The sequence below is a fragment of the Hyperolius riggenbachi genome, chromosome 6, assembly GCF_040937935.1.
Source record: "Hyperolius riggenbachi isolate aHypRig1 chromosome 6, aHypRig1.pri, whole genome shotgun sequence".
Classification (NCBI taxonomy): domain Eukaryota; kingdom Metazoa; phylum Chordata; class Amphibia; order Anura; family Hyperoliidae; genus Hyperolius; species Hyperolius riggenbachi.
Genome location: NC_090651.1, coordinates 181,589,093 through 181,661,181, shown reverse-complemented (window position 1 = coordinate 181,661,181; position 72,089 = coordinate 181,589,093). Strand labels below are relative to the sequence as shown.

General features: G+C 43.6%; 1 long non-coding RNA gene and 1 pseudogene across 1 annotated transcript; both read right to left on the bottom strand.

Moving 5' to 3' along the window:
* Nucleotides 1-23,397: 23,397 nt before the first annotated feature.
* On the bottom strand, nt 23,398-24,711 carry LOC137522094 (uncharacterized; annotated as a pseudogene).
* A 25,290-nt stretch (nt 24,712-50,001) lies between these two features.
* On the bottom strand, nt 50,002-51,372 carry LOC137522616 (uncharacterized). Its single transcript, XR_011022361.1, has 3 exons — nt 51,323-51,372; nt 51,191-51,240; nt 50,002-50,127 (listed from the first exon to the last, which is right to left on the bottom strand). It is a non-coding gene; the product is annotated as an uncharacterized lncRNA (long non-coding RNA).
* Between the last annotated feature and the right edge of the window lie 20,717 nt (nt 51,373-72,089).

The window sequence follows — 72,089 nt, the reverse complement described above, 5'->3', positions numbered from 1 at the left end:
ATACTCTATGAAAGACTCTGAGGGCACTATACATTACGACCCCTAACAAACTGTCCGAATCTTCTTCGAATATTATGAGGGTTTATACAACCTCCCAGGACATCAATCTAGCCTATCTTCTCAATCCCGTATTACCACCTTTCTGGACCCCCTACATCTCCCCAAACTCCTACCAGCTCAAATAACAGCTTTAAACACGCCCTTCTCTTCTAAAGAATTCGAGGAGGTATTTAAGCACCTCCCATTCTCTAAAACCCCAGGCCCCGATGGTCTCTCTTATAAATATTACAAGGTATTCAAATCCGCTTTACTGCCCCATTTAATCTCTTTAGGAAATAAGTTACTATTGGGTGATCAACCCCCGGACTCTTTCCTTAGATCCTTACTTACCATGATCCCGAAACAAGGGAAAGATCCCCTGATCCCCCAAAGCTATAGACCCATTTCCCTCCTAAATTCGGATCTAAAAATAATTACCAAGGTCATGGCCAATAGACTTAACCCCATCTTACTTTCATTGATCAACAATGATCCAGCAGGATTTATACAGGGAAGACAAGCTGGTGACAATACCAGGAAGGTAATTGACCTCATTGAGCTGATGGGGGCCTCTCGAAGGCCTTCTCTGCTCCTAAGTTTGGACGCCGAGAAGGCCTTTGACAGGCTCTCATGGCCCTTTCTTTTCACTTTATTAGAACATCAAGGGTTTTCGGGCCCTTATCTTAACTTAATAAGATGTTTGTACTCTAAACCTTCCACTGCAAGCACGCTTCCTACAGCCCCGGCCTCATTCTTCCCTATACATAATGGCACAAGACAGGGGTACCCCCTATCCCCCCCTACTCTTTTCACTTAGTGTTGAACCCCTGGCCTGTGCCATACGTAATAATCCAAATATTAAAGGGGTACCCCAGAACCACTGGGAGCCTAACATTTCCCTTTTCGCGGATGATGTCCTTCTAACTCTATCCGACTTTAACTTCCTTGCCAACCCTCCACAAACTCCTACAAGAATACGAAACCATCTCGGGCTACAAGCTTAACCAAGATAAGTAAACCTTAAAAAAATAAAGAAAAAAGACAGACTGGCACTGCGGTCATGGGACAAGCATAGAGGTGGCTGTTAGATCAGGAGGGGTCAGGGTATTTTCCTTCTGTGTGCTCAGGATGCTGACATAAACATCAAGTGTATATATAGCAGGGAGATTGAACCATCCGGCACTACATGTAAAGGTTAAGCATATTTGTCATTTATTGTATCCATTCACCTGATCATACAGACAGGTCCATCAATTCTATACATGCAATGACATACCCTTACTGTTCCTAGCTGTGGGGTAGTGTGGGAGCAGCGGTCCGCCTGACAGCTGTTTCGCTCAGAGACGAGCTTCTGCGCATGGAGCCTCAGAAGAAGCTCGTCTCTGAGCGAAACAGCTGTCAGGCGGACCGCTGCTCCCACACTACCCCACAGCTAGGAACAGTAAGGGTATGTCATTGCATGTATAGAATTGATGGACCTGTCTGTATGATCAGGTGAATGGATACAATAAATGACAAATATGCTTAACCTTTACATGTAGTGCCGGATGGTTCAATCTCCCTGCTATATTAACCAAGATAAGACTGAGGCCCTTCCCATTAATGTTCCTCCCTCATTACTTAGCACCCTCCAAAAATTCTACCCCTATAATTGGAGGAAACACTCATTAAAATACCTTGGAATATTTCTCACAACAAACTATGGCTCTCTATATAAGGATATCTATACACATATCATCCGCTCTATCATCCAGGACCTCCACAAATGGTCCAAATATACCATTTCCTGGATAGGGCGACTATACTCGGTTAAGATGAATGTTCTACCAAGATTATTATACCTATTCCAAACCCTCCCAATTGCTGTCCCCTCCTCCCAACTCGCCCTTCTTCAGAAAGAGGTTAAAAATTTTGTTTGGAACTATCGCAAACCCCGGGTTCCAAAGTCGGTTATGATGGCTCTGCGGGATCAGGGGGGTCTAGGTTTACCTAACATTGCTTTGTACTATAAAGCCACTCAGCTTCGCCAGAGCACTGAATGTTCTTATTTTTTGTCTAGAACCAAGTGGGTCTTAATTGAGGCAACTCATATACTCCCAATCTCGTTAGCTTCTCTCATCTGGTCAAACCCTCCCCACTTATCCCCGTTCTCACTGGGCCTTCCTGCAACCAGATTCATGATTCGCCTTTGGGCTAACACAGCCATGGGTGCAGGACTGTGCTCTCCCCACAGACTGCAACCATTCCTGGGTAACCCCAAATTTAAACCTGGACTCAGTAAGGATTTTATGAAGAGGTGGTATTCTAAGGGGTTCTTCAGACTACAAGATTGGTTACAACCCTCCTCCACATCATTTATAACCTATGAACAAATCTGTGAACGCCTTCCTCCTTCACCTAAATTCTTTTTAGAATATAGCCAAATTACCCACTTTGTAAAAACTCTTTTACCTAACCCCTCAAATTTACTCCGCCTAACTACTTTTGATGATCTCTGTATCCAAAGAGGTCATCAAAAGGGTCTAATACCTCAGATATATGCACTCCTCTGCACAAATTCCTTCACTTTAACCCCTACCCATTCCTATATGGCCAAATGGAATTCTGTCCTACCCCTTTCCACTTCTGACTGGGAATCTATTTGGCAAAATGCCAAGGACTCCTCCATGTGTGTACAGATTAAAGAGAACATATACAAGATACTCTTTAGATGGTACTTAATTCCAGCCTTGTTATCTCGTATTTATCCTGGATCATCAGATCTCTGTTGGAGAGGATGTGGTCTCAAAGGAACGATAGACCATATCTTCTGGTCTTGTCCGGTCTTAGCCCCTTTCTGGCAAGAAATTCAAAAACTTATTCATCAAGTATTGGAGATTACTGTTCCCCTGGACCCAGGGGTCGAGTGGTGCGTGGACGCGGGTGAACGGCGTCCACTTACTATTTCCCTGGGGTGGACGCCGTTCACCCTGCCATGTTCGGAGGGGAGCAGCGCAGTGGAAAGAGAGCTGTGAGCAGCGGTGGAGAAGGGGGGCCATTTCCCCCCCCTCCCCTCACCTTAGGTGCTCTCTTTCCCTCGCTCTCCCCTCCTGAAGTAAAGTGCAGGCAGCCGGCAGCGGGCGGGACTTACCTCTCCTCGTTCCGGCGTCGGATCTGCGTGCAGCTGCTCTGGTCTGTATCAGACCAGACTTGCGGCACGCAGATCCAGAGTTCCGACGACGAGGAAAGTCCCGCCCGCTGCCGGCTGCGCGCACATTACTTCAGGAGGGGAGAGCGAGGAAAGGAGAGCACCCTAAGGTGCTGCTCACAGCTCTCCTTCCACAGCACTGCTCCCCTCCTGCTGGGGGACACCTATTCTGGGCACATATACCCCTGGCTACATATACTGGGCACATATACCCCTGGCTACATATGGGCACATATACCCCTGGCTACATATGGGCACATATACCCCTGCCTACATATACTGGGCATATATACCCCTGGCTACATATACTGGGCATATATACCCCTGGCTACATATACTGGGCATATATACACCTGGCTACATATACTGGGCATATATACCCCTGGCTACATATACTGGGCATATATACCCCTGGCTACATATACTGGGCATATATACCCCCTGACTACATATACTGGGCATATATACCCCTGGCTACATATACTGGGCACATATACTCCCCTGACTACATATACTGGGCACGTATACCCCTGGCTACATATACTGGGCACGTATACCCCTGGCTACATATACTGGGCACGTATACCCCTGGATACATATACTGGGCACGTATACCCCTGGCTACATATACTAGGGATATATACCCCTGGCTACATATACTAGGCACATATACCTCTGGCTACATATACTGGGGACTACTATACTCATGGCTACTTATACTGGGGACACCTATAGACCTGGCTACCTATGCTGGGGGTACCTATTTTGGGGGAACTGCTGTCAGATTATCTGCTGTTATGTATTTTGGGGAACAGCTGCCAGATTATGTGTATGTTAGGGGAACGACTGCTGCCAGATTATGCGTATTTTGGGGAACTGCTGCCAGATTGTGTATGTTTGGGGGACCACTGCTGCCAGATTATATGTATTTTGGGTGTTACGTGTATTTTGGGTGATCCGCTTCCAGGTTTCGCGTATTTTGGGGAACTGCTTCCAAATTATGTGTATGTTGGGGGAACTGCTGCTGCCACACTGTCTATTTTGGGGGAACCACTTCCACATTATCTGTATTTTGGAGGAACTTCTACCAGATTATGTGTTTTTTTGGTGAAATGCTGTCAGATTACATCTATTTTGGGGGGATACACTACGGCAGAGCTCGAACTTCCCTGGCAGACCTTTTACATCACTGCTAAGGTCATGTATATTTGGCCCCACCCATGACCACGCCCACATTATGATTGACCACGCCCATTTTTTGGTTTTCCGGGTGAGTCCACTCACTTCTTTTTTCAGGACTAGACCCCTGCCTGGACCCCACCTATATGCTCCTAGGTAAATCCCCCCCCCCCCTCAGGCTCGTAAATTCGAGAGAATCTTAATTATTCGTATCCTCACAGCTGCTAGGCTATCCATATCTTCTAACTGGAAAAAGATCGCTCCCCCAGAACTCTCGGAAGTTATAATAAAAATCAAATGGGTCAAGTTAATGGAAAAACTAACCTCCTCTCTAAGGGATACTGAAATACGCTTTGATAAAATGTGGGGTCCATGGGAAAACCACTTCTCCAATGATTGATGTCCCCAGGGTACCCCTGGACTGGAAGGCTACTTCTGGGGCACACCTTGGTCAAACACTTTGGCTAGCTCACAGTATGTAAAAGCAATTGAACCAGCCTGACCTTCTCCCCTTATCCGCATCTTTGTCTGGTAAAAAGAAGGGGTTGTCTTTTTCTTTTTTTCCTTTTTCTATCTCAAAATTTAGTTTAGTGATTGCAGTTTAACCACTTCCCGACCGCCTAACGCACAGAGGCGGCCGGGAAGTGGAGCCCTGAAGGACCGGCTCACCCACAGAGGCGGCGGTCCTTCTAAGGGCATGGGCGGAGCGATCGCGTCATCCGTGACGCGATCCTCCGCCCGGGATCGTTACTCGGGCATTTTGTCTCCGCTCGCCGGCCACTTAGCAGAGCCGGCGAGCGGAGGAATCCGCATAATTGCCCAATCAGAGTGTATAAGGCACTTTGTTAGGTAAACAAAGTGCCTTATACGTGCTTCCTCCTCGCCTCGTGGTCTCATTGTTCCAGAGACCACCAGCGAGGAAGAAGCACTTGTAAGTCTCACTGCACGCAGCTTGATTTTGCCCACAGCCTCCCTGATCACCCACCCCAGGCCTCATACCCCCCCTGATCACCCCAGCAGACCCCTGCCCAGCACCCTTGCACCCCTGCAAAACCCCCACCCCCCCCACCTGCCACTAACTATCGACGCTGCCCTTTAGTTTAGGTCCCTAACTGCCTCCTAATCACCCCTGATCCCCCCCCCTACCTTTAGATCACCCCCAGACCCCATCCCAGACTACCCCCCTGTATACTGTATACATCTGTATACAGCTACCTTATCCCCTGATCCCCCTCTGATCCCCCTCTGATCACCTGTCTATCACCTGTCCATCACCCCTTAGCACCCCCACCCATCAGAGCAGACCCTAACTGCCCCGCGGGGGTAACCGATCACCTGCCCAGGCCCTCGATTGCCGTCATACCCCCCTTCTGATTACATCCCCTGCTCTTTGTTTACATCTGTCCTCCCCAGCGATCACTAACTGATCTGCGATCAGTAACCCCCTGTGTCTGCCTCTCATCAGATCAGGACTCAGTCTGCCCCGTGCAGGCTCCTGATCAACCCCCCACCCCCTCAAATCGCCCTCAGACCCCCCCCCCCTAATCACCGTCCAAGTGCATTGTATTTGACTGTGCTGCGCTTGTATTCGATTGTGCTGCGCTTGTATTCGATTGTGCTGTAATTGTATTTGATTGTCCCGTGATCGGCTTCGATTGCCCCGTGATTGTTTGATTGCCTGAGACCCCACTTCCCACCACACCCAACCCCACCCTCCCCCCCACCACACCCAACCCCACCCTCCCCCCCCACCACCTTCCGAGTGCATCAGATTTGCTTGTGCTGTGATTGGAGTCGATTGTGCTGTAATTGTATTTGATTGTCCCGTGATCGACTTCGATTGCCCCGTGATTGTTTGATTGCCTGAGACCCCACTTCCCGCCACACCCAATCCCACCCTCCCCCCATCACCTTCCGAGTGCATCAGATTTGCTTGTGCTGTGATTGGAGTCGATTGTGCTGTAATTGTATTTTATTGTCCCGTGATCGACTTTGATTGCCCCGTGATTGTTTGATTGCCTGAGACCCCACTTCCCACCACACCCAACCCCACCCTCCCCCCCACCACACCCAACCCCACCCTCCCCCCCCACCACCTTCCGAGTGCATCAGATTTGCTTGTGCTGTGATTGGAGTCGATTGTGCTGTAATTGTATTTGATTGTCCCGTGATCGACTTCGATTGCCCCGTGATTGTTTGATTGCCTGAGACCCCACTTCCCGCCACACCCAATCCCACCCTCCCCCCATCACCTTCCGAGTGCATCAGATTTGCTTGTGCTGTGATTGGAGTCGATTGTGCTGTAATTGTATTTTATTGTCCCGTGATCTACTTCGATTGCCCCGTGATTGTTTGATTGCCTGAGACCCCACTTCCCGCCACACCCAATCCCACCCTCCCCCCATCACCTTCCGAGTGCATCAGATTTGCTTGTGCTGTGATTGGAGTCGATTGTGCTGTAATTGTATTTGATTGTCCCGTGATCGACTTCGATTGCCCCGTGATTGTTTGATTGCCTGAGACCCCACTTCCCGCCACACCCAATCCCACCCTCCCCCCATCACCTTCCGAGTGCATCAGATTTGATTGTGCTGTGATTGGATTCGATTGTGCTGTAATTGTATTTGATTGTCCCGTGATTGTTTGATTGCCTCTGAGACCCCACTTCCCACCAACCCCAATACCTCTCAAATACTCCCTTTTTGCTAGGTAGGTGCTCTTTTTTTCTGGGTAGTCTCGGAGGAAACCCCCATAAATTTAGTAATCCACAATGGCAAGAAGGGGGCTTTCCGATGACGAGGTATACAGGTACATGGACCAGTCGGATGAGTTCTTTTGGGAAGAATCATCCGTCGAATCTTCCGGGTCCGAATTTGAACCTGTAGAAAGCAGTGGTTCCTTGACCGAAAGTGATGACGAGGCTATGGTCCAGGCGTACCAGACCCCAAGTCGTTAGACCGCAGGTGGCGCAGGATCCGCCTCAAGGGCAGCAGGGTGGTGCTAGCGCTGATGATAGTTTTCTTGGTGAGGCAGGCACCAGCAGCGCAGCATCTCCTGGACTTAGTGCCAGTGCTTCCGTAGACCCTGGCGAAGTGGTGAGCGTCAGCATGGAAGGTGAAACTGGTACGGTGGCAAGTGCAGTAGTACCCCCATCGCAGCCACCAATAAGAAGACGGGCCCGTAGTACCCATAGACTCCCAGAGGTGCTGGCACAACCAGATTGGCAATCCCCTGATTCCGCCGCACCCGTAGTGCCCCCTTTCACCGCCCAGTCTGGAGTCCAGGTGGCGACAGCTCATCTAGGAACGGCCCTAGACTTTTTGCAGCTGTTCATCACCCAGGTTCTCCTGGACTTAATTGTGGTTGAGACCAACCGTAAAGCCACACAATTCATCACCGAGCACCCGGAGAGCATGTATGCCCAGCCTTTCGGGTGGAAACCAGTCCAAGTTTCCGACATTAAAATCTTTTTGGCCCTTATCCTTCACTTGGGACTAATGAAACAGAATGTACTGCGGTCGTATTGGTCTACGAACCCAGTAAATCATGTTCCCTTGTACCCTGCTGCCATGTCCAGGACACGACTTGAGTCCATCCTGAGCTTCCTGCACTTCAACGACGACAAAACCTGTCATGAAAAGGGCCACCCTGCTTATGAGCGGCTCCACAAAATTCGGCCCCTCATAGACCACCTGTCATCAACATTTGCAGATGCTTATATCCCTGAACAGAACATCTGCGTAGACGAGTCCCTCTTACGCTTTACCGGGCGCCTTGGCATCAAACAGTACATCCCAAGCAAGCGCGCCCGGTATGGGGTGAAAGGGCCACAGGCTATACATGTCGTTTTAGGGTCTATGAGGGAAAAGACTCAAAATTGGAGCCGGTCGGATGCCCTGACTACCTGGGGAGCAGTGGAAAGGTTGTGTGGGACTTGGTGTCACCCTTGTTCCAGAAGAGGTACCATCTTTTTGTGGACAATTGTTACACAAGTGTGGCCCTCTTTCAGCACTTAAAGTTAGAAGGAATCCGATGCTGTGGCACTGCGCGGCCTAGTCGCCACGGCTTCCCCCAACGGCTCGTTACCACCAGACTTCAACGGGGGCAGAGGGCCGCCTTGCGTACTGAAGACCTGCTCGCGGTGAAATGGAGGGACAAGAGGGACGTTTACTTTCTGTCCACCATTCACACAGACACGACAGTCCAAATTCAACGGGCAACTAAGGTCATTGAAAAGCCCCTTGTCGTCCACGAATATAATGTCAACATGGGAGGGGTGGACTTCAATGACCAGAGGTTAGCGCCCTATTTAATTTCCCGGAAAACAAGACGCTGGTATAAGAAAGTGTCTTTTTATCTGATTCAATTGGCAGTTTACAACAGCTTTGTTCTCTACAGTAAGGCTGGGAGAACTGGATCTTTCCTTCAATTTCAGGAACAGATCGTTCTGGACATCCTGTATCCAGGAGGTGCCAGCCCCCCCCCAGATGCAACTAGCCGACTGCATGGAAGGCATTACGCCTATCAGCTTCCGTGTGCCCCAGGTCAACGCATCCGAAGAAAACGTTGCCGTGTCTGCAGCAGGGCTGGAACAAGGACTGACACCGTTTATTATTGTCCCCGCTGTCCTGACCAGCCTGGCCTATGTGTAGGGCCGTGTTTTGAGAGGTACCACGAGCAGGTACACTATTAGAACCTAGGGAACTCCAGACACAGGAGTAGGCACACACTCAGTGGTCTTTCGCACATTGTCGCAGGGAGAGGAGAGGTAAGCTTGAAAACCAAACGGGTAAGCATAAAAGTGGCAAGAAGGATCGGTTTCCATGCTTGATATTGCTGATCTGTCCTGGGTTGGCGATATAAGACGGCATGTTTGAATTTCCCTTGAGTGTGGACACCCCCGGTTTATATGTGATTTGGGCCTATGATGATGCTTTAATGCCACACAGAGTCATCTCTATTGGCAGGCATATTGCTGTATCCTACAGGCATAATGCTGTATACTAAAGTTCTGAGGCCCAGTCACATAAGTTGGTGGCTCACCCTGAGTGCAGGGTGGCACGGGGTGTCTCTCTCCTGAGGTTATCACTGCCATTGATGTGGAGGAAGATCTGCCATTGATGTGGAGCAAGGTATGTTTGCCGTTCATTTTTCCTTTCAGCCCAGAGTGCATTACCCGTATACCCAATATAAGGAGTATAGCAGAAACTCCTAATACTGGCCATACATGTAATGATTGCAGAGACCCTAAAATGCCAGGACAGACTTCACAAATGACCCCATTTTGGAAAGAGGACACCCTAAAGTATTATGTGAGGTGCACGGTGAGTTCATAAAAGATTTTAGTTTTTGTCACAAGTTAGCAGAATTTTTTTTTAATTTTTTTTTCTAACAAAGTGTCATTTTCCGTTTACTTGTGACAAAAAATAAGATTTTCAATGACCTCACCATTACCCTCATGGAATACCTTGTTGTGTATTCTTTCCAAAATGGGGTCATTTGTGGGGTTTGTTAACTGTCCTGGCAAGTGGGCGGGGTGCTAAATTGTGAGCACCCCTGTAAAGCCTAAAGGTACTCATTGGACTCTGGGCCCCTTAGCGCAGTTAGGGTGCAAAAAAGTGCCACACATGTGGTATCGCCGTACTCGGGAGAAGTAGTACAATGTGTTTTGGGGTGTATTTTTACACATACCCATGCTGGGTGGGAGAAATACCTCTGTAAATGACAATCTTTTGATTTTTTTACACACAATTGTCCATTTACAGAGGTATTTCTCCCATCCAGCATGGGTATGTGTAAAAATACACCCCAAAACACATTGTACTACTTCTCCCGAGTACGGCAATACCACATGTGTGGCACTTTTTTGCACCCTAACTGCGCTAAAGGGCCCAAAGTCCAATGAGTACCTTTAGGATTTCACAGGTCATTTTGCGGAATTTGATTTCCAGACTACTCCTCACGGTTTAGGGCCCCTAAAATGCCAGGGCAGTATAGGAACCCCACAAATGACCCCATTTTAGAAAGAAGACACCCCAAGGTATTCCGTTAGGAGTATGGTGAGTTCATAGAAGATTTTATTTTTTGTCACAAGTTAGCGGAAAATTGATTTTTATTGTTTTTTTCACAAAGTGTCATTTTCCACTAACTTGTGACAAAAAATAAAATCTGCTATGAACTCACCATACTCCTAACGGAATACCTTGGGGTGTCTTCTTTCTAAAATGGGACTGGGAAGAGCTAGGAGGCGCCCGTGGACGTGTATCTGTGGTTCTTGAACTGAGTGTAATAGTTCACACAAGGTACTTGTAGTCCTACCTTATAGTAGTGCGATTCACACGTACAATGATGGTTGAAGTTTCTCAAATTTTATTGGGGCACAAATGACAACGCGTTTCGCGGCCAAACCGCTTCCTCAGGTCTATGGGTGTGCCTTCAAATACAATATGGCAAAAATCAGGATAAACACCCCACTGGACAACAATATAAAAATAAACATAAATAATCATAAATGATGCCAATACATCCATATATAAAAGAAACACATAAAATGTTCGGAGGGTACAGTCGTATCCCAAAAGATAGAGCCTATGTGGCCATAAGCCCCCATATATACGCGTGTGCTCGCACACACCCATAAATACACACATATAAATATACATATATACATGAGAAATCTAGGTAAAATCTGGATAAAACTGTGTGCATACTATGTAAATAATTAGGTATATCCCGTATGCCCAGATGTATGGAAGGGTACAAGGGGAGTATGCTGTCGGATGAGATGAGGGCAGGGGTGCATATAACCACAGGGGTAGATCAGATCCCAGTAAGGATCTTTTAGGATCTAGGGGGTCTGGCCCCGGGTATCAGTGGAGGAGAGGCAGTACGTAATGGGAATGTTTGATTAGATACTAGGGGAGGACCTAGGTAGGCATAGGGAGCAGTATATGACTATAAGGGGAGCTATACAAGGCAGAAGTAGGCCAGTGTACATGGGCAGGATGTGTAGGTGGTCTGTGGTTGAAACGCTTAGGCCTACTGGGAGGGCCAGAGGGATTTGGAGAGGTGGCCCTAGGGAATGGCCGGGGGATGTTCTTAATCCCACATGGTAACTGGCCTGTCGGTGAGGAGGGCTTACCTGGGGTATAACGTCTCTATCCTGAGCGCCAAGTAATGTTCCCCGTGGAGCGGCGCCGTATAAATGACTTGTTGCGCGCGCAGAGGGTAGCCCCAGTGACGTCATAGAGGGGCGTGGTGGAGGGGCGTACGCTGGCGCCGACGCACATCAAAGGGCGGGAAAGCCCTGTGTATAATGGCCCACGCACTGCGAGTTGTGGTGGGCGTGGCCAAAGTTGCAGGCTTAGCCTGATAGGTCGGGGACGCCCCGGAATTGTGCTGTAGAGCACAAAGTGGGACTTGGCGGCCATATTTGAGAGGACCTGTGGAGGCAGCCATGTGGGGAGGGATATAGGCGTGCTATATAGGCGTGCTATAGAGCACGAGGTGTGCCTCGGCAGCCATATTGGCGAGGACCCATGGGTGCAGCCATGTTTGAAGGGGTCTAAGGTATTATTATAAAGACTTTTGAAGCCTGGGGATGGAACCTCTGTCCAGCGCCACCGCCACCACGTAGCCTTAGTACCCTTTTAGTACTTACGAATGTAGGTAGGGGTGTTGAGGTATACATATAGTATGTCCACATACAGTATAGTTGTGTACACTCACAAAGTTCTTTGTGCTGTGTGTGTTTTTATCTCATTTTGTCGTCTGTAAATATGTATATATGCAGATAGGTTTTATATATATATATGTGTATGTTTCCTCACATGTGCACTGTGACTGCTATTGGGTATGTATACCTTAATGATACTTTCTAGTTACATAATATTTCCCCCCCCCCCCCCTTTTTACGTCCTTTACGTTTATTATAGTACAGTTAGAAGTCCCCAATACGTCATTCACACACTGCCTATTATAAGTTCATATATTACTCTCACACTGGTTTGGAGGCACGTTCCTTCTGTGCACTTGCCTCCTACCCATCCTTCTTCCCTGCCGTTTACTTGTTCTACCACTCCGGTAGATTATCCTGTCCCCTGTTCCCTCCCAACATGTTCACTCCCAAAGATCTCTTCCATAGTGACCACTTAGGTACATGCCGGGCTTACAGCATGTTTTGACCCCTTCAAACATGGCTGCACCCATGGGTCCTCGCCAATATGGCTGCCGAGGCACACCTCGTGCTCTATAGCACGCCTATATCCCTCCCCACATGGCTGCCTCCACAGGTCCTCTCAAATATGGCCGCCAAGTCCCACTTTGTGCCCTACAGCACAATTCCGGGGCGTCCCCGACCTATCAGGCTAAGCCTGCAACTTTGGCCACGCCCACCACAACTCGCAGTGCGTGGGCCATTATACACAGGGCTTTCCCGCCCTTTGATGTGCGTCGGCGCCAGCGTACGCCCCTCCACCACGCCCCTCTATGACGTCACTGGGGCTACCCTCTGCGCGCGCAACAAGTCATTTATACGGCGCCGCTCCACGGGGAACATTACTTGGCGCTCAGGATAGAGACGTTATACCCCAGGTAAGCCCTCCTCACCGACAGGCCAGTTACCATGTGGGATTAAGAACATCCCCCGGCCATTCCCTAGGGCCACCTCTCCAAATCCCTCTGGCCCTCCCAGTAGGCCTAAGCGTTTCAACCACAGACCACCTACACATCCTGCCCATGTACACTGGCCTACTTCTGCCTTGTATAGCTCCCCTTATAGTCATATACTGCTCCCTATGCCTACCTAGGTCCTCCCCTAGTATCTAATCAAACATTCCCATTACGTACTGCCTCTCCTCCACTGATACCCGGGGCCAGACCCCCTAGATCCTAAAAGATCCTTACTGGGATCTGATCTACCCCTGTGGTTATATGCACCCCTGCCGTCATCTCATCCGACAGCATACTCCCCTTGTACCCTTCCATACATCTGGGCATACGGGATATACCTAATTATTTACATAGTATGCACACAGTTTTATCCAGATTTTACCTAGATTTCTCATGTATATATGTATATTTATATGTGTGTATTTATGGGTGTGTGCGAGCACACGCGTATATATGGGGGCTTATGGCCACATAGGCTCTATCTTTTGGGATACGACTGTACCCTCCGAACATTTTATGTGTTTCTTTTATATATGGATGTATTGGCATCATTTATGATTATTTATGTTTATTTTTATATTGTTGTCCAGTGGGGTGTTTATCCTGATTTTTGCCATATTGTATTTGAAGGCACACCCATAGACCTGAGGAAGCGGCTTGGCCGCGAAACGCGTTGTCATTTGTGCCCCAATAAAATTTGAGAAACTTCAACCATCATTGTACATGTGAATCGCACTACTATAAGGTAGGACTACAAGTACCTTGTGTGAACTATTACACTCAGTTCAAGAACCACAGATACACGTCCACGGGCGCCTCCTAGCTCTTCCCAGTCCCCTTTACCCCTGCACAGGGGTGCACACTCGGAATTTCTTCCAGTGGCACATTTTTCTCTTGGAGCTGCGACCTATTCCATCATCCGAAGCAAGGCCGAGTGAGGACGGTACTTCCTCACATGCGAGCAAAGTGGTTGCTTATGGATAGCAACCTAATTTTGTGAGTATATTTCTTATTATATACATATACTGGTGCCTCGTTGATAATACACCAGATCGGGCTCCCGGTCTCCCTGTGCCTTTTTTGTTTCCTACAAGAGCCTGTCTTTCTAAAATGGAGTCATTTGTGGGGTTCCTATACTGCCCTGGCATTTTAGGGGCCCTAAACCGTGAGGAGTAGTCTGGAAATCAAATTCCGCAAAATGACCTGTGAAATCCTAAAGGTACTCATTGGACTTTGGGCCCTTTAGCGCAGTTAGGGTGCAAAAAAGTGCCACACATGTGGTATTGCCGTACTCGGGAGAAGTAGTACAATGTGTTTTGGGGTGTATTTTTACACATACCCATGCTGGGTGGGAGAAATACCTCTGTAAATGGACAATTGTGTGTAAAAAAATCAAAAGATTGTCATTTACAGAGGTATTTCTCCCACCCAGCATGGGTATGTGTAAAACTACACCCCAAAACACATTGTACTACTTCTCCCGAGTACGGCGATACCACATGTGTGGCACTTTTTTGCACCCTAACTGCGCTAAAGGGCCCAAAGTCCAATGAGTACCTTTAGGATTTCACAGGTCATTTTGCGGAATTTGATTTCCAGACTACTCCTCACGGTTTAGGGCCCCTAAAATGCCAGGGCAGTATAGGAACCCCACAAATGACCCCATTTTAGAAAGAAGACACCCCAAGGTATTCCGTTAGGAGTATGGTGAGTTCATAGAAGATTTTATTTTTTGTCACAAGTTAGTGGAAAATGACACGTTGTGAAAAAAACAATAAAAATCAATTTTCCGCTAACTTGTGACAAAAAATAAAATCTTCTATGAACTCACCATACTCCTAACGGAATACCTTGGGGTGTCTTCTTTCTAAAATGGGGTCATTTGTGGGGTTCCTATACTGCCCTGGCATTTTAGGGGCCATAAACCGTGAGGAGTAGTCTGGAAATCAAATTCCGCAAAATGACCTGTGAAATCCTAAAAGTAATCATTGGACTTTGGGCCCTTTAGCGCAGTTAGGGTGCAAAAAAGTGCCACACATGTGGTATTGCCGTACTCGGGAGAAGTAGTACAATGTGTTTTGGGGTGTATTTTTACACATACCCATGCTGGGTGGGAGAAATACCTCTGTAAATGGACAATTGTGTGTAAAAAAATCAAAAGATTGTCATTTACAGAGGTATTTCTCCCACCCAGCATGGGTATGTGTAAAAATACACCCCAAAACACATTGTACTACTTCTCCCGAGTACGGCGATACCACATGTGTGGCACTTTTTTGCACCCTAACTGCGCTAAAGGGCCCAAAGTCCAATGAGTACCTTTAGGATTTCACAGGTCATTTTGCGGAATTTGATTTCCAGACTACTCCTCACGGTTTAGGGCCCCTAAAATGCCAGGGCAGTATAGGAACCCCACAAATGACCCCATTTTAGAAAGAAGACACCCCAAGGTATTCCGTTAGGAGTATGGTGAGTTCATAGCAGATTTTATTTTTTGTCACAAGTTAGTGGAAAATGACACTTTGTGAAAAAAACAATAAAAATCAATTTTCCGCTAACTTGTGACAAAAAATAAAATCTTCTATGAACTCACCATACTCCTAACGGAATACCTTGGGGTGTCTTCTTTCTAAAATGGGGTCATTTGTGGGGTTCCTATACTGCCCTGGCATTTTAGGGGCCCTAAACCGTGAGGAGTAGTCTGGAAATCAAATTCCGCAAAATGACCTGTGAAATCCTAAAGGTACTCATTGGACTTTGGGCCCTTTAGCGCAGTTAGGGTGCAAAAAAGTGCCACACATGTGGTATCGCTGTACTCGGGAGAAGTAGTACAATGTGTTTTGGGATGTATTTTTACACATACCCATGCTGGGTGGGAGAAATACCTCTGTAAATAGACAATTATGTGTAAAAAAAATTAAAAAATTGTCATTTACAGAGATATTTCTCCCACCCAGCATGGGTATGTGTAAAAATACACCCCAAAACACATTATACTACTTCTCCTGAGTACGGCAATACCACATGTGTGGCACTTTTTTGCAGCCTAACTGCGCTAAGGGGTCCAAAGTCCAATGAGCACCTTTAGGCTTTACAGGGGTGCTTACAATTTAGCACCCCCCAAAATGTCAGGACAGTAAACACACCCCACAAATGACCCCATTTTGGAAAGTAGACCCTTCAAGGTATTCAGAGAGGGGCATGGTGAGTCTGTGGTAGATTTCATTTTTTTTTGGTGCAAGTTAGAAGAAATGGAAACTTTTTTTTTTTTTCTCACAAAGTGTCATTTTCCGCTTACTTGTGACAAAAAATAATATCTTCTATGAACTCACTATGCCTCTCAGTGAATATTTTGGGATGTCTTCTTTCCAAAATGGGGTAATTTGGGGGGTATTTATACTATCCTGGAATTCTAGCCCCTCATGAAACATGACAGGGGGTCAGAAAAGTCATAGATGCTTGAAAATGGGAAAATTCACTTTTTGCACCATAGTTTGTAAACGCCATAACTTTTACCCAAACCAATAAATATACGCTGAATGGGTTTTTTTTTATCCAAAACATGTTTGTCCACATTTTTCGCGCTGCATGTATACAGAAATTTTACTTTATTTGAAAACTGTCAGCACAGAAAGTTAAAAAAAGCATTTTTTTGCCAAAATTCATGTCTTTTTTGCTGAATATAATAAAAAGTAAAAATCGCAGGAGCAATCAAATAGCACCAAAAGAAAGCTTTATTAGTGACAAGAAAAGGAGCCAAAATTCATTTAGGTGGTAGGTTGTATGAGCGAGCAATAAACCGTGAAAGCTGCAGTGGTCTGAATGGAAAAAAAGTGGCCGGTCCTTAAGGGGTAGAAAGCCCTAGGTCCTCAAGTGGTTAATAAAAATCTATAGGTTTTTAGGTACAAAGACTTTTTCGATCTATGTCTTCTCTTTTCTGTTTTTTCTTCCCATTAGCAGGCTCTATCGTCCTCACTTTTCATATCCCAACGTGGGACCTGGACATGGACGCTTATACTTCATCTAAGCCCTCTTCAGACTTTTATTATTATTTTCATTGTTCCCCCATCTACTGAGCCTACATTCTGTACACCATCTTGCTAATTGCTCTAAGCTCACCTTTTGTACTGATAATTAATAATTGTCTTTGTACCCCTATTCTCTTTTTGAAACATAAATAAAAATAGTGTTACAAAAAAAAAATTACAATCTAAGATTAGCTATATGTCCCATATGTTTGGGAACCCTGACTTTTCCCCTGGACTATCTTCTCACCTCTTTGCCTGGTGGAAATCCAAAGGATATATTAGGATAGCCAATTTTACCGCAGCCTTTAAAATCATGACTTTAACCATCTTAGCGGTATGGACGAGCTCAGCTCGTCCATCACCGCCGATGGCTGCCGCTCAGGCCCTGCTGGGCCGATTTCCATCAAATAAAGTGCAGCACACGCAGCCGGCACTTTGCCAGCCGTGTGTGCTGCCCGATCGCCGCCGCTCTGCGGCGATCCGCCGCGAGCAGCGGCGAAAGAGGGTCCCCCCAGCCGCCTGAGCCCTGCGCAGCCGGAACAAATAGTTCCGGCCAGCGCTAAGGGCTGGATCGGAGGCGGCTGACGTCAGGACGTCGGCTGACGTCCATGACGTCACTCCGCTCGTCGCCATGGCGACAGGAGAAGCCAAACACGGAAGGCTGCTCATTGCGGCCTTCCGTGTTACTTCTGGCTGCCGGAGGCGATCGGAAGAACGCCTCCGGAGCGCCATCTAGTGGGCTTTCATGCAGCCAACTTTCAGTTGGCTGCATGAAATAGTTTTTTTTTTATTTAAAAAAAACCCTCCCGCAGCCGCCCTGGCGATCTTAATACAACGCCAGGGTGGTTAAGGGAGTTCTGTTCTGAGAGAAGTGTGCCACCACAGGAATTAGGTAGAGCTAGTCAGATTTTTCATTATTTGCATACTATAAATCAGGATAGTAATTTTATAATATATACTACATTTGAAACAAGGTGTAAAAATGGCCCTTTAGATAAAGGGCTGATTTCTGATGTATACTTTTGACAAGAGATGAGAATCCTGAGAAAGCAAAATGTCAACTATTTTGGGAACAAGATTGTGATAAAATAATGCCAGAGAGTAGATGGGGTCACTGTTGCACCACACTCCTGAAAAATAGCCTTTTAGCCTTTTCTATTCATCAATAGAAACCTCACTTAAACTTTTACATAGAGCCTACTATACACCTGCTAGGATTCATGCTTTTGCCCCACAGGAATCAGACAGATGTTATAGAGGGTGTGGCCAGAAATGTGCTCTATGGCATATGTGGTGGCAATGCCCGGTTGTCCAAACGTTTTGGAAAGATATCTGGAGGCGCATTTCTCTTATGTTCAAACTCCAATTTTCTCTAGATCCTACGGTTGTAGCCTTATGAGGTAATAAACCTCATAAGGCTACACCTTTTACTAATAAATGGATTCAACAAATCATGGCCTTGGCAAGAAGACACATAGCTTACAACTGGAAATCTCCAAATCTAGCCGCACACAAGGTTTTTAAATCTTTAAACGACGTTATGTTATCTGAGCATATTCTTGCTAAAGTATATGATAGGCTAAATATTTTTATGGAAGTCTGGTCTCCTTGGATCGAACTACAGGATAATCTAGGCCTTAATTACACTTTACATACCTTTTAACTTAACCCTGGTGTTGTGGAATTCATTCATCTAGTTTTAAGATACAATGAGACAGTTGAAAGAGACAAAATCTTCAACCCAAAACTTCTACCTTCCCATCCCTGACCCCCTTTCCTGATGTTTCCCCAGGTGTTGTCCCATTGGCATGATGTGCTACTTCCACCCATGGGACTTCCCTGTATCCTTCATCTCCTATCCCTCCCTGTTTTCCCTTATACCTCTGTCCTTTCCCCTTTATGGGGACTCCCTGTCCCCCCCCCCCCCCCTCTTAAATGTTGAAATTTGGTGGTTTGTATTTTTATATCACAATACAATGTGTTAGAGATAAGAATTAAAGGTTTATGTTAATTTTATTATTATATCTTCCTTATGAGGGATTTAATGTGCATTATGTCTGTTGTTATTGAGAACTTCTTTTGTATTCAATAAACACCCTTGAAACGAAACAAAATTGACTAGAGTAGTAAATGTAATGACCCCTAAACTATGTGTGAATGTAAGCCTTAGTGTAATTTGTTTGAAGATAGGAGCATTAGTTTTTGATCTGAAGCTAACAGTAGCTTTCGCCCTGTAAAACCAGTATTCCATTCAAAAACTGGTTGTTTTTACAGTTGAAACAAAATTAACTATAGTAGTTAATGTAATGACCCCTAAAAAAATGTTTTGGGATGCAAATGACAGCTTCAGCAAAATCTGTTTACAGAAAGAAAGAAGTGCTAGTTTATAATCTAGAGCTAAAAGTAGCTTTTGCCATGTTAAACCATAATACAATTCAAAAACTTTTTGTTTTTGCAGTTAAAACAAAATTGACTAGAGTAGTCAATGTAATGACCCAAAAACTATGTTCTGAGGTGTGAATGGAAGCTTCAGTGAAAATTGTTTGCAGATAGGAGCATTCGTTTTTTATCTAGATCTAACAGTAACTTTCGCCATGTTATACCAATATACCATTCAAAAACTGGTTGTTTTTGCATTAGAAACAAAATTGACTAGATTAATCAATGTAATGGCTGCTAAACTATGTTCCAAGGTGTGAATGGAAGCTTCAGTGAAATCTGTTTGTAAATAGGAGCATTAGATTTGAATCTAGAGCTCACAATAGCTTCCGCCATATTAACCCATAATGCCATTTACTTAATTCTGCTTGGATATAGGAACATTCGTTTTTGATCTAGAGTTAACAGTAGCTTTCGCCATGTTAAACCAAACTACCATTCAAAAACTGGCTGTACTACTATAATAGTCAATGTAATTACCCCTAAACTATGTTCTGAGGTGTGAATGGAAGCTTCAGTGAAATCTGTTTGGAAACAGGAGCATTAGATTTTGATCTAGAGCTCACAATAGCTTTCGCTATGTTAAACCATAATACCATTCAAAAACTGTTTGTTTTTGCAGTTGAAACAAAATTGACTAGAGTAGTCAATGTATTGACTAGAGATGGCCCGAACGGGTTCGACCGCGAATTTATTCACGCAAACTTCGGTGGTTTGCATTCGTGGTGGACCGCAAACTATATGCGAGTTCGACCCGCCCCCTATACTACATCAATAAGGTCAACTTTGACCCTCTACATCACAGTCTATTTTTTTGTGTGTGTGTGTGTGTTCCACAGACACTTGTGTTGCATATACAGCCCTGTCAGTCAGTCGCAGTTGCTGGACCTTGGCCCCTTGGTAATTCCTACTGTGCCACTGCCATGCCCAGGCACATTCAGTGACTACCTGTGTGTGTGACAGCTGCACATTTGTAATACCATTCCCTGCATACCTGTTCAGTCGTGCACTTACCTACGTGATCGCAAGCAGTGTTATATTATATACCAGTCAGTTACTGCACCTGTTCACGGTACCTGTGTGTGTGACAGCTGCATTTGTAATACTAGTTGTCAGGAACCAGCCCCGCGGCACACCTGCAGATACGGTTCCTGACTGTGGGTTTGACCAGATCAAGAGGGAAGCAGCCTTAGTCAAGCTACAACAAGGCTGTCGCCCCTCAAAGCACTTCTCACTGCCACCACTAGCTGCTGCTAGACACTTCCACGATTCCCACTCTGCTGTTGAGTGATCTGCACGCAGTCCGCATTTTTCTATTCGGGTCAGCTTTGCGCTTTAGGCCGAATACGGGAATGCCACACACACACACACACACACAGTCCAATAGTACAGTAGCAAGGCACAATCAGGCACTGAACTTGAAAGGTAAATTACACTGCAGTCTCTCTAGGCTATGAGTGTTGGCTTAGTACAGCAGAAGTCAAACTTATTAAATAACGATTTAATATTCCAGAAAAAAAGTGGAACAATGCAGAAAATAATATATACACAAGATTTACAAAAAACAAAGTAAAAATTAAAAAATAAAAGTTACAAAGGTACACAACAAAACAGGTTGCAGAAATAAAAGGGAAATAACGTTTACCAACGTGTAGGTTACAACGTTGTTTGCGGGAGAACGCACTCTGACCAGGTCAGGGCAGCTCTAGCGTCTTTGCTATCTCCGAGGAACTACAACTCTAAGTCTTCCTAGCTGAGGTTTTATAGCCAGATTTGTGGCCCATGGCCATGCAAATGTCCAGATCCAGTAATAATCCAATTTCCTCAGGTGTGACTGGCTTGCTGGCTATGCAACTTCAAAGCTTTCCTTTCCCACCTTGATCTTTTGCAGAGATTTCCCATCTCCCCATAGATCTAATTTCCGCAGGTAAAATTGTATGTACACACACATCAAAAGGACTTCCCTACTCCAGGTGACAATTGTCCAAGCACAAATACACATCTGAGACAGTCTTTCATAGCAGATCACAGGTAAGGACATGGCTGCCTAGTAGCCTAATCAGCCATCTCCTTGCTCTGGCAAGGAGATGGCTGATTAGGCTACTAGGCAGCCATCAATTTAGCATTTCCTGCTCCTATTCAGACCAAAGGGTAGCCGATCACCTGTATAGGCTTCAAAGCAACTGTCTGATTAAGTGTTTCATAATTAGAAGCAGTCAATGGTAGCTTCCCTGCTCTACTGTTTACAAGAGTTCCCCTTCAGATGCAAATGTACTATTTCCAGGTGACCCTACAATATTTCATAGCCCCACACTTGTGAAGTAGACAAACAAGATGGAGGCTACCTTAGATACTAATAAAAAACCGGTACCCATGTTCTGCATATTACCGTACATATCATCACCACCACATATATCATCACACCTCCCCTCTTTAAAATGGTGCTGGGAGGTGACTCCCATGAATCACCTTGCCAGTGCCTACACTGCCGGCCTGGCCTGGTGGGGTAACTCCTTAGCATTCTCCCGAGGATTCCCCACCTGGCAGTTAGATCCAAGCTACACGGCTGGAAAACTAGGCCAGGTTGCTGCAATGTGTCGTTGCCCCCGGCAACCTGACGTAACCAACCAGGGGGATGATGGTCAGTGATGACCGTAAATTTGCGACCATAGAGACAGTGCTGCAGCTGAGGAAGGGTTCTGACAGTCACCACACGCACTTTCTCTATAGTGGCAGGAGCTATCGCTCTGTCCCTTTGGGAAACGATTAGCTGCCAGTCCGCCTCCTTTACTTCAGACGGCTCCGAGGGAATAACTTCCCAGAACGCTCTTGGCCTGCCCCTCCCAGCTAGTGACCTGCTGGCCAGACCCCTGAGCTCTTCCAGGCTGCTGTCAAATCGAACAGCCCCAGAGAGCTCAGTGCTGCCCGTCACACACGCCAGGGAGGCTGCAAACTGAGAGGCTCCTATGCCCTCAGTGACAGGTTCCGAAGCAGACACTGCTGACCCGGCAACATCTGCCACTTCAGTGGACAGTCCCTCTCCTGTAGACCCGCTTGCGCTGCTGGTTACCACTGCAATGGAGGGAGTGTCTGCACCACACGTATCATTGCTCATAGATTTGCTCTCAAAATCATCTAAAGGGGAAAGATCTGGCCTGGTGCCATCTGCCCCTTCAGTGGTCAGTTCATCAGCTGCAGCCCAGCGAACACTGATAGGTACTCCTGCAGTTGACGGAGTGTCCACATGACACATAGCATTGTGTAGTACATCGCATATGACATCAGCATTATCTGCCTTACACATATTGTCATCTGGTACATCACATAAAACATCAACATTATCTGGATAACGCAATTCGCTATTCAGCACTTCACATGTAGCATCAACAGTTCCTGCATCGATTACCTCGATAGTCCGTGCATCATAAATGACATCTTCAGTTTCTGCATTTTCTGTATCAACATGTCCCACTCCCAGCCTAGGCACTGGAGACTTACTAGGGCTCGCTCCTAGTACACAGTCCTTCTGCCCTGGAGACTCAGCAGCACCTCCCATTTGCAAAGAGTTATCACACAATACCTTACATGAGTCCGGGACTCCGGGTGGGGATGCAGGCTCCACGGGGGTTAGATTAGGCTCATACTGGGCTACTAACCATCCCAAGTCAGTACCCAACAAAAAATTTGTGGGGATGGCATCAGTTACCCCTACTTTCCTCATTCCACTGCCGGCACCCCAGTCCAGGTGGACCCATGCAGTGGGTATGGCTGGGCTGACACCCCCAACTCCTTTGACAGCCATAGTCTTGCCAGGAATGTACTCCTCCGGATTCACAAGCTGGGGGTGCACTAGAGTCATCTCTGTCCAGTGTCCCTCAGGCCGGTGGTAACTGTATCCCCAACAATGACAGGTTGCAGATTCTCTGCATAGTCAGTGGCATTTCTGGTAGCACACAAAGCAGTTTGGACTTCACTGGGGTTTGAGGCCTCACTGGATTTTGGGGCCTCCCTCTTCCTCTCTAGGCAAGTCATGCTGACACCCAGCTGGAGGGGAGAACAGATCGCTAAACCTCCATAACCTACCCTGTCACATACAAAGCATTTCCGGGTGTCAGTGGTTGGTTGCTTGAATCCAGGAGACAGCAGTGCTTGCCTCCTCTGGGTGATGGGTGAAGCAGGTTTAGCGATCTGTTCTCCCCTCCAGCTGGGTGTTGTAGTCCTCCAGGACTCGGATGCTCGATGGGCTGTGTAGGAATCAGCGACTTTCGCAGCCTCATCCACAGTCTTTGGCTCTCGGTCCAGTACAGAGAACCAGACCTCAGCAGGACAAGTGTGTAGGAACTGGTCCTTGATCATCAGTTCCTGCAGGGCATCAAAGGTTTTGACTGACGGTCCTTTAAACCACTGCTGGAAGGCAGTGCGCAGGTTGCAAGCATGATCCAGGTAACTGTCATTAGGATGTCGCTGCGCTGTCCTGAAATGTTTGCGATACACCTCTGGCGTGAGGTGGTATCGCTTAATGATGGCTTGCTTAATTGCCTCAAAGTCCGCTTCTTCCTCCTGGGGGAGACTCACAAATGCCTCCAGGGCCTTGCCTCTCAGCCACTGCTCTCGGGGCACCCCATACTGATGACAAGTCCTTTCAAACCCCTGTAGGAAAGTGTCTATGTCAGAGTCCTTGTCCATAGCGGGGAACTTATCCAAGGGGATTCTGTGGACTCGCTCACCTTCGCGTTCTGCGGGTCCAGCAGACTGGTTCTGCTGCTGAAGTTTAGCCAGCTCCAGCTGGTGTCGCTGTTCCTTTTCTGCTTGCCGATTTTCCCTCTCTGCTTGCCGATGTTCCAGGATCAGCTTAAGGCGCAGTTCGGGATCAGCCGAACCTAGTAGCTGTAGATCAGCTTCCAGAGATGTCATCTCCATGTTCGGTGGATCACCCAGGACATCGTCTCCACTCGCATCCTGTGGCGGGGGCTATTCCTCCTCTGATGTGTTGTGAGCTGCATCTGCTAGCGTTGGAGCACGGGCTTGCTCTGCCTCGTCATACTCCTTGAGGGCACGAACTAACTGTTCCTTAGTCTGGCCTCTCACCGTCTCGATGCCTCTGTGCTCACACAGGTTGAGTAAGTCGTTTTGATTCTGTTTCTTATAGCTGGTTGCTTTGTGAGCCATCGTATTGCCAAATAAAAAGAAAAAGGGGGGAGGGGAAGCAAAATGCCAAGTGTGTACCTTTGTGAAAAAAAGTCATTTTTCTTTCAATTGCGAACGCAACCAGTTTTTCAATGGTGTATTTGTTTAACATAGCAAAACAACTCCTCAAAAATATATGGTGTTGGTATATGACCCCAGAGAAGATAACACAATTTGACAACAAAATGTCCCCCCAAATTGGTACACATATACATATCTTCTACCAATGTCCCAAAATTCAACCACTATGGATTGAAATACAAACATTTATGAATAAACTCCCAATCTCATTGAAAAAGTTTCCTCCAGGTATGGTCATGTTTTATCTGAAGACTCTGGATATACCTCCTCAAGAAAGATTAATAGCAAACCACATTTTCATAGCTACAAGAAACCTGATAGCTCTAAATTGGAAATCCCAAACTATTCCCACTCTTAGAGAAATCCTAAGAAAAGTGGAATCTAATTTGTTAGCAGAAAAATCATGGTCAATCAAATGTGGTAACCTGAAATCTTTCTTGAGGAAAGCCACTTTATGGCCCTCGGTATATAAAGAATCCAAATTAATGGAGTTCTAGACCTCTCAACAAGAAGAACTCACCATTGCCCATGTAATGATTCACTTTACAGAAATAAACCAAGTTCCAACCTGATATTCCTTGTTCACACTGACACACAATATGAGACACCAAGAGAGAATTATAAGTTGTTAGTTGTTCTTAGTTGTTTTCTTTTTTTTCTTTAGTTTTTACTAGAGTAGATAGTTTGGTTATACATATTTCTTGCCTTATAATAATTGCCTCACAGCAACAATCTCAGCAACAAACATACAAACTTTAGTAATGTATTCATACTACAACCTAAGGAGACTAAGACCTCTCTTAACTCTATCTATGATCAAACAAACATACAACTTAAATATAATCCATGGTCTGTAGTTCTTTCCAATCATTTGGAACTACTCCCCAGAATCTCAGTGGGGAGGTTAAATCCTCCCATTTTCTGGGTTGAGCGGTCCCAATAAGCTCATTATATAAGGGAACTGCAGCATTAGTGGATAAATAACCAATCAACAAATTGAATCCTATACTCAAGAGAGGCAAATGATTATCCTGTTAATGTTTTTCTTCGGACACCATCTAAACTTTTTAAACTATTATTACTGTTAAGCTGTTGAAATAATAAACATAATATTAGTTTACTTTCAGTCACAGCGCCAGGGATTTACGTTGCAAGGAAACTCCAATCCACCTCCAGAGGCCCCTCCTATGCTATGGGTGCTGTGTGAGATACTCTCAGCCACCCAGTAAAACAAAAAGGAGAAGGTGCTCTCAGTGGATAAATGTCAGGCAAAGTTTTATTGGAAGTGATAAATAATAACAGTAAAACTCACATCATGAGGGTCCTACACCAATTAGGACCCTCTACGGTTAGATCGCTTCCCACCCTGTGGTACTCAGCAACAAATGCGATCAGAGATGCATAGGGACGAGAGCGGGCTATGCATCTCTGATCGCATTTGTTGCTGAGTACCACAGGGTGGGAAGCGATCTAACCGTAGAGGGTCCTAATTGGTGTAGGACCCTCATGATGTGAGTTTTACTGTTATTATTTATCACTTCCAATAAAACTTTGCCTGACATTTATCCACTGAGAGCACCTTCTCCTTTTTGTTTTACTGGGTGGCTGAGAGTATCTCACACAGCACCCATAGCATTGGAGGGGCCTCTGGAGGTGGATTGGAGTTTCCTTGCAACGTAAATCCCTGGCGCTGTGACTGAAAGTATCACTGTTTCTGTGGAGGAGAAAGGGTCCTACCCTTAACACGGCTGCAGAGGTTGTTGCCGTAGAAAGAGAAAGGAAGAGGATTTTGTGTATATCCTTGTGGGGCGCCTCTGTTTGCTACAAAGAAATAATATTAGTTTATACGCAACCACAAGCTTATTATGTGGACCCAGATGTCTGGTACATCATCAGTGAATAGCAACAACCTCAGTAACACATATACGAATTACAGTAATGTGTTTATAATAAAACTCAAAGAGACAAAGACCTCTCTAAACTCTATCTAATATCAAACAAACATACAATTTAAGTACAGTCCACAGACTGTAGTTTATTCCAATCATTTGGAACTACTCCCCAGAATCTCTGTGGGGAGGTTAAATCCTCCCATTTTCTGGGTTAAGAGGTTCCAACAAGCTCGTTATATTAGGAAACTGCAGTAACAGTGGATAAATAATCGATCAACAAATTTAGTCTTAGACTCAAGAGAGGAAAATGTAGTATACTGTTAAATTTTCTTCTTTAAATGCCATCTAAACTGTTCAACTATTAAGATCGTTAAGCTGTTGAAATAATAAACATAATCTTAGTTTATACGCAACCACAAGCTTGCTATGTAGACCCAGATGTCTGGAACAACATCAGTGAACAATCACTATATCACATACCAGACAACCAATCTGCTCCAGAAATGTATGGATACTGTATAATTTCAAGAAACTGATGTATTCCACAGACGTGTTATATTTTTACCTTGTCATAGCAATGTTGTATTTATACTTATATATATTTTGTCTGCAAAAATGAAGCTGCCTGTCAAAAGTTTAAAGTTTTTGACTGTATGTTATAACATTTTCCAATAAAAAAAATATTGAAACCGGTTTAACATAGCAAAACCTATTGTTGGCTGTAGATCATAATCTATCACTCCTATTTGCAAACAGATTTCACTGATGCTGTAAATTGCATCCCAGAAAATAGTTTAGGGGCCATTACCTCTTCAACTATAGTCATTTTTCTTTCAATTGCAAACACAACCAGTTTATCAATGGTGTATTGGTTTAACATAGCAAAACCTACTGTTGGCTCTAGATTCAAATCTATCACTCCTATTTGCAAACAGTTTTCACTGAAGCTGTAAATTGCATCCCAGAACATAGTTTAGGGGTCATTACCTCTTCAACTATAGTCATATTTCTTTCAATTGCAAACGCAACCAGTTTTTCAATGGTCTATTGGTTTAACATAGCAAAACCTACTGTTGGCTCTAGATTCAAATCTATCACTCCTATTTGCAAACAGATTTCACTGAAGCTGTAAATTGCATCCCAGAACATAGTTTAGGGGCCGTTCCCTCTTCAACTATAGTCATATTTCTTTCAATTGCAAACACAACCAGTTTTTCAATGGTGTTTTGGTTTAACATAGCAAAACGTACTGTTGGCTGTAGATCATAATCTATCACTCCTTTTTGCAAACAGATTTCACTGAAGCTGTAAATTGCATCCCAGAACATAGTTTAGGGGCCATTACCTCTTCAACTATAGTCATTTTTCTTTCACTTGCAAACGCAACCAGTTTTTCAATGGTGTATTGGTTTAACATAGCAAAACCTACTGTTGGCTCTAGATTCTAATCTATCACTCCTATTTGCAAACAAATTTCACTGAAGCTGTAAATTGCATCCCAGAACATAGTTTAGGGGCCATTGCCTTTTCAACTATAGTCTTTTTTTTTTCAATTGCAAACACAACCAGTTTTTCAATGGTGTATTGGTTTAACATAGTAAAACCTACTGTTGGCTCTAGATTCTAATCTATCACTCCTATTTGCAAACAGATTTCACTAAAGCTGTAAATTGCATCCCAGAACATAGTTTAGGGACCATTACCTCTTCAACTATAGTCATTTTTCTTTCAATTGCAAACGCAACCAGTTTTTCAATGGTGTATTGATTTAACATAGCAAAACCTACTGTTGGCTCTAGATTCAAATCTATCACTCCTATTTGCAAACAGATTTCACTGAAGCTGTAAATTGCATCCCAGAACATAGTTTAGGGGCCTTTACCTCTTCAACTATAGTCATATTTCTTTCGTTTCAAGGGTGTTTATTGAAAATATTCACAAGACAGGATATAACAAAGAAAGAAAAACAATTGCCCCACGCATGGGGAAATATCTCAAGATCACATGTCAAATGAACATTGGGTAATAACAATCTCAGCTATCTAAATAAAATACAGAGTAATAAAAAGGAAATGGTGAGATTTGCCTCATTTAAAATACACGTATATATATATATTTTTTTAAAGAGTAATAAGGGGGGAGAAGGGAAAGAGCAGGAGATGGGGGAGGGAGTTAGGGGGGTAGGGATAAAAGACTGCGCCCCGGGTGGGGATACCACATCATACCAGTGGCGCCTGTCAGTGGATAAGAGGAAGGAAAGGGGTGGGTAAAGGGAATAGAGGGGAAGGGTAGTTGGTGTACAGCAAATGTCATATACAAGTATAGGTTGCATTCACAATGAAAAGTGAGCTGAAAAAAGGCCGGCCTAGAGGCCCATCTAGTCCCACAAACAGTTTAAAAGGGTATATATATATATATATATATATAAAATAACTTGTTTTAAAATTAGTGAAGGGTGTAGGAAAGACCCTGGTTGTCTTGCCAGTCGATCCAGGGCAACCAGGTATTAAAAAAGAGATCCATTTTATCCAAAAGTTTAGCCTTGATGTGCTCAGACAGCATAGTCTGATTAAGACCTATAAATACTGATTCGATATGAAGGGTTGGTTTCTTCCATTGGGCTGCCAGGTGTCGTTTGGCTTGGGCTGCCGTGTACTGAATACATTTATGTTGTGAGGGAAGTATCCCTGAGGGCCTATTCCCTAACAGCATTATTGTGGGGTCCAGCGAAAAGTCCTTGCCTATAATTAGCTTAAGTCTATTCCAGATGCCATGGCAAAATATTTGGGCCTTAGGGCAGCTCCACCAAGTATGTAACATATCACCCCTTTGGCCACATTCTCGAAAGCAGAGATCGGCTTGAGATGGGTAAAATGTGTGTAGCCTGCAAGGAGTATAGTAAGTCCTATGGAGCAGTCTCAGGGATGTCTCTATGGAGGAATAAAATAAGGAGTTTCTAGTGAGAATGGAGCAGCAATGGGCCCATCTCTCATCAGTTAGAGTGACATTACAATCTGTTTCCCAATCCGTCTGAGCCTTTAATTTAGAGTCTGAATTGGACTGGGATATTGTTATATACAAGTCTGATATAAGACCAGTGTCCAATGGGCCATTTTTGCATCTTACCTCGAATGGAGTATAGATAAGAATATCATGCTCAGTGTCTAAGGTCTGTAGAAACCTAAAGATCTGGGCCATCCGGGCATATTCCTCCATAGGGACATTGTGATCGTCTGCAAACTGAGCCGAAGAGGCCAGCCTGAAGGCCGACATAAACTTACCAAGTCTGGTAAATCCTCTAGATATCCACCACTGAAAATCAGTTGTGCGGTGACCTATAGAAAATTCTGGGTTATGGAAAATATTTGTCATACACGAGACTGGCGATTGAAGCTTATATTTATATCTAGCTGATTCCCAGAGTTTTAGCGAGTGGTAAGAGATTGGAGACAATTTATTGATTAAGTGCTTAGGGTATTTCCTGGCCCACATAATGCCTGACAGAGATAGAGATTTGAGCAATTGTGTTTCTAGATCGACCCATAGTGGAGCAGAGTGGGCAGCATTGATGGCTGCTAATGGGGCTAATTGGGCTGCCAGATAGTAGTTCACTAGGATAGGTGCATTTAGGCCGCCCAAATCTTTAGTCCTAGCTAGGGTAAGATATTTTATCCTTGCCCTCCGCTTTCTCCAAATAAAGAGTTGTATTAAACGCTGGAGATGATTGAGAGGTCCCTTCTTGATGGCTATAGGAAGTGCTCTAAAGAGGTATAGAATTCTCGGCAACAAGGTCATCTTAACTGATGAAACTCTACCTAATATAGATAAAGGGTAGGTGTTCCAAATTTCTAAATCTTGGGATAATTTGTTGAGCATAGGAGGGTAATTGTGATCATATAGCTTTCTTGGGTCTAAGGACAAATTAATTCCTAAGTATTTAATATACTTAGCCTGGGGTTGTAGTCCCAGTGAACGAGCCAAGCGCTCAACTTCAGTTAAAGAGGTTTGGGAGATCATTAATTCTGATTTTTCCAAGTTCAGTTTAAACACAGAGAAACGAGAAAATGTATTAATAGTGTTCAAAAGGTTAGGTATAGAGGTATGGGGAGACGTCAGGGTCGCAAAGACGTCATCTGCAAATAAAGATAACTTGTATTCAGTAGGTCCTATCCTAACTCCTAGTATTTCTGGAGTTTGGCGGATCTTCACCGCCAAGGGCTCCATGACCAGTGCAAAGATGCCCGGTGAAAGTGGGCACCCTTGCCTGGTCCCCCTCTGGATGGGAAAAGAGGTTCTAAAGGAAGCCGGGAGTTTCAAGGACGCCGAGGGTGATGAGTAAAGAGCTTCAATAGCCTTTAGAGAGTTTCCAGTGAAGCCAAATCTCCGCAAGACACCAGCATATATGGCCATTTTATCAGATTGAAGGCTTTTTCCATATCTAAAGCCAGTAAGGCCAAGGGCTTAGAGTGCTTTAAACAGTAATGTTGTATGCTGACTATCTTGCAGATGTTATCTGGGGCCTGTCTCTGGGGGATGAATCCCACCTGGTCTCTATGGATAAGGCCAGGGAGAACAGTGTTAAGTCGTGTGGCTAAAATTGAGGTCAAGAGCTTATAGTCAATTCCAAGTAATGAAATTGGCCTATAATTCTTGGGCAATAAAGGGTCCCTTTGGGGTTTCAGAATGACCACAATTGCAGAGGATAGGAACTCAGGCGGGGGAGTTTCCCCTTTCATGATCGAATTATAGAACTTAAGCAAGTGTGGAGCCAATGTGGATTCGAATTTTTTATAGTAGATAGCCGTTAGGGTCAGGTGTAGTGGGATTAAAGGAGACACCATGAGTGGGTGAACCACGTCATGCCGATGGTACCAACCAGTGGGAAGGGGTGGAGTGGGTATAGGGGGAAGGATCAGGGGGAAAGGGAAGGTGAGAGTTGGGTGGCTTTGAACAGATAAAGGGTCATATCGTAGTATTTACCTGAGCAAACATGCCCAGGGAACAGTCATAGCCATGTCATTGAGATATGGAGTTGCAATTTGGTTCGGAGTTTTAGATAATCCGTTAATCCCATTTGCTAGAGGGGTCAGAAAGCATGTAAGGTGTAAGAGAGACCTAGGTTATCTTGAAAGTGGATCCATGGATCCCAAATTTTATAGAAATGTTTCACCCTATCTGTTAGTTTGGCTCGAATGTGTTCTGAGAGCATGGTTTTATTCAAGTCCTGGAAGACCGTGTCCGTAAAAAGGAGACGGTTCTTCCATTGGGATGCCAAATGACGTTTAGTCTGTGCCATTATAAACCGAATCAATCTATGAGTTGAGTTCGATGTGGCTTGTTGCTTGTTTCCCAAAAGACAAACTGATGGTTCCATAAGGAACCGTTGGTTGATTATGAGGGATACTCTATTTGCTATGAATGACCAATATTGTTGTGCTATAGGACACTCCCACCATATATGGTGTAAAGTATGTTCAATGGAAAAGTTTAAGGGATGTTTCTATTGATGAGTAGAACAGATAATTCCTAAGTACTGTTGATGAGCAATGAGCCCACTTGTTTTCTGAAATGACCATATTACAGTCTTTTTCCCAGTCCAGCTGAGCTTTCAATTTTGGTAGGGAAGGGGGATGTGTCAAATAAGAATACATTTCTGAAATAAAGCCTTTGTCAATGGGTTGATTTTTGCATCTGACTTCAAACGCAGTGTATATGAGTACATCTCTTTTTGTATCAAGTTTGTGAAGGAAATCAAAAATTTGACACATCCTATAGATTTCCCCGGCTGGAACATTATGATCAGACTTAAATTGTTTGGGTGTAGATATTTTAAAAGAGGATAGGAATTTTCCCATAGTTGTGAAGCCTTTATTAATCCACCATGCATAGTGGGAGGTAGTATGGCCTGGTGGGAAGTCTGGGTTTCCAAAAACATTGGTCATACATGAAACCATTGATTGGAAGAGGTGAGAGTATCTCAGTTTGGTCCATAGACTTAGCGAGTAGGCAGAAATGGGTGAGCGTTTCTTTATATATGCATTGTGGATCGTTGTGGACCACATGATACCTGGGAGAGACAAGGGAGCAAGGAGGGATGATTCAATTTCAACCCCTATGGGAGCTATATGTTTTGCATTTGCTGCTGCTAATTGAGATAGTTGTGCTGCTTTGTAGTAATTTATCAATAAAGGGGCGTTTAGGCCACCCTGGTCCCTTGTTCTCGTGAGTGTGTCAAATTTAATACGAGCTTTTCTCTTTCTCCAAATGAATTGCTGTATTTGTGTTTGAAGGTGCTTCAATGGACCTTTCTTTATTGGGATCGGTAGGACTCTAAACAGATATAGTATCCGAGGTAAAAGGGTCATTTTGACAGAGGTGACCCTGCCCAAAAGGGAGAGAGGGTAGGTATGCCAGAGATCTAAGTCTTTTAATAATTTTGTATACATAGCTGGATAATTACAGTCATATAGTTTAGTAGGGTCTATTGGTAAGTTGACTCCTAGATACTTTATATATTTAGGTTGATATTGGAGACCGTGGGACTTGGCTAAAGTTTGGCCCTGGGCTGGTGACATTATGGAAGCCATTAATTCTGATTTATCACGATTAAGTTTAAATCCCGAGAAAAATGAAAAATGATCAATAAGTTGTAAAAGGTTGGGGATTGTAGAGTGAGGGTTTGAAAGTGTAAGCAAGATGGCATCTGCGAACAGTGACATCTTATATTCCTTATGGCCAATCTAGATCCCTGTCACTGTAGACGTGTTTCTGATTTTCTCTGCCAATAGCTCAATCACTAAAGTGAATAGGCCTGGGGATAAGGGGCACCCCTGTCTTGTGCCTCTTTGGATTGGAAATGTCGTTCTAGAGGAAGCTGGGATTTTTAAATGGGCCATAGGAAGAGAATACAAAGCTTTGATCGCCTGAAGGTAGTTTCCTGCAAACCCATATTTTTCTAAGACTGATAACATGTAAGGCCACTTGATCAAGTCAAAGGCCTTTTCCATGTCCAGTGCCTGCAGTGTCAAGGGTATTGTATTGCGCTGACAGAAATGTTGTATATTTAGGGTCTTACGGATGTTGTCAGGTGCTTGTCGTAAAGGGATAAACCCCACTTGGTCCTTATGTATTAGGGCCGGGAGTACCCTATTGAGCCTGGATGCCAGTATTGCTGTAAATAATTTATAATCCACCCCCAGAAGCTAAATTGGGCGGTAGTTCTTTGGTATCAGTTGATCTCTCTGGGGTTTGGGGATCACCACTATTGAAGATGTTAAAAATTCTGGGGGGGGGGGGGGGGTGTCTCCCTTCATTATGGAGTTGAAGAATTTTACAATATGGGATGATAGGGTGGACTCGAATTTTTTGTAGTATAGGGCGGTGAGACCGTCTGGGCCTGGTGATTTTGCATTTTTTGTTTTCTTGATGGCCTCGTGGAGTTCCTCGGACGTTATATCTGCATTAAATTGTTTCACAATTTCTGGGAGAAGGGTTTTTTTGACATTTTGATCTAGAAAATCTGACTTTTCTTTAGTGGCACTATTTGGATCATCGTCTTTATATAAAGTTTTGTAATAATTAGAGAAGGTCTCATAGATTTTGTCAGGGTTGGTGGTAATTTTCCCAGTGGAATCTCTGATTTTTGTAACTCTGTTGATGGTTTGTTGGGCTCTCAATTTTTGGGCCAGCCACCTCTTGTGTTTGTTGATTTGGTCATATGCTAGAGCATTTGTCCATCTCAGGGCCTTCTCACATTCAGAATTTAAAATGGAGTCCAGCTGTAGTCTAAGGTCATATATCTGTTTAGAAAGGTACCTTGATGGAGAACTTTGGTTTAGAAAATTAAGTTTGGAGATTTTATGTTCCAGGTTTGAAATTGAAATGTTTCTGTCTCTCTTGTGTTTAGAAGCTATCTGGATGAACTTCCCCCTAATTACAGCCTTATGGGCCATCCACTGCGTCGCAGGTGAGGTCTCTTCGGAGGAGTTTTCTCTAAAATAATGATCGAGGGTTGTTTCTACCTCCTGATAGACCTCGGGATTATATAAAAGAGACTCATTGAAGCGCCAGGGAGCCCTTTGGGTTTTTGGTGTTAAAGTGAGAAGAGAGGTCAAAACAGGGTCGTGGTCTGACCACGTGCACAAGATATGTCTAGAGTATGCAAGTGAGGGGGCACAATGGGCAGAAATCAATATAAGATCAATTCTGGAATAGGAGTTATGAGGGGCAGAGTAAAAAGAATACCCTATGTTGGTCCCATTGTGCTCCCTCCAGGCATCCACCCGAGAGAAAGTCCTGAATACATAGTCAAAAGTGTCCCTGCTTTTCTTTGACTCAGAGGGACGCATCTTTAGTGTTTTGTCCAAATTGTCATTAGGAGCCATATTGAAGTCTCCTGCCCAAATGAGGGTGTCATATTTCAGTGTTATTAATATATCTGAAATCTCTTTAATTATTTGCGATGTCTGAGTTGGAGGAGCATACACATTTACAACACACAGAGTCTTATCCTGATAATTGCCTAGGACTATATTATAGGTGCCCTGTGTGTCTTCCATGTGAGATGTCACCTAGAAGGGAAAAGAACCCCTTAATAAGAGTAGCTACACCTCTTTGTTTTTTATGGTAGCTAGAGAGGAAAACTTTGTTATATTTATTATGTAATATTTTTGGAAATGACAATTTGGTAAAATGCGTCTCCTGTATACAAATAATGTCAGGGGTAGACTGTAAATAAAGAGAAAATGCCTTTTTTCTCTTTTGGGGAGACCCCTAGCATTGTGGGGAATTATGTTACATGTCCTCGTAAGATCAGAGGAGAGAGGCATTTAGCACAAAATGGCAATTGGTTACATTCAGATTGGTGGAATGGATCAATGATCCTCAGAGCTGAGCTTTTTTGCAAAGGAATTCTCTCCCACCCTTCCCCCCTGGGATTCCCTTTGTATTCCAGGGTATCAGATATCCACCTCTGCCTGACCCCTGCAAGTCACCTGCCCACCAGAGACATCCCACCTCTGGTTTGTGATAACTGACATTTCAACTGCTCCAGTTCCCAACCTGCTTACAACAAGGAATTACCGGTAGCAACCTATCTTCAAAGCCCACCGCTCATCTTCAGGCTGACAATTAGGAATTCTTGAACATGTCATTTTTTTCAGGGACTGCTAGAAGACAGTTTGTAAGTGCACAGCTGGGAAAGTGGCTGAGCGCTGTAGAATCAGACAGGGAGCAGTGGAATTCCTCTGAGGCATCTTTTACTAGCTGCAGTGAGTCCTGATCTCTGCTGCCTTTAGTATGTGCAGTATAAGTTGTTATGCTGGGTACACATGATGCGATTTCCCGCTCGATCGACTGGTCAATCGATTATTTCTGACATCTTCAATCAGGTCCTGATCGATGCAGCCATCGATTTACTCATGTTAAGTATGCAAAATCGACGGCTGTATCGATCGAAACCCAATCGAACATGTCAGAAATAATCGATCCCGCCGATTGAGCAGGAAATCGCATTATGTGTACCCAGCATTACTCTGTGCCTGTACTGATAGTACACTAGGTGCAGTGTGTGCTGATCTCTGCTACCTCCAATATGTACAGTATAATCTGTTACTCTGTGCCTGCACTGATAATTAACTAGCTCCAGTGTGTACTGATCTCTGTTATCTCCAGTATGTACAGTATACGCTGTTACTCTGTGCCTGTACTGATAGTAAACTAGCTGCAGTGTGTGCTGATCTCTGCTTCCTCCAGTATAAGCTGTTACTCTTTGCCTGCGCTGATAGTAAACTAGCTGCAGCGTGTGCTGATCTCTGCTACCTCCAGTACCTACAGTATAAGCTGTGACTCTGTACCTGTACTGCAGTGTGTGCTGATCTCTACTAGTTGCACAGCAGAAAGGAGGAGGTGGCTCTGCTGTCCTGAATGGAGGACAGACGACTGGCTGAGGGTGTGCAGTTTGCTTATCACAGACTTACAGCCAACAATCCAACCAGTGTGTTATTGTGTCGTGGAATAGTGGTTGACACTACATGTGTGTGTGGGGGGGGGGCGGCAAAGGTTTTCTTGCCTGGAGTGACAAAATGGCTAGAAACGCCCCTGATACAGACAATGGTGTACACTAATATACAAGATACATAATTAGTGACAAAATACAAAAAATGATACAGCATACAGAATACAAAATACAGAAGTGGTAATGACAGTGATAAAAATAACATGATGAATAAAATATATAATGATTTCCAAGACACAAAAGGGGGAGAGAGCCCTGCCCTTGCGAGCTTACAATCTGTTTTAGGATACCTAGTAGGATTGCAATTTGGTCTTAGAACAAAGGGAAGTGGCTTAAGGTAGCGCATATGTTTGTCGGAACAAATGAGTTTTTAGGGAGTGTTTAAAAGTAACAAAGGTTGGCGAGTGACGGATGTGTTGTGGGAGGGGATTCCAGAGAAGGGGTGAAGCGCGTGCAAAATCTTGTAAGCGTGAATGTGAGGAGGTGATTCTAGAGGAGGATAACAGAAGATCGTGTGCAGATCTGAGATTTCAATTGGGTTTGTATCTGGAAATTAGTGAGGATATGTACCGGGAGTGAGATTGTGGAGAGCTTTGTAGATTAGGGTTAGGAGTTTGAACTGGATCCTTTGGTTAATTGGCAGCCAGTGAAGAGCTTGACAGAGAGGGTCAGCAGAGGAAGATCGAGAAGAAAGATGAATGAGACAAGCAGCTGAGTTCAGTACCGACTGGAGCGGGGCCAGTTTGTTAGAAGGTAGTCCACAAAGGAGTACGTTGCAGTAGTCCAGACGAGAAATTATAAGAGCATGTATTAACATTTTGGTTGTGTCTTGAGTGAGAAAGGGACGGATGCGAGATATATTTTTGAGTTGGAGATGGCAGGAGCTGGTTATGGAGTTAAGATGAGGAATAAAAAAAGAAATAAAATTACCCCCAAGCACCGTGCTTTGGGAACTGAAGTTATGGGAGTGTTATTAACATTTATAGTTACTTCAGGCAGAGAGGTGGCAAGAGACGGTGGAAAAGTTATTAGTTCTGTTTTTTACTCATATTAATCATTTATTAAGCCTGTCCCACCTGTGACGTAGCCTGCCGCGCCAGTCACGTGGTTACTGGCCGGCAGGCTCTCAGGGAACACTGGGAGACCTTGTATGTCTGGAAATTCTGCCTACTGCTTGAGAGAGTTCCTGTGGGCATGTTTAAATTCACGTCATCAGGTGGCACCCCTGAGAAGCATGAAGAATCCTAGCAGTAGAAATACTGGTATGACAGCTAGAGCGAGCAGACAGTGGGCATAAGCAGAGAGAGCAGACATAATACTTTTACTAACTGAGATGAGGCTACAGCCTGTTCTCCCCCTATCTCCTGTGTGATGCACAGTTCTCTGCCTTCCCAGACTCTGGAGTTGATAAGCTGAAAGCTGCACTGTGGAAAGGAATGTCCAGCTCTCCCTTTCTCCCAGAGACTCAAGACAGCCAGAGAGAAGGAGAGAGACACAAACAGACACGTGGAGCGGCAGCTATGACAGAAGATGCTGCTTCTATAGGAGAGGTACTGACTGTATTTGTATGGATGCAGTGTGTGTATATGAATGGCATTTATGTGAGGTGTATGTTTGGTGTGTGTGTGTGTCTCTGTGATCTGTGTGTGTATACAAAGCATCTGTGTATGTATATAGTGTGTCTGTGTGTGTATATATAGAGCATGTGTGTATGTATGTATATAGAGTATGCTGGTACGTATGTATAATGTCGTTGAAAAATAAATCAACAATTAATCAGTTGTTCAAAGATAAAAAGTATACATGCTTTTATTGCTTAACCAGCTGAGCGGTCTGGACGAGCTCAGCTCGTCCAACACCGCCAGCGGCTGCCGCTCAGGCCCTGCTGGGCCGATTTTAATGAAATAAAAAGCAGCACACGCAGCCGGCACTTTGCCAGCCGCGTGTGCTGCCTGATCGCCGCCGCTCTGCGGCGATTCGCCGCGAGCAGCGGCGAAAGAGGGTCCCCCCAGCCGCCTGAGCCCAGCGTAGCCGGAACAAAAAGTTCCGGCCAGCGCTAAGGGCTGGATCGGAGGCGGCTGACGTCAGGACGTCGGCTGACGTCGATGACGTCACTCCGCTCGTCGCTATGGCGACGATATAAGCAAAACAAGGAAGGCCGCTCATTGCGGCCTTCCTTGTTTATTCTGGGCGCCGGAGGCGATCGGAAGATCGCCTCCGGAGCGCCCTCTAGTGGGCTTTCATGCAGCCAACTTTCAGTTGGCTGCATGAAATAGTTTTTTTTTTATTTAAAAAAAACCCTCCCGCAGCCACCCTGGCGATTTAATCAGAACGCCAGGGTGGTTAAGCAAGGGTATTACAATGAAGTGACGTAAAATAACAGTCACTTAGCATATGGTGTAAGTACCAAATTGCATCTGACAACAGTGGCAATTTATATCTTTTGAACAAAGCTTCAAACGAATCACATTCTGTTGCTAAGCATGTAGTGTCCAATCAGCAATCAGAGCACGTAGTCCAGGTAGCAAGTTGTTTGTTATCTGTTATCAGAGGGTCCAGCTCAGGGTGTGTAAAGTCTTGGACCCCTAATAGCAATCATGTGCTCGTTGCGTGAGAAGCCACTTTTCTTCAAAACACTATACTAAGCAAAACATGTTTTTCTATCCTATGTTAAAACTAAGAATTCACAAAATGGAGGTAGGCAACACAAAGTGGAGGAGATTAATTATGTGAATTTTTTTCACATTACCTCATCCTTTTGATAATATTACTATCACTTATTATCAATATTGTGGTGCCTTATCTCCTTACTTTATTATTTACTGGTCTGTACACTGATAATTATTATTATTATTATTATTTTTTATTTATATAGCGCCAACATATTCCGCAGCGCTTTACAAAGCACAATAAGACGACAAGGGGAACATAGATACAGCTAACAAATATACAGCAGAGTTCCAAGCAGCACAAATATTGTTACAAAGACATGTAATGCAAGACCAGGATACGCGATTGAAATGCCCCCAGCATGCAGTATTATTGTGCAAATACTGGTTATATTGACAATACAATCACGTCTCCACAAAATGTCTCACTGATTTATCAGTACCCACAGATTCATAATCCAAGACACACACACGCACACGCACACGCACACGCACACGCACAAGAACGGCTCCGTAGTAATCCCGGTGAAATCACAGCATGGCATTAACTCTTCTAAGAGCGATGCTCAAACTGCAGCGGTACATCTGTGGGACCCTTAGAAGAGATGATGTCCTCCACCCAGCTCCCTAATCACGGAGGGGCCACCCGAGGAGGTGGGCAGTCGAGCTGAGCTAAACAGATGGTCAGCTCTTCGCTGTAGGTCATCAGATCAAGGTGGATGACTCTACCTTTTTACTGAAATGAGAAACACAACACATTAATTTCCAAGCAATCAAGAGCATGAGGATTATTCCTATCCCAACGACTATGGGCTTCAACAAATCAGAGAGCATATTATTAAACCAAGTACCAATAGATCCCATCCAAGAGAAAGAATTCCATCCTTCCTTGGATATATCTCTGGCTTCTTGCTGCAATTCCTTTACTTTATTCAGATGCGCCTCGACCGGGTCATGTGAGTCCTTGATCAAGGTGCAACATTCCTTACCTATGATGGCACAGGTTCCCCTTCTACTGCTAGCAAGTAATCTAAAGCCCAACGATTCTGCAGCGCCACTCTTCTAACATGAGCTAATTCCTCATTTATGGCATAGATGGAGTTAGTGGTTTCATTAATTATTCCATCCATAATACATATTTATTTAATCTATTTGCTAGTTCTATTCCCCATCCTGTCCATGCAGGAAACCACATCCATGCTTTATCTGCATTAAAAAAACAGTTCCCTCTTATTTCTGTTTCTATTGGGGATTTTATCATCTTCTAATGTAATATTTAAACGTGGTCTGATAGCGGGCACAACCCTTCCTATGGTACAATTTCCCCATGCTCCCATAGGAAGCCATGAGTATGCCCTATTCCCACATATATAATATAGGCCTTGCTTTAATATCCTGGTAATAGTCATACCATGATACCCCAGCCAGCGCTGAAACCATGCCATATTACCGTGCGCCTTGGTTGGACAGACTTGTTCACCATCATCATCATCTCCATCATAAGGACATGCACATCTGGGGGCACATGAAGCATTCATTGATCCACACCAACAATATCTATTGCAATCATCATTGACCCTGTCACATCGGTTTCCCTTGTACTGCATGTAAAACTTTAAAGTAGCATTTTCACAATTAGTCTCACCTACATATACTTTTGGCAAATATAATGTCATGTTCCCCACCTTAGATGTATGATTTATAAACATAGGCCCTACACACATAGTGGGTGGTGTCAGTAGCCCTGCTATTTCTAAATATGTCCCGTGGTCTGTGAGAGCATTATGGAATGTATGATTTGTATCTACTGCCACAGTGTAACCATAATCTGTGAGGTTTAGGTCATTCATCGATATGGGGACACCAATTAAAGGGATGACTTTGTGGTTCACTGGAACATGGGAGCAGATCCAACAGTCAGTGGCATTCAGTTGTTTGGCTGATTGTTGATGCAGAAGCCAGACAGAGTTCGTCTGCTATCTTCCTACCACCTGGATTGGGCAAAAAACAAAAAACAAACAGGACAACGAGTAGAGAAACATTTTCTGTTATCCGGATGAGTCCTCTTCATCCAGAGCCACCCCAACTCTTTTATTGGTTCAAGTCTGTGACCGGAATGTCCTCTGATGTTACCTTCTTGCAGTGGGAGGCATGTATCCAGTTAGGCTTCCCTTCCACTTTAACAGAGGTAGGTGTAGTCAGCAGCACTTGATATGGACCATCAAATCTGGCCTGCAGGTGTTTTCTCACATGTCTTTTAATCAGCACCCAGTCTCCAGGCTGCAGATGATGTGTTCTGGCTGTGGTCTCTGGATCTGGCAAAGAACAAAAAACTCGTCCATGCAATTTAGATAGTTGATTATGAAGTCAGTTAAAGATGCATATTGTCCATGAAGTTCTTGAGGAAAACACAGTCCTGTTAAAGGTGGTCTACCAAACAATATCTCAAAAGGTGAAAGACCATGTGCTCCCCTTGGGGTATGCCTCATGGCGAACAATGCCAGGGGTAAAGCTTGTACCCAAGTAAGGTTTGTTTGCTCACAGATTTTAGCTACCCTGTTCTTAAGAATCCCATTTGCTCTCTCAACATTTCCTGATGACTGTGGGTGGTAAGGAGTATGCAAGTGTTGCTCAATCTGTAATCCCTTTAGCATTTCTGCAAATACCTGTCCAGTAAAATTACTTCCCCTATCAGACTCTATAGTTTCAGGTAACCCATATCTGCACACAATTTCAGATAAAAGTGTCTTAGCGGTTACTGCAGCTGTTGCCTTAGTAACAGGCCAACCTTGAATCCAGGAAGAAAACAGGTCTATACATACTAAAACATATTCATATGTGCCACATTTGGGCAACTGTATGTAATCTATTTGTAATCTCTGAAAAGGATAATCAGGTTTTACAAGATGTTTGGCGGGTACCTTAGTTAATTTACCTGGATTCAATTTGGCACAGATCATACACTTTCTGCAGTATTCTGTTGCATATTGCAGAAAACCTGGTGCAAACCAGAATTTATTAATCATAGAAATCATTACCCCTTTGGAAACATGAGATGGAAGATGTGCCACATTTGCTAAAAGTGGGTATAAAGTTAGAGGGGCACACAATCTACCATCCTCATGTTTCCAAACATCATTTTCCACTTTACATCCTTTATTTTGCCACTTCCTATGGGCCTCAAAACCTGCCTGTTTTTGCAGGGTTTTGAGGGTATCCATGGAAATGCTTTCTTCACCCTTTTGTGACTCTTTACAAACCAGGAATGCAGCTTCATCTGTTCTGTTGTTGCCCATAGTAACTAGGGCATGTGCTCTTTGATGTGCTTGGCACTTGATTACAGCTATGCCTTTTGGAAGCTGTATTTTTTCAAGCAGATCTCTAATCAGGTCTGCAAGCTTAACTGTTTTCCCACTTGAAGTGAGAAAGTTCCTGTGCTTCCATCGCATGCCAAGTTCATGGCAACATCCATGGACAAATTTTAAATCCGTATAAATATTAACTACTTTCCCTTTTGCCAACTCACATGCCTTGATTAGGGCAAGCAACTCTGCACTTTGGGCAGAATATATGCCAGGATCAAGGGATTCAGAATAAACCACAGATGTATCATCTGCTATGGCTAGTCCAGCAGCAAATCCTCCTTCTGGTTTTTGCCGTCTTGACCCATCTACATAGAGGTTCATTTCAGCATATGGTATAGGTTCATCCATAACAGGATTGGGAGGAGCATAAAATTGCTCTATTATTTGCTCACAATCATGCTCTGGGTCCTGATAATCATAGCATATCTGGAGTGGCAAAAGAGTTGCTGGATTCAGTACATTGCACCTTACTATCACAATGTTTGATGGCTCTAAAAGAGAAATTTCATACTTGGTCAGTCTGGCAGCAGAAAGGTGTTTGGTGGTTAAGCTGTGCAAGACTGCTTGTACAGCATGTGGAACCATTAGAAACAGCTGGTTGCCTAGAACAATATCAGCTGTTTTTTCCACTAACAACGCAGCAGCAGCCACCGACTTTACACAGGTAGCTGCAGCTGAGATGACAGAATCCAGTTTTGTGCTAAAATAGCCTACTGGCCTAGTGCAGGTGCAGTAAGTATAGCTGCTTTCAGACTGTCCACTGCCTGTTTCTCTTCACTCGTGAGCTCCAATCATCCACTCTTAGCAGTCAGAGCATATAAGGGAGCGGCCAGTAAAGACATATTAGGAATCCAAGTTCTACAATATCCAACCAGTCCCAAAAAGGCTCTGATCTGCTTAGCACTTTGGGGATATGGAGCTCCGCTTAATACATGACCTACGGGCAGTTAACAAAATTATCCAGGAGGATGCTCCAATGGTGCCAAATCCTCATACCATCCTTGGGGAAATCCCTCCGGATGCCTCATATTTTTCAGTTCTGGATTTGGTGGATGCATTATTCTGCATAAAGGTCCACCCTGATTCCCAGTATCTGTTTGCTTTCAGTTTTGAGGGTCAACAGTATACGTGGACAAGGCTGCCTCAGGGGATGGTTTCCTCTCCAACTGAATTTGGTCAGGTGATGAAACAAGTTCTGGATAGGTGGTACCCTATGACCCAGTAGGGGTCATGGTTGTACAATTTGTTGATGACCTTTAACTGGCAGCCACCTCCAGAGAGTCATGTGTTGAAGCAACAGCCTCTCTGTTGTGTCATTTGTATGCTGAGGAATGTAAAGTATCTCCTAGCAAATTACAGTTCTGCCAGGAAAGGTTCACCTTTCTAGGTCACTGTATTTCTCAGGGTACAAAACATATAACTACTGGCAGAATTTCTGTCATACAAAGATGTATGACAGAAATTCTGCCAGTAGTTATGTGTTTTGTACCCTGAGAAATACAGTGACCTAGAAAGGTGACCCTTTCCTGGCACTGGCAGAACTGTACATACAAAGATGTATGACAGAAATTCTGCCAGTAGTTATGTGTTTTGTACCCTGAGAAATACAGTGACCTAGAAAGGTGACCCTTTCCTGGCAGAACTGTAATTTGCTAGAAGATACTTTACATCCCTCAGCATACAAATGACACAACAGAGAGGCTGTTGCTTCAACACATGACTCTCTGGAGGTGGCTGCCAGTAAAAGGTCATCAACAAATTGTACAACACTGACCCCTACTGCTGGGTACCACCTATCCAGAACTTGTTTCATCACCTGACCAAATTCAGTTGGAGAGGAAACCATCCCCTGAGGCAGCCTTGTCCATGTATACTGTTGACCCTCAAAACTGAAAGCAAACAGATACTGGGAATCAGGGTGGACCTTTATGCAGAATAATGCATCCACCAAATCCAGAACTGAAAAATATGAGGCATCTGGAGGGATTTCCCCAAGGATGGTATGAGGATTTGGCACCATTGGAGCATCCTCCTGGATAATTGTGTTAACTGCCCGTAGGTCATGTATTAAGAGGAACTTTTCAGGTTGACCTGGTTTAGGGACAGGGTAAAGGGGCGAGTTTACTGGCGACTTTGTGGGGACCAAGATCCCTTGGTCCACAAAGGATTTAATTTGATCTCTTACTCCATTCATTTGTTTTATACTAAGGGGATATTGAGGGACCATTGGTAATTTGACTCCTGTCCTGAGCTTGATGACCACTGGGTCTGCCTGTTTTATCAGGCCCACTGGTCCACCTTTTGTAGCCCAGACTTCTTGTGGAATGTCCCTCAACTCATGAGGGATGTCTGTTTCAAGTTGACTTCGGACCGCCATCAGTGGGATCAGACTCTCCAAAATATTATGTTCTTCTGATCCAACTGATGTAAATACTACAGGCCCATGCTCTGTGTATTTAATGTTAGCTTTTAATTTCATCAATGTCATCAATGCATCCCTTCCCAGTAAATTGCAGTGATCGGAATCACTGAGGACAAAGGAGAGGGAAGTATTTATTGGACCTATGGTGACAGGAGTTTCCACTGTTTCTTCCATGGGATAGTCCTTCCACCAAGTCCCACAGCATCAACTGACCCAATAATCTCTAAATTAGAGGCTTCAGACCTGCGAAGGACTGAACGGCAAGATCCTGTATCAATGAGAAACTCTACTTTATGATAGGGCATTTCAGCAAGGGTTAACTGAACAAAAGCATCACCTCCCCTACTTTCAGAAATGACTGGTAAAACTGGTGCTGTCCCTAGTCAATCCTTCCCTATCGCTACCTTCCTTGGGGCCCTGCAATTCCTTGCAATGTGACCCATTTTCTCACAATTATAACACCTGATATTACTTAGGCCCAACTTACCTCTTCCTTTAAATTGTCTTTCCTGTAGTTCTCCTGGAATACTTACCATCATCACTTTTTGAGGTTTCTTTGCCTGAACTTCCTCTATATTTCTTTGGATAGAGCTGGCAAGGCTCATCAGTGCCGGGACTGATTCATCACGCCAATCGACATGTGCAGAAATAAGCTTATCATGAATGTCTTTATTCAGTCCAGAAACTAATGTTGCTGTCAGCATCTTTCCCATTCCCTGATCATCTAAACTTCCTCCTGCTTCTTCTACAGCCTGTCTAAACCTCTCAAAGTAATCCTCCACAGGTTCCCTAATTTTTTGCTGAATATTCGTCACCCTTACCCAGGATTGTGGAGGGAAGATGTTCACTATTCCATGTTTAATTTGGGTAACATACTGTAAGGCCTTTTCAGGGAGGTTCTCTGCCTCCGTGGGCTTTAGTGGGAGTGTAAGTTTAGTACAGATAGCAGCTGTGTCTATTTCTCCAGCTACTACCCTCATAAGTTGCAGTATGTCTCTCCAGGTAGGATTGTAACTAACTGTAATGTTGTATAGTTCTTTTGAAAAGCCACGTGGGTTGGTTCGTGGTTTTGGGATTGATGAAAGGAAACCCTTCACCTCTCCAGGTGTCCATGGAACATGTTTAGTAATTCTTCTATCGGACCGACCAGCTTGGCCTGCTATAACTTGTTCTCTGACAGGGTAGGCAGGGGCTTGTGAGAGCAGATGAGTACCATACATCTCATCCACTTCCCTTTGGTTAATTTTGGGGGAGATTAGAAGCTCCCCTTCTACTCCACACAACACCTTTCCTCCCCCTGGAGTGGATACTTCCCTCTAAGGATCGGAAGTGGTGTGGTGCGGTGTATATATTGGGGCACTGGCTATATCTGCAGGTGCGATATAAGAGGGCGGTGGCAGATCAGGGATAAGTAGTTGGGGTTGTTTTGGAATGGCCCCAGGATGGATAGGGCCACGCCGAGCACTTGGATCACTGATCCCTGTGCTTGGTTCCAAAAAATCAATTAAAGACTGCATTGTTTTCTAAATCAAAAGCAGATTCTTCACCCTCCTCATCTAGTATGTCTCTCCCTTTCTGTGCCTGTCCTGCCCTGTTTATCTCAGTTACTGGGAAAATACCTCTGATCCCTTTCTGCTTGTTATGAGATTCCATAACCCACCTACTCCATGCTGCCTTTTCATTTGGCTCTGTCATTTTTGTTTTACAATTTTTATACAAGCAAGCCCATCGGGTTTGTTCATATGTTCCCCCTCTTGGGATACCCATCTCCATTCCCCTAGTTAGCTTTTGCCATTTGGGAAAATATTTACTAACCCACTTGCCATATAGCCTGTTCATCTCCTCCTGTGGGGTGGGAGGAGGAAACCTTGGACGTCCATTTCCATGGTCTGATGATTTGCCAAACCCTAATTTGCCATGCTTATTCCCCATAATTTTAAGCAAAAGGAGAGGTCTTCTACTTACTTCCTTACTTTCACAGGAGATCACAAAGGCCGCCAACAGACCAGCCCAACTATTCCGCACAGTTGATAGACTATGTAATCCATCCTGTCTAAAACCCACTATAACTCCCTCAAAGGAGCTATGTGAGAAATTTGCCTGCTACTTTGCTGACAAAGTATCTTCTATTCGGTCTCTCATTCAGTCCACAGCACCCAAGACTCATGCAACTAATGGAAATAGCTGCAAAAACAACCTAACACCCTGGACTGATTTCAAAAGTATTAGTGAGGAAGAGATCTCAGACACCCTCTGTCGTCTCCACCAGACAACCTGCGACCTGGACCCTGGACCAACTAAACATATGCTGAAATGCCCTGACCTGCTTGGTCCAGCATTTCACAAAATAGTAAATTGCTCTCTGCAAGCAGGGAGGTTTCCTACCTCTCTAAAAGAAGGAATCATCAAGCCCCTTCTCAAAAAACCTTCCATGGATCCAGATGCTATGAGCAGCTACAGACCTGTCTCCAACCTCCCCTTCTTAGGTAAAGTTATTGAAAAGGCTGTCTATCTGCAACTTGAAACCAGGCTGTCAGTAAACAACATCCTGGACCCTCTACAATCTGGCTTTAAGAAACACCACAGCTGTGAAACAGCCCTCATCCAAGTCTGCAACGATCTGCTCATGGCAAGGGACAGAGGGGAATGCTCCATCCTAATCCTGTTGGATCTCTCAGCTGCTTTTGATACAGTTGACCATGAAATCCTGCTCAACAGACTGCAGGAGTACTGTGGCATCAGTGGATCAGTCCTCCAGTGGTTCAGATCATTCCTGACTGACAGAACACAGAGAGTATCCCTAGGACCTATAATGTCCAAACCTGCACCTCTACAACTCGGAGTGCCACAAGGATCAATCCTATCCCCTCTGCTGTTTGCAATCTACATGTTGCCACTCGGTACACTTATCCAACGACATGGCCTGACGTACCACTGCTACGCCGATGACACACAGCTATACCTGTCCTTCAAACCTGGTGGAACAGACCCTACCCCAAAAATAAACTCTTGCTTAGCTGAGCTTCAGGCATGGATGAATGATAACTGGTTGAAACTGAATGCTGACAAAACTGAGGTCCTGTTTGTCCAAAGCCAGTGCTCGCCATCAAAACAGCTCTATCCTAAAGCAACACCAATCAGGATTGGGAATTCAGACATAAACAGCTCCAACCTTGTGCGCAGCCTTGGCGTACTAATCGATGGGGAATTGAGTTTCAGAAACCAAATTTCATCTGTAGTTAAATCTTCCTTCTTTCATCTGAAGAACATTGCAAAGATTAAACATCTGATTCCCCCAGAGGATCTTCAAACCCTAGTCCACGCCTTCATCACATCACGGCTGGACTACTGCAATGCCCTTTATGCTGGCCTCCCCAAAAAAGACTTGCGTCGCCTGCAATTAGTGCAGAATGCTGCTGCCAGATTGCTAACAAACCAGCCTCGCCACTGTCACATTACACCGATCCTTCGCTCACTGCACTGGCTACCAGTAGAATGGAGAATACTCTTCAAGATTGGACTGCTGACATTCAAATCCCTGCACAATCTGGGCCCTGGATACATGAAGGACTTGCTGAAGCTGCACCACACCTCTCACAACCTCAGATCAGCAAGTTCTATAAACTTGGTCACTCCCAGAGTGCACCTCAAAAAATCTGGAGACAGAGCCTTCTGTCATGCTGCCCCTACTCTTTGGAACTCCCTACCACACCCAGTAAAGACAGCACCATCCCTGGAGCTATTCAAATCCAGACTGAAAAGCCACCTGTTTAGCCTGGCATTTCCAGATTTATAAAATTCTTCCCCTGTACCACGATGGTCGGAGCCATGCTTATGCGCTTTGAGTCCCACGGGAGAAAAGCGCTTTACAAATGTTATTTGTTGTTGTTGTTGTTGTTGTTACTTTCTAGTAAGCAAGAAAAGGTACCTAACCCACAGCTTTATCTGCTGCGATTGTTTCTCACAGTTCCCAGAACAGTGATGGAAGGGACTCTTACCCTTTCTCTCAATACACAGCCTCGTAGCTTATGGCAGTGGCTGTCAAGGAAAATGCTTTCGATCTTTCCAAATTTTCCAAAAGAGCCAAATGATAAACAGCACAGATAATATTACAAATACTACTTTCCCTGTTACTGCTTCAAAATCTAGCCCAGAGGTACTAACAGTTCCTGTAAAATTCATAGACACAGGCTTTTGCAATAGTATCAGGACATTCTTATCAACAGCTGGTGTTACAGATAAAACTGAGTACACACGTCCGATAAAGATCGTTCAAAAACGAACGATAACGATAATTGGTAAGATTATCGTGTGCGAAAAACTTGCAAACTATCGTGTTTTTAAACGATAACGACCGTTATCGGTGAAGACGACCGATCCAACCCGGCGGATTTTTTGGCCAGATAATCGCGCAATCGTTCGTGTTTGTATAGAGATCGGGCGATAACGTTCGTCGGGAATACCCTGTGCATGCCCTACATAGCGGAAGTTTCGTATCCTGACGAACTAAACTTCTATTAACATACATTATAAGAAAGTTCTTTATTCAAAAGAATATTTATACCTTTACTAGTACGTACGTTACTAGGAACGTACGTATCATTTCGTGAACGTTCATTTGCTATTTTGTGAGCGTTCACGAGAGCATATTCTTTTTATACTTTTCTTTTAACCCCATACACCCATTTTTTAAACTCAAAAACAGGGAACATGCTTTAGTGACATCAATGTTTATTTTACACATGTACTAATGTTAACAACAATATTAATTACAAAATAAACATGTTAATTACACATATTAATTACAAATTAAACATGTGTGCCACTCTATCCCTTATCCCCTGTATCTCCCTTTGGTTGTTACTGGCACTTGCCCACATATTAGTTTTAAAAATTTCCAGTCGTATGAGTGCATCATCCATCTCACTCAGTAGTTGTCTTGCTGTGTCGACATCTGTAAAAACAGACAAGTTTTATTTGTAATTTACATTCCGCACATTTGTGGATGTTACATGTTAAAGTACATCACTGATTCATACATGAATGTTTAATTGTTAAATAATGTGTGTAAAGTTATATGCTGTAAAGATAACCAAACAATTTAGAATAAGCAATGTATAGAAAATGTTGTAAGACTCAACATCACTAAATAATGTCGTCCGCACTTATTGAGTATGTAGAAGATTTTCTAGAAGCTATATTTGTAATGAATGTAACAAAAGGTTATGATTGCATGCACAGTATGTAGCATTAACAGACACACATGTGCATTTATGTGTGTCCAACACTATGGAACTCCCTACCTCCACCCATTAGGGCAGGCCCCTCCTTCAACACCTTCAAGAAGGCCCTCAAAACTCAACTTTTCACTCTGGCCTACCTCCGCTCACAATTGCTCTAAAACCACAGCTGAACTCTGGTTCTCTACTTCGTGTCCCTACCTCTCTCTCTCGATTGTAAGCCGTTGGCCAGGGTCCTCCTCCTTTTGTGTTCTACCTGATCATGCACCTCCATTACTGTAAACCCACGCTATTCATTTTGAGTGAACCTAACTTGCCTAATCTCAATGTTCCCATCCAGTGACTGACTAAGCATTACCTTGTATTCATACTGTGTGTGCTGTGAGTTTTTTTTTTTTTTCTTGTATTCCTGTATTGTCATATTGCTGTATGTCACCCATAAATATTGTCTATAACCTAAATGAAGGTCCAGTGCTGCGTAATATGTTTGTTTATTTGAACGAAAATAAAGAAGTAACATCAATTATGTCTGTGGTTCTATGTCACAACAACAAACCATTCAGGACACACGTGAGGGAATGTTTAAACAGCATAGAATGATTAAACACCATCCCATTAATGATCCACTGTAGGTGATGCTTCCATGCAGGGTGATAATGGGAAGCGACAGATGTACACATAAGCCAGTGTCAAGGTAATCACCGTGAAAAAATATTTGTGGTTGTGGTCACGGTGGTATGTTAGCACACATGTTAGCACACATTGCAGCCACCTTACCTATAATCCTCATTGTAAAGTTTATGGCCATGGCGAGATAATGGTTTTCTCTTGGTAAACAAAACACAACATGTAAAATCCAAATAATGTGTAATTACATTACATATGTCATGCAAATAATAGTATAATTACCTGTGACACACTCCTCTTCTGCTATTGCAATGTTGTCTCCACTCTCCTCCACTTGCACACCTTGTTCCGCTTCAATGTGAAGTTGCTTATCTGTTCAAAAAAACATAGCAATGGCTAATGTTGATCATGCTTCCGTGTGGCCAACCAGGTGAAATTAATTGTGCTTGCCTCCCTAGATCAAACTCATATTGCATATAGATTTTCAACTCTAACATGTTTGACTGCATAATCTGTTCTGTGTTGGCCAGTGGTGTGCTTCGTACTGTGTCTCCACAACTCAACATATTGTACACTATGCCATACACCAGGGTGGCCAGAAATGTTACACTCATGTTCAAAGTCAATATGCTTTATACTGTAGTGGGTCCTAAACCCACCTCCAAATATATTTTGAAACATTTTTCAGATTCTATGTTTGCATTCCGCCCAATTATGCTCCGAGGGCAACAGAAACAACAGACATTCATGTATGTATGTCTCACTAACATATTTACACACCAGCACACAGTTACCCATAGTCAGGTGCCAAGGTACATCCATTTGGACAGCATTCTAACCAGATGTTGAAGTGAATTACAAGTTTAGAAATGTCAGCTTACTGGCGTACACATTATGTGGATGATTATGGCTCTCACAGCAGTTATATATGTGGTTGTTGGTATTTGTGGGTGCAGTGGGCAACATACTAATTTCACACATTGATTGTGTGTGGTCTAGTGAAAAAGGCTGGGTGGCTGAGACTCATCATCCTGGCGTAATTTTGATACCCACTTGCATACAGTATGTAATGTGGTTTCAATATTTTATATGTCATGTAGACATGACCTATCTAGGATAGGTTAACGGCATTTGTGATTCAATATAATTTTTTTGGGCTATATTAGAAATACATTTTCAGATATGATATCGTGTACATTTATACCTGGTACATAGATACGTCATCCAGAATTGAAGATTACAGACTTTTTACAGTGTACATATTATAGAGTTTATGCTCAGATAAGGTGTTTAATAACAATTTGTGCATGTTGATGCTCTTCTTTATACTCTATTCATACATAATGGACTCAATCACAAGAATGGTGTTGGGCCAAAAATAAAACATGTAGGATTGTTATTAGCCAATGTGCTTTAGTGTGTCTGGTGTATGTGACCTGGTATGTAGCCAACATAGAGATGTAATATGAGTAGACTCACCAACATCTAGTGGCTCAATAGCACATTGATCACCAGTGTCAGTTTCTCTTTGGGTTTCTGTGTTGAAATCTGTGTGTGAAAACAAAATAAAAAAAATATAAATGTTTAGAACATGACACATTGACCATACCAACATCATCCTGCAATTTGTCAGGATAAGAGCACTAACAGTGACAATGAGTACAAAGGTACATGTGTGACCTATGCGTATCTATGAATCAATGTGTATGCTGCACTTTTAACACCTTCAAAATCTTCAACAGGGTCAGAAACACATCCCTCTCATATACAGTGAAGTGTTGTGTGTGAATATTTTTTTTCCTCCTCAGGTTATGTCTAAATGTGTGTGTGCAACCAAAAGCGCACAATGTATTCTCCCAAATTTTGCAACACAATCCACAATATAGGGTCAGTGTTGCTGTTGGTTGTTTCATACATCATTGTAAGTAGTGGACAACAAGCCTCTTCAGAAGACACAGCAACATTGCATTTTTGTACTGCGAACCACACATATAATTATGTATATGTGATGACATTCATTACATCAAGTGAATGTGTTGTATTTTCCCTATGTGTACATAAACATTGCACACAAACCTTGGTCCCCCATGTCATCCATTTCTCCTTCTTCTTCATGAGATCTTTCCTGTTCCACCTCTGTTATGACGCTGTCCTGCAGTTGGTCCTGTCTCTCCCTTTCTTGTCTTTCTCTTTGCCTTCTTCTCTTGTTCTTTCTTTCTGTAATAACAATATTAGTAAAAAAGGGAAATCATTAACAGCCTTTCAACATACTTAAAAACCAAATATGACCACACACCGACAGTGAGGAATATAATGTACAGATGCTTCTGCACTCATAATCTTTGCATAAATTACTTACTTTGCCGCTCAATTTTGCTATGTATAGAGGCAAGTGTGTCCGGCTCTCTTAGTTTCAGATCTGACCATCTGCGCTGCAGCTGTGCCTTGTCTCGAACCACTCCATGCTCCCTCTCTAACACATGCAGGACATGGTCAATAATGTTATTTTTCCTTTCTATGGGACTACTGTAGATTTCCTTTCGACCATCATAATCTTTCTTTTCAAATATGCGCCCCATTGAACACATTTCAGGGAAACTCATAGGAGTGGCTCTCCTGTGCTGCCTTTTAGCCCTTCTGGCAGCCATGCTTACTTTATGCACACTCAGTTCGTCTAGGGGAAGTGACGCTATGCACGCGCGCAACAGGAAGTAAAGCAGTCATGCTGTCGTTCCGCCCTTCGCGTAACGTACGTTTATAAAAGAAACGTACGTACGGTCAAAACGTACATACTTTATGTACTGGAGACTGAAGTGTATGTTGCCATGACTGAATCGAGGACTACGGTGGTATGTACAGTTCGTTTTAAGTTTTTCTACGTGCAGATATTAGATGGTGTGTTGGTAACGTTCATGTGTTGTATTATTTGTGTGGTGGAACGAACGTATCGTGAAAATGTGCATACGGAAAGTTTTGTGTGTGGAAGTTTTCAGGGATGTAACTTAACCATGAAGTGTGACTGCACATTTGACGCAAAGATGGTTATTTATGCCTTCTCTATACAACCATTAATGAAGTATAGGCACATGATAGTAACGTATATATGTATAATGTTTGTGTGGTTAAATATCAATGATTATTGCTATATTTCACAGTGATTCATACATCTGACTCTATAAAACTCATTTAGATCTGTTGGTAACCCTGATGTATGAAAACACAATGTAAAGCTAACTCACAATTTTATCAAGTACAACGTGCCAAATCATACCAGTTGGCTGACTCTCCTGCTGATCCTTTGTCTCACTCAATTAACGCCAAAGGCCCAGAAAAAACATGCAGCTGAGGTGCAGTGAGTTCAGTCACATATCCATATGCCTCTCAGTTAGTTTCCCTTACAGACACACACATAACACCCCATAAGCCACAGTTATATGAGCAGTGAAGCATGGAAGCTATATGTATAATTGTTATTTGTAACAACAAATGATGTTCAATCTAAAGTCAGAGTTTGTGATTTATTTAGGAATGTATTTAATAAGGACACCCATGCTTATTCTGTGTTTGATTTTACAGGACAATGTAACGACAGATGTTTATAACAGCCGTGAGTTTGTCACAGAGTTTATCGATGTGTATCGTAATTATCCATGTTTATGGAAAATCAAAGCCAAAGAGTATTCAAACCGTTTGATGAAGAATAAGGGTTATGACGCTCTGGTGGAAGTTTGCAAGCCTTATTTTCCATTTGCTAACGTAGAGTTTGTTAAAAACAAAATACAAAATATTCGTACCGTATTTAAAAAAGAATTGAACAAAGTAGCTCATTCAAAGAAATCTGGGTCTGGTACCGATGAAATTTACACTCCACGCTTATGGTATTACAACCTCCTTACATTTACAGTGGGTCAGGAAGAAGGGCGTGAAACAATGGATAATGTTGTTGAAGAAGAAATCACACCAACAACAATGGCAGCAAGCTCATCACAGGATTCAAATCAATCTACACTTGAGACCTCTGAAAATGAACAGGTAAGTACAGTATGCTATACAATGTAAGTAATGTGTATACCACATTAAAAGTATGTGGATTACCTTCACAAATACTTAGTTTGTAATAGTATGCAGGGCTAAACATTTGTGACAAACCAAAAAATCTAAGTATAGTTGTATGTGAAGACAAATACTAGTACTGTAGTGTACTTAATAGTAAGTTCCAAGTGGAAAGGAGAAGAAAACAAAAACAAATCTGGGGCTTCCTCCAGCCACTGACAGTAGTTCTGTGGCCTTGGGGCAGCTCCACTCACTCCTGGTGTCCAGTGGAGAAGAACCCAACCTTGGCAGGGCGGCTTCTGGCTCTCTAATGTGCAGGGACATTTGTTTAGCACCTGCGCAATAGAGCAAATTATGTGGCATAGCAAAGGTCTCCCCACCCCCCTGGAGCACACATGAAGCACACCAGTAAGGCAAGCTTCCAAGGTTGCCTTAAACAACGCAGGACAGGGGGAGTAAGAGGAGTTGCATCAACACCACAGAATGACTGGCAGGGGCTGTTGAAAGTGCCAGGTCTGGTTTTGTTTGGAAATTGTTCCCCCTTGGAGTTATCCATTAAAATGGTCATAACACGTGTGTTAGGGACTGAGAACAGTAACGCTGTTCTGGATATAGGCAAAATGTATAAACTCATATGGGTACATGTGTTGTTGGTGCTGCATTGTGCCATTAATATAACCTAAACCCATAATGCTTATCAATATATAGTTGCTGTTGTTTGTGTAGACTATGATGATTGGGTTGATTTTGATTAGCTCTTTCTGATGCACACACAGATAAGAACACCTGGATCTGTGAAGGAGCCGACATCCACAACTAGTGGCAAAATTCCACACACAAAAAACAGGAAAAAAAAAACCAATGATGATGGTGGCAAGGACGACGCCATTCTTAAAGCCATATCCATGATGAACACAGAAGATGATGAATGTGATGCATTTGCTAACATTGTGGCCAAAAAACTCAGAGCATTACCGACAGAACAGAGGTTTTACACTGAAAATGCTATACTTGAACTTCTCAACAAAACATATCTACACATTCACAGACCGCATCAATCAATACCAGAAGCTACACCACCATTACATCAAAACCAACATCATCATAACTATACTCAACCTCACACACAACCATATGTGTATCCATCACATCCACAACACACCCAAACAGCTTTTTACCAAAACTATGGCCCAGATTACCACACTCAATATTACTCTTCTAATACATATCCCCCAGTAACAGATAAACAGCAACCACAAGGTGATAATGTAAACTCATCAGATGTGTTTTGGCATAACGATAAAGGTCTTTATCACAATTTATGATTTGTCATGTGAATTTAATACAAACATGTGACATACATATAAAAATTTAATTTGTTTGGGAATAGTCATGAAGAAAATGTCTTGTAAATTTTTATTTTAACGATTATGTTGTGACTTGACATGTTGAATGTCCATAAGTAACATTTTTTGTTTGATGAACATTTAAATAAACATTCAATTGATTGTGAAATAACTTGTTTTTATTGAAACAGCTTCACCACTCTGTATGTACATACAGTAATGAGTACATGACCTAAACTCTTTATACCTTGCAAGAGGTCGAATGTTACACTCTAAATACACTGTTACATCACAGGAGAAGTAGTACACAAACATACAGTGATCATAATCCATATAGTAAGGTACACAAATCTATGCTTGCAGACTGTGTTAACCCACATGTTCTACCTAATACAAATAATAACGACCGTTACACACAAAAAACATAAGTAAAGGTATGACATTATATACATGTTTACTTGTAAAAATAAAAAGTAAAAGTTACAAACAAATAAATGTCATCATAGGTAAACATCACTGATATATATTTTTTATTTCACTCACATACAATAGTCAAGTGTCATATATAGAGTGTATAACATTTTGACAAAATTATACTATATTAGTTGCCTGACTACCCGGTGGATCCTTTGCATTACATAGTGTAATGAGGAGCAAACATGCAGTACCAAAAGCTTTGCTCACATTGACATATGTAACTAGATTGTCTGCATGCTTGCTTCACAATGTATTGAGGACAGTATTGCATCAACCAAACTCAACCATATATGTTAGGCAACTAATATTGTAATTGATATGTAAACTTTTTTGAACACATTACTTGCCTATACATTAACACAATCACCGTTCAATGACGGTAATGTTAATTTTGTTTGCAGTACTATCTCAATCATAGACCTGAAAGAAGCATGCAGCAAATGAGTTGTTAATGGAGACACTGCACCTCATGTGCCTGATTGTTGAGTGCCTGTGATAGCACATATGACAGATACACAATTAAGTAGACAGTACGCCAACTGGTATAGAAGTGAACCAGAGACAAAACACCCTCATGTATGGAACCATATAGATAACTGGGAACATTACTGAAAACACCTACCATGCTTTCACATTCATTATGCAATGCACAGCTTGTTTTTGATCATACCTGATAAACTCCAGCACTGAGCATTCAGTCTGGCTTTGCTAGAATGACTCAGCTATAATGATTTCTGAGCAGAGCCAGCAGGGGGCAGGCTTGGACTTGAAAAGACATGACAGATGTTCAAACATTCCTGAGCAAAGCCACACTGAATGCTCAGTCGAGGATTTATTCAGGCCTGATTAGAAACAAGCTGTGCATTGCAGAATGACATAGAGATCAGGATAGGTGTTTGTGCTAATGTTCCCACTGATGTATATGGTCTAATACATGAGGGTGCTTAGTCTCTGGTTCACTTTAATCCACATCCACACTATACCATTGTTTGGAGTTTTTGAAGAGGATTATATTTACAATCACATTAAATCCAACATGTCCGATGTTTTGTTATTAGAAACCGATTTGCCGTTGTTTGTCAATGGCAACTGAAATTAAATACCAAAGAATCCGGATGGGTCCTGGTGGATGTAATGTGATTGTAAATTTCATCATAATCAAATGCTACAAAGATTGGTATTGTGTAGATGGCAATTAAAGGGAACCAGAGATGAAGCATACTCATGTAATGTAACATATATCAGTGGGAACATTAGAATAAACACCTACTCTGCTCACTGTTTCATTATTGACTGTTCCGATTGAGTCTTAAAAGGCCAGATACAATCCCAAACTGAACATTCAGTCTGGCTTTGTTCATGATTCTTTATAGCCAATTCTGTTCTCTGGTGTCCTTTCAAGGACAAGCCAGCCCCCTTGTGGGCCTGCTGATGAGTAATCATTATAGCTGAGTCATTATAGCAAAGCCAAACTACATTTTCCGTGTGGAATTGTATCACACCAGATTATAAGCAAGCTGAACATTAGGAAATAAAACACACAGCAGGGGTAGGTGTTTTATGTAATGTTCACACTGATAGATATGGTGCCAAACATGAGGTTAATTGTGATATGGTTGAATGTCAATGAAACAATTACACAATTCGACGATTTTGCCACTCAACAACACCATCTCCATTGAAATAAAGTAGATACTTTTCACGATTGTCTTTAGCATTAAAGGTGTTATTTCTTGGAACACATATCTGCAAATCAGTAAGTACTGCAGGATAAGATCTCCAATCACCAGGAACTATGTCACCTGTCTGCAAGTCCTCAGTGTCGACAGCTTGAGTGGGAAGTTAAGTTCCTCCATGTTGTCTCCTCAAATAATTGTGTAATACACAGCAAGCGTAAACCACTACATCGACTTTATCCAGACGCAAATTTATTGCTGTGTGCAGTACTCGGAACCTGTTTGCTAAAATTCCGAATGCATTCTCCACCACTCTTCTAGCACGTGACAGTCTGTAATTAAATATCTTCCGTTGAAAAGTAAGATTCTTAATTGGATATGGCTTCAATACATGGTCATGTAATGCAAATGCTTCATCCCCAACAAATGCAAAGTTCAGACCAAGAAGGGTTTCGGAATTAGATGGTAACTGTAACTCATTATTTCTAAGCTTGTGATAGAAGGTACTTTGATCTATCACTCCGCCATCTGAAACACGGCCATCTTTCCCGATATCCACATATATAAACTCATATTAAGCATTGACAACTGCTAACAGCACTATACTGAAAAAGTCTTTGTAATTAAAGTAATAAGAGCCAGAATTAGGAGGAGCGGTTATGCGGATATGCTTGCCGTCAATGGCGCCACCGCAGTTAGGAAAGTTCCAGGTCTTATTAAATCCTTCTGCTATCTTCAGCCACTCTTCTGTTGTAGCAGGAAACTGTTTGAAAAAAAAAAAAAAATTAGGACATCATATCTGTATTATAGTCACAAGATTTTCTAAACACACTATTGCATGTAATGTAACATATATCTGATTAATGTTTCAGATGACTAAGCAATCAAATCTGATATTTGTGGCATTTTTTTTTACAAAAATTAACATATATTGAAGTTACGTTACTCACAACAGAGGGATACTAGTAATGTTCAACAATATCAGTTGTCTGTCAGCCATGCTGATCTGTGTAGCTGCAGTAGTTACTCAATCACACAGCTTTAACAAGCATGCAGCAAATCCAGTCTGACCTGAGGTACACCATGGTCGTTCAGGGGCTGTGGCTGAATTACTATAAACAATATCCACATGAAAGTCAGGCAAACGATATGAGAAACTGACCAATCCATAGCCTCAATTGAGATTTGAGTTCAAAAGAGATGCCAAAAATGATATATATTTTTTCTGGGTTACACAGGCAAAAAAGTGTAATACTAATTGACAGTTATCTTAAGCTCTGCACAACACATACATACTACATACATACATGCATACTACATGCATTTCACCAATTCAAATTTGCTAACATCATCACACATAATAATATGACTACTCAACATCACCACTACATGCCACGTCTCATTACAGTTTCAGAACATAGATTCATGCAAATATGAGATATGAACTACCAAGACAATGTGACATGTATGTATGGTTCGATTTCATAAATATCATGAGACCAAAATTCATTTTATTTGAATATTGTCCTTGTCCAAACTTACTTTTTGGAAATAGTTTATAAAACAGCCATTACTATGTTTCTACAAACATACCTACATGAATGTAATAAACTACAGGGGCTAAAAGCATTAATGGACAAATGTATGGCACACTTAACTACATGCATCTGCTGAGTAACATTAATGGTCATGAAAAAATGATAATATTATTATCTACTACACATCAACATATCACACTACTATGTAAACCATATAAACCTTTCAATGAGTTCTCTGACAACATTTATTTGGTCAATAAATTTCTAAATGACATTTACCTTCATATACTCATTCTGCAGACACTGGATAATTGCAGAACAGGTTTCCGGAATTATGTGGCCAAGTGCTTGTGCGGAGATTCCAGTGGAAAACTTAAGATCCTGCAGTGCACGGCCTGTTGCTAGGTAGCGCAAAGTGGCAGTTAATCTCTGCTCAGGAGTTATGGCTCTTCTCATACATGTATCCTCCTTCTTGATGTAAGGCGTGACTAAAGAGAGAATATGGTCAAAAGCATCCTCTGGCATTCTGAGATAACTTTGGTAATCTTCAGGTGATGACAGCCGTAATTCACGTATTAAATTGTCATGAGATAAAAATTCACGATCTTGTAGCCACGCTTTGCTCCAAATGCGATTCCTCTTGGGAGGAACTTCGTCCACAGGTTCATTACTCAGCAAAACTAGCAGAGCCACTGCTGTTCTTCTTTTGGCTGGAGATACGTAAGGACTCATAGCAGAGTAACGGACGTCTCCAAGAAACAAACGTTCGTTCTGAATGCAACGTGTCTGGGAAAAACGTACGTTTTTATACTATCGCTCAATTACAGTCAGTTCCATCTTTGAAAACGTCACTTCCTATAATCTATTCGTCTCACAAAATGTACGATCGTCCACTACCTATGACTCGTTTCCGTTGAACAAACGTGAACTAACGAACTTCCCTCTAATAAATATTGTTTAATAATGTATACGGCAAAAAAAAATCTTTACGTGTGTATTACATCGGACGATATTTTGGCGCGTCACTTCCGTTTGCGCACGCATCTATTATCGTTCGTTGTTACGTACTTTTCTACAAAATCGTTCAAGTGTGTACGTGATCGTCCGTAGCTAACGATTTTTCAATTCCCATTTAAATATCGTTCAAATGTCATGGATCGTTCGTTACGAACGATCTTTATCGTACGTCTATACGAACCTTAAGTGTTATCCTTCCACCCTTACACAAGCCAATATTAGTGACGTTTAGAGAAAGAAAGGTTTTGAAAGACAAACACACATAACAGGAGAGCAGATTAGTGTATATTACTTACACAACTGATTCAGGGTTCTTAAAAGTTGTACTTATATCCTTTAGACAGAAAAGGGACGGGTTTTTAGAACAAGAGACAGCCTTAGCAAGAGAAAGCTCTTACCTTTAGGCTGCTTTCACAGTGAGACGTTACAGGCGCACGTTAGTGCAGCCTGTAACGCAGCCCCACCGCACAGTAATGAAAAATCAATGGGCTGTTCACAGTGCCCACGTTGCGTTACATTGTAACGCAGCACATCCGTTGAGAGTGCTGCATGCTGTGCGTTATGCGCGGCTAAGCCGCGTTAGACTGTGCGCACATGCTCAGTAGTGTTGGGGAGGAGTGGAGAGCGGCCAGGCACATGGCTAATTAATATTCGCTGCACGGTGTGACGTGCAGTGTTTACTTCCTGTACCGGCCCTCTGTGCGGCGATTGGCCGGGCGGGACCACGTGATGCCGCATGCGTCCAAGCGTACGCATCATGGCATCACGGACGCCAGAGTGAGCTGCACAACGCGGCTCACTCTGACGTCCACATCAGAGAGCACCAGGCGTTGCGTTAGGGGCACGTTATGTGCCCTATAACGTCCCCTAAACGCAACAACGTCCTGGTGTGTAAGTAGCCTTATTGTGGCCACTTTTAGGTGTCTCTCGTCCTAATCTCCTCTCCCACAGCTTCCGTCAGAGAATATGTTCAACTTCCAGGTTTCGAACGGCACCAGTAATGTAGTGGAAAAATAAATCAACAATGAATCAGTTGTTCAAAGATAAAAAGTATACATGCTTTTATTGCTTAAAGGGATACTGTAGGGGGGTCAGGGGAAAATGAGTTGAACTTACCCGGGGCTTCTAACGGTCCCCCGCAGACATCCTGTGTTGGCGCAGCCACTCACCAATGCTCCGGCCCCGCCTCCAGTTCACTTCTGGAATTTCAGACTTTAAAGTCAGAAAACCACTGCGCCTGCGTTGCCGTGTCCTCGATCCCGCTGATGTCATCAAGAGCGCACAGCGCAGGCCCAGTATGGTCTGTGTCTGCGCAGTACACTCCTGGTGACATCAGCGGGAGCGAGGACACGGCAACGCAGGCGCAGTGGTTTTCTGACTTTAAAGTCAGAAATTCCAGAAGTGAACCGGAGGCGGGGCCGGAGCATCGGTGAGTGGCTGCGCAGGCACAGGATGCCTGCCGGGGACCATTAGAAGCCCCGGGTAAGTTCAGTTTATTTTCCCCCGACCCCCCTACAGTATCCCTTTAAGCGAGGGTATTACAATGAAGTGACGTAAAATAACATTCACTTAGCATATGGTGTAAGTACCAAATTGCATCTGACAACAGTGGCAATTTATATCTTTTGAACAAGGCTTCAAACCAATCACATTCTGTTGCTAAGCATGTAGTGTCCAATCAGCAATCAGAGCACGTAGTCCAGGTAGCAAGTTGTTTGTCATCTGTTATCAGAGGGTCCAGCTCAGGGTGTGTAAAGTCTTGGACCCCTGATAGCAATCATGTGCTCGTTGCGTGAGAGGCCACTTTTCTTCAAAACACTATACTAAGCAAAACATGTTTTTCTATCCTATGTTAAAACTAAAAATTCACAAAATGGAGGTAGGCAACACAAAATGGAGGAGATTAATAATGTGAATTTCTTTCACAATACAAAGCATGTATGTATGTACATAGAGCATGTGTGTGTATCTATATAGTGTGTATGATGTGATCTGCATGTGTATATAGAGAGCATGCGTGTATGTATATAGAGTATGCATGTACGTATGTAAACAGCATGTATGTATATAGAGCATGTGTGCATATGTATATAGTGTATGTGTATATATTGAGAGAATATTTCCCTATTGACAAAACTGCATCCCCCCAACCCCTCCCCCCCGTGTAACACCCCCTCCATTACCCCCATAGCAAGCATGGGCAATAGACCTCCACGCTCCCTCTGGGTTGGTTGTCCTGACATACCCTCCTCCCCCCCCCTCCCCCACCTTTCCCCTGACAGACCTGAACCCCCTTCTCTTAACCATTTCAGGCCTGCAGGGATTTTTCATCTTATGCATCAGAGCAATTTTCACCTCCCATTCATTCGCTAATAACTTTATCACTTAACACAATTTATTGATCTTGTAAGGATTCGCTCAGCTGGCTGCACAGGCAGACAGCTGTTTGACCATTCCTCTAGTCTGAAGGTTACAGGTCTCTGGAAGAGAGACCTGTCTTTCCTTTGCAAGTTTCTGGTCTGTTCTGCTGTTGAGGAATTTGCATACATTCGTTATGCAAATCCCCTACCTGCCTCCTGTGATGACTGGCACTATAAAAATCTATGTTTCCCAGAGTCCTTTGCTGGTCATTTCTTCAAGGTTTGTTGTAAACACTCCTAGAGTGTCAGCCATGCTATTTCTTGTTGAAGTTATCTTAGAGTAATTCGTGCAATCTAACTGCACTAGGCAGTTTCCTAGTGCAGTTAGATTGCATATCTGTTTTGTCTGTCTGTTGCGATTGTCCTGTCCCAGCGGTGGTCGACAGGAAATCGTTCTGTTTGTCTGGGTGCTAACCGGGGCAGCGGTTGCTACCGGTAGCCTCTTCTGATCTGTCTTGCCTGGATCGCACTAGCCTTGCGCTAGCGCTGTGGATCCTTCTGTTCTGTTTTCCTGGATCGCACTAGCCTCTAGCGGTAGTGCTGTGGATCCTTCTGATCTGTCTTGCCTGGATCGCACTAGCCTTGCGCTAGCGCTGTGGATCCTTCTGTTCTGTTTTCCTGGATTGCACTAGCCTCTAGCGGTAGTGCTGTTGATCCTTCTGATCTGTCTTGTCTGGATCGCACTAGCCCCTAGCGGTAGCGGCAGTGGATCCTTCTGATCTGTAATCTTGTTCCTGAACTCGGATCGCACTTGCTCTGGCGGAAAGAGCAGTGGATCCTTCCTCCCTTATTCCTGTTTTCCATTTGTCTGTTTTGTCTGATACAAACGCTTGCTGTAGGCTCGGTGAGGTAACCGTTAAGCAAGCGCTCGCGTCCTCTGTTTTGTGTTTGTCTGTCGGTGGTTAGTTAAGGTGGCGTGCTTGTCTTTGTTGAGCTTTACACGCAGAGACCGTGCTGTAAACGCGTTCGCTGTTGCGAATGAGTGTGGTGTTCGCGTTTAGTTAGCGTTTGTTATTTTCGTTGTTTTCTCATTGTTGTTTGCTGTGCCTTTGCTTCTCTCGTGCCCTGTCCTTTTTCTGTCTGGTGTCTCTTGGCAATCGCCATTCTCTGCGATTGCGTTCTTGCTTTGGTTTCTGCTGATGTGTGTTCACCGTCGCTGGGTCGCGACTAGATTGGTGGATACACATTCATCATATATCTGTGCTCTTTCTCTTAAAGGGCTGTTCGACCCTGCGTGTCTTAGATCTGTACAATCCCCATCTGGCATCTGTGGCCGTGCAGCGATTGTGCTCGTCTGCACTCCACAACGCCATTTGCCGGTGGGAATTGCCCTCTGCTGGTGCATTGCACCTAGCCTGGGTTCCCTTAATTATACGCTTGTGGGGGGGTTTTCGTTGTGTCAGTGCGCATCTTGTGCGCTGACCACGAAAATGATTCCACAATCGTTACAGATCTATATCTTGTTTTTTTCCGCCACTAATTAGGCTTTCTTTGGGTGGTACATTTTGCTAAGAATTATTTTTTTTATAAATGCATTTTAACAGGATGAATAAGAAAAAATGGAAAAAATTCATTATGTCTCAGTTTTCGTCCATTATAGCTTTAAAATAATCCAAGTTACCATAATTAAAACCTATTTATTTTATTTGCCCGTTTGCCTGTTACAAGCTTATAATTTAAAAAATTTTTCGTAGTATACCCCCTACAAATGCATATTTAAAAAGTTCAGACCCTTAGGTAACTATGTTTTTTTGTTGTTTTTTTTAATTGTAATTTTTTTTTCCATGAAAAAATGTATTTGGGTAATATTTTGGTGTGGGAAATAAACAGTTAATTTTTAATGTTATTATATGTGTAAATTGTAATGTAAAAAAATATGTAGATGTAGTTTTACTATTTTACTATACCTTGAGTTTTTTTTTTCTCCTTGTGCTTCTTGATCACCGGAAGCACAAGGAGGACGCAGAAAATTTTATTTGCAGAAAGACTGAAGCCTCTAGTAAGAGCGCTTCGGTTTTTCTGCTGGGGACACGGATCGGTGACCGGAACCATGTTGCCGTTCACTGATCCCAGGGCTACCGGGGGACAGCACGGGGGTGCGCCCAAGCGCAGCATTGCAGCAGAGCAGCCGCTTGGACGTGAGGATAACGTCTGGGCGGCTGAAATGGTTAACTGCTTAAAGGAGTACTGTACGCAAAGGGGAAAAAGAGTAGAACTTACCCGGGGCTGCTAATGATCCCCAGCAGGCGTTCTTCGCCGATGCTCCGGTCTCCACCGCCGGTTCACTTCTGAAATTTACCACTGCGCCTGCGCATCCTTCTCTTCGCTCCCGCTGATATCGCAGGAGCATATTGTGCAAGCGCAGCATGGCCTGCGCAGTACGATCCCGGGGACGTCAGCGGGAGTGAAGAAAAGGCTGTGCAGGCGCAGTGGTTTTGCGACTCTAAAGTTCCGGGAGTTACTGGCTGCGGGGACTGGAGCATTGGCGATTGGTTGCGCAGGCACAGGACATCTGCAGGGGACCATTAGAAACCCCAGGTAAGCACACAAGTGATTCCCCCTCCCCTTTTCCTCAGAGGGCTCTGTTGGTGGGGTCTGATCGCACCCCAGGTGTTTGTTTGATTTTTAATAAATATTTATTGTTTATTTTGCTAATATTTTAACTTTTTTTATTCATTTTATAATCCTCCCTCCCTCCCTAACCCCGCCAGCCAATCAGCATGGACGGCTGTCATAGGCTTTAGCCTATGACAGCGGATCACCTCCGCAGCTACAGAGGGGGCGGCTGTCCCCAGTACAGCGCTGCCTTAGATCGCAACGCTGTACAGGGTAATTAGATGGCGGTTTCGCCGTCTAACAGTCTCCAAGCGCCGATCGTTGCTGGGAGACTGAAGGCGGAGCAGAGCTCCACCTACCAAGCGGAGATGTGCATGCAATCTCCTGCAAAAGCCAGTCCCAGAACTTGACACCAATTGGCGTTTGGCGGTCTTGGGGCCGCCACCGCGGTCACGCCCATTGGCGTGACGCGGTCTTTAGGAAGTTAAGGGCGACAGGCTTACACCACCCTAGTGACCAGGCTATTTTTTATAATTCAGACCACTGCAGCTCGCTGCACGGCCTTACAACTTAGCACACAATTGAATCTTGCCCCCTTTCGTTGACACCAACAGAGTTTCTATTGGTGGCATCTGATTGCCGCTGAGATGTATCATGTATATATATCGCATATAAGCCGCGTTCTTCTTTACCTGATCCGAGTGCCCCCCCCGGTCAATGCACAGCGGTCTGTGCTTCCTCCAAACAAGTCGGTGCCCTACCCGGCATTAGAATAGTGATTCACAGTGGTGCGCGTCTTCTCTCTGGCTCACGCTGACAGGATTCAGCCTGCTTCTCCCTCGCTTCTCTATGATGTAATAACAGGGCACCATGTAAACAAGACTGCCTGCCTCCTGCTATGTGCTTTTTTTTGTCAAAAGCGTGGTTGTTGATAAGAGAAGATAATTAGGAGAGAGACTTGTCCCCCACCTTTTATGCTAGGTATACCCCATACAATTTTCTGGCAGATTTACCTGCCAGATCGATTATTTCCCACATGTCTGATCTGAATATCGATCGATTTTTGATTCTCCGTTTTTTTTTTATTTTTTTTTCTACCTTTTTTTAATCGATTTTTATAAAACTGAACAAAAAGAGATCGAAAAACGATTGAAAAAAAAAAGAGATCGAAAAATCAATGGAAATTTGGACCTATTGGAAATAATCGATCTTGCAGGTAAATCTGCCAGAAAATTGTATGGTGTGTACCTAGAATTACAGTGGTTTTCAAAAGTATTCGACCCCCTTGAAGTTTTCCACATTTTGTCATATTACTGCCACAAACATGAATCAATTTTATTGAAATTCCACGTGAAAGACCAATACAAAGTGGTATACACGTGAGAAGTGGAACAAAAATCTTACATGATTCCAAACATTTTTTTACAAATATATAACTGCAAAGTGGGGTGTGCGTAATTATTCAGCCCCCTTTGGTCTGAGTGCAGTTAGTTGCCCATAGACATTTCCTGATGAGTGCTAATGACTGAATAGAGTGCACCTGTGTGCCCGCTGCTGTCCTGGCTCCCCCATTGCGGTATTCGACTGTTTCAGTCAAATACCACTGTCTCCCGGCCGAAAGGAGGCTTCGGAAATTCTTCAGGAGCCCAAGTGCTCCCGAAGATGGGCCACGATAACACTGCGCACGCGCGTGCGCCCTGTATGACACACTCGCGTGTGCGCCACCTGTCTTCGGGAGGACTCGGCTCCCGAAGACTTCCGAAGTCCCCTTGGCGTGGGATGAGAACGAAGAAGCCAGCGCAGCACCGGGGCCACCGGGAGAGAAGAGGGATGGCTCATTACGACCGAGCCTTCCCTCTCCTTAGGTGAGTATCTGACTTTTTCTTTTTTAAACAGGGGTTACATTAGTTTTAAGACAACATATCAGATATTTTTACAGTGTCAAATGTTAAGGTCAGTTCCACTTTAAAGTCTTGCTGACTACTGTTCATGGGGGCTTTTACACACTTTATGGAGTACTGTTATTGTTCCATTTATGTTTATGATCCATTATTATTTCATCAGTTTTGGCGCCTCTTTGATCCGTGCAGTTCTATTGCCTCCTATAAGGATCTTGCCACTCATTACAGCTATGATGGCTCCATCCTGTTATACTTGTTGCTTAATGAGTGATTATCTTCACTGTATGGATCCTACGTTCTCAAGACCCAGGATGTTTAGACTTTAACCCCCTTTGAAGTCTGAACTTTACCATACGCATGCTTTCATGTACTGAATCTATTTTTGATCTGTTATGTCTGTCTTACGTATTTATGCCATGCATGCTCTACCGTTATGTATAAGTTAATTGTCTGCCGTTATTGAGCCCACAGCAATATTAGATGGCTCTGTTTATCTACCTACCCAAACTATTTTTTATTTATTTATTGTACTTATAAAGCGCCAACATATTACACAGTGCTGGACATTAGTTAAGGTTACAGACAATATTTAGGGGTGACATACAGCAGTAAGACAACACAGGAATACAAGAAAAACCAGAACACGCAGCACGGTATGAGTGCAAGGTAATGCTTAGTCAGTTACTGGATGGGAACATGAAGGTTAGGCAAATTGAGTTCACTCAAATGCATAGCATGGGTGCACAGTAATGCAGGTGCATGATCAGGTAGGACACAAAAGGAGGAGGACCCTGCCCGAAGGTTTACAATCTAGAGGGAGAGGTAGGGACACGAAAGATAGGGGACCAGAGTTCAGCTGCGGGTTTAGAGCACTTGTGAGGGGTGGTAGGCCAGAGTGAAAAGAGCGGCTAGTGGCTGGATAGTGGGCTAGTGGCTGGATAGTGTACTGGTTAAGGGCTCTGCCTTCGACATGGGAGACCAGGGTTCGAATCCTGGCTAGGTCAAGTACCTATTCAGTAAGGAGTTCAAGGCAAGACTCCCTAACACTGCAGGGTGGCCTCTTGAGCGCGTCCCAGTGGCTGCAGCTCTTGAGCGCTTTGAGTCCGACAGGAGAAAAGCGCTATACAAATGTTCAGATTATTATTATTATTATAAAAGGTGAGTTTTGAAGGGCCTTCTTGAAGATGATCAAGGAGGGGGCTGCCCTAATAGGTGGAGGTAGGAAGTTCCATAGTGTTGGAGCAGCTGTTGAGAAGTCCTGGAGGCGTGCATGGGACAGGGGGATGCGGGGGGGTGGTAAGGCGAAGATCATTGGAGGAGCGGAGTGAGCGGCTAGGTGTGTATCTCTGAGTAAGATCGGAAATGTAGGTTGGACAGGTTTTGTGGACAGATTTGTAGGTCAGACACAGTATCTTGAATCAGATTCTGGATTGGATAAGAAGCCAGTGGAGGGATTCACAGAGGGGAGCCGCCATGGTGGAGCGATGGGAGGAGTGGATAATTCTGGCTGCCGCATTCATGATGGACTGCAGCAGGGCTATTCGGGTCATAGGGTGATCAGACAGAAGGGCTTTGCAGTAGTCAAGGCGGGAAATTATGAGGGCATGGATGAGGAGTTTGGTGGTGGCAGGGGTCAGGAAAGTGCGGATCCTGCAGATGTTACGGAGGTGGAAGTTGCAGGACTTTGTGAGATTTTGGATGTGGGGAGTGAAGGAGAGTGCGGAGTCCAGGGTGACACCCAGACAGCGGGCTTGAGAGGTAGGGCGAATGGTAGTGTGGTTAACAGTGACATGCACATCTGGGAGGTTCAGGGATGGCCAGGGTGGGAAGATCATAAATTCTGTTTTGTCTAGATTTAGTTTGAGGAACCTTGCGGACATCCAGGAGGAGATGGCTGATAGGCAGGAGGAAACCTTGTCCACGGTAGTAGTGGATATGTCAGGGGTGTGGAGGTAGATGTGGATGTCATCTGCATACAGATAATAGTTAAAACCCATGGAGGAGATAACCTTGCTAATGGAGGATGTGTATAGGGAGAACAGTAGGGGGCCAAGGACCGAGCCTTGGCGGACTCCCACCGAGAGGTGGTTGGTGGTGGATGAGGACTCATTGAAGGAGGTTGTGAAGGAGCGGTTGGAGAGGTAGGATGAAAGCCAGGTCAGGGTGAGGTTGTGAGTAAATCAGAATGGATAGGGTCAAGGGGGGAGGTAGTGGTAAGGGAAGTCTGCAGTAGGTGGTTGACTTCCTCAATGGTAGTAGTAGTGAAGGTGGTGAGGGGAGGATAGGGTGGAGAAGGAGCTGGATGGGAGGGGGTGGGCGGTGAAGATTAAAGACTGGATATTTCCTGACGGATGGAGACAATTTTGTTGGTGAAGTGGGTGGCTAAATCTGTGGCAGAGAGGGAGGAAACGGTAGGTAGGGGGTGGGTTTAACCACTTGAGGACCGTGGGCTTTACCCCCCTTAAGGACCAGGCAGTTTTTTTCCATTCAGACCACTGCAGCTTTCACGGTTTATTGCTCGCTCATACAACCTACCACCTAAATGAATTTTGGCTGCTTTTCTTGTCACAAATAACGCTTTCTTTTGGTGCTATTTGATTGCTGCTGCGATTTTTACTTTTTATTATATTCATCAAAAAAGACATGAATTTTGTCAAAAAAATGATTTTTTTTAACTTTCTGTGCTGACATTTTTCAAATAAAGTAAAATTTCTGTATACATGCAGCACGAAAAATGTGGACAAACATGTTTTTGATTAAAAAAACCCATTCAGCCTATATTTATTGGTTTGGGTAAAAGTTATAGTGTTTACAAACTATGGTGCAAAAAGTGAATTTTCCCATTTTCAAGCATCTCTGCCTTTTCTGACCACCTGTCATGTTTCATGAGGGGCTACAATTCCAGGATAGTATAAATACCCCCCAAATGACCCCATTTTGGAAAGAAAACATCCCAAAGTATTCACTGAGAGGCATAGTAAGTTCATAGAATATATTATTTTTTGTCACAAGTTAGCGGAAAATGACAGTTTGTGACAAGAAAAAAAAAAAGTTTCCATTTCTGCTAACTTGTGACAAAAAAAATGAAATCTGCCACGGACTCACCATGCCCCTCTCTGAATACCTTGAAGTGTCTACTTTCCAAAATGGGGTCATTTGTGGAGTGTGTTTACTGTCCTGGCATTTTGGGGGGTGCTAATTTGTAAGCACCCCAGTAAAGCCTAAAGGTGCTCATTGGACTTTGGACCCCTTAGCGCAGTTAAGCTGCAAAAAAGTGCCACACATGTGGTATTGCCGTACTCAGGAGAAGTAGTATAATGTGTTTTGGGGTGTATTTTTACACATAACCATGCTGGGTGGGAGAAATATCTCTGTAAATGACAATTGTTTGATTTTTTTTTTACACACAATTGTCCATTTACAGAGATATTTCTCCCACCCAGCATGGGTATGTGTAAAAATACACCCCAAAACACATTATACTACTTCTGAGTACGGCGATACCACATGTGTGGCACTTTTTTGCACCCTAACTGCACTAAGGGGCCCAAAGTCCAATGAGTACCTTTAGGATTTCACAGGTCATTTTTGTTTCAAGACTACTCCTCACAGTTTAGGGCCCCTAAAATGCCAGGGCAGTATAGGAACCCCACTTATGACCCAATTTTAGAAAGAAGACACCCTAAGGTATTCCGTTAGGAGTATGGTGAGTTCATAGAAGATTTTATTTTTTGTCACAAGTTAGCGGAAATTGATTTTAATTGGGTTTTTTTTCACAAAGTGTCATTTTCCGCTAACTTGTGACAAAAAATAAAATCTTCTATGAACTCACCATACTCCTAACGGTATACCTTTGGGTGTCTTCTTTCTAGAATGGGGTCATTTGTGGGGTTCCTATACTGCCCTGGCATTTTAGGGGCCCTAAACCGTGAGGAGTAGTCTTGAAACCAAATGTCGCAAAATGACCTGTGAAATCCTAAAGGTACTCATTGGACTTTGGGCCCCTTAGCGCACTTAGGGTGTAAAAAAGTGCCACACATGTGGTACCGCTGTACTCAGGAGAAG